The following is a 58,899-nucleotide window of genomic DNA, read 5'->3' on the forward strand; positions in this document are numbered from 1 at the left end:
GAGAAAATCTGGTTCCTTTAGGTCCTATATTTGGAAGTGATCAAAATCCCCACCAAGACTACACACAGTGAGGCATCCCCTTAAATCAGGGGGCTAGCAGAAAAGGGATCCTAACCAGATGGTATAAAAGCAATATAAATTTTCACCACGCGTTGACTTATTTGTTGATTTTAGGTAATTTCATTCTTGGCTTATTTTTGTAAAAGAAAATTTGTTATAACTTACTGGTAGTGCGAAATAGCACAGTATATATATTTATAATATTTTTAAGGCGTTTGGAAATGGAATACTTATAGGACTATGTTTCGGAGTGCTGTAACCACTGGCAGGAAAAAAAACAATTTATTCAAGATGGATCAGACAGGTGAGAGCAAGGAGAAAAGATCTCTTCTGAATGTTGTTCCAGACAGAGTTCCTGCCTCTTCCTCTGGGCAGGCCTGGGCAGTTAGGAGGAAGTCCTTCCAGCAACACAGGCAATCTTCCCGGGGGCAGAGGAAGCACAGAACTTGTTCTGTTCTTGGCCCTAAAACCAGTGAAAGTGAGGTCTCACTCAGAACAATGAGACTCCTTGACGCTTCCCTTTCCTCATCCCTCCCATCTGAGCAGTCACCGAGTCAGTCCTGCAGCGTTTGCCCCCTAAACATCTCTCAAGCCTATTTTCCAGCTATTCATTGCTCTTCTGTCTCTGCGGCTCACCAACTGCTGCCTGGGAACAGTGACATCCTTCCCACTGGTCTTTCGCCTCCTGTCATGTACTTCTATCCCTCTCTCCATCCCCCGGGAGATACCTACCTACAGCACTATCTGCTGGCCAGTATTCCCTGGTGTACAGCTCATCCGTGGCTCCCACTCCTTCAGATAGAGCCAAAGCTTTCTGCTGACGTACACGGAGCCCTCTGTGATGCCGCCTTTGCCCACCTCCCCATGGCCAGCTGTCCTCACACTCTGCCTCTCATTCTATCCTTCACCACACCCCTTGCTGCTGCTCTCCTCTCTGCCTTTGTCCCTGCTGTCTCCTCCACCCGGAAGGCCCACCTACATCCACCCTTACCTGCATTTGCTTGATCAGTTCCTACCCAGCCTTTGAGACCTAGCTTACAACCAACTCCATGGAGCCTCTTCTGACTATTCCAGACTGGTGAGGTGCTTTATCCTCACGGGTGTCCTAATAATACCCTGTACTTCTCTCTCTCACTGCACATGTCACATGGTTTTTATATGTCTCTCTCTCCTGATGGCCTACAAACTCGCTGAGAGTAAGTATTCATCTCTGTGTTCCCAAAGCTGCCTTAGAAGAGCACCAGGAACATAACAAAGGCATGATGTGTCCCTGTTGAGACAATGAATGGGTGATGCTCTACAATAAATGTTACCACCTGTAAAGTGCCCAGAAACAGAACTTAAAGATAAGTACTCCTTTTGCTTAGTTGACAAAGGAGGGAAAATTTCTAAGATATGCACCATCTCTTCAATAAATACACAGCTTAAAGACATTTAGCAAAGGTTTTATGGCATGCCATTTTTAGCAAAGCAGATGTTTAAAAGACTAAATTATTTCTTAAATTATTATCAACAGTAAGCCCTGGTTGAAAATATTACGTCCCTTAGGGGACTGAATATCTTGGGCTGTAGTTGGAATGAAAGAGAAGATGAACATTCTGTACTGATTTTTAAATGACTTTCTTCCTCCTGAAATGAATGTACTGTTTAAAAGAAATCATGGGTTTGTTTTATTTTTATTTTTATTGAATCATCTGAGAGAAGCAGTAAAATGGTTTGCTGTAGCCACAATTGTTAGCAGCAAAATGGTTTGCAGTTCATGTAGCCACAATTGTTAGGCTACAGCTTAGAAATTCAATGCCACATATGCTGAGGTCTCATGTGTGCCAGGCATCAAGTATACAGCAGGGAAGAGAGTACACCTACAGACTTTTGCTTCCTGTGGAAAAATGTTACAGGTAAGACAGGGAGAAATAGACAAACCACCCAAGACAGAGGACACGAAAGAATTGTGTTTTCCTCTTTCCCAGTGGAAAATTGCAATGGTTGTTAACAATCATCCTCCAATCAATGATGTCAAAGAATCACACAACCGTCTCTATAACACGTGTGTATGTAAACGTGAAAACAGAATGCCAAACAGCTTAAATGATCTCTCCAGGATTCAACAAATCAGGAGGTGACTCATACAAGGAAACAGACTTAGCATGACTCACTAAACACTTCTCCAATCACTAGAGTCGACCAGTTAAAACATGCAATGATGACAAAAATTTGTCAAAAAATAATAAGCAGCAGGTCTGCATGTAATCTAATGGAAAGGTAAGGACTTACAGGGTACCTGATGTTTCAAATCTGTTGTTTCTCAGGATCCTGTTCGAATTTGAAGAATAACCTTTTTAGGGGCTCAAGTACCTGTTATTATTTTTCTTGTATTCTTTGGACCAAACTCGTTTGATGAGAAGTCCTGATAAATTTCAGTCACTGAAATGTGTAAATCAGAAGATTTGAATTTTACTTCAAAATCTACATTACTCAGCCTGGTGCAGGGACTCACACCTGTAATCCTAGCACTCTGGGAGGCCGAAGCAGGAGCACTCTGGGAGGCTGAAGCAGGAGGATCACTTGAGGTCAGTAGTTTGAGACTAGCTTGAGCAAGAGCGAGACCCCATCTCTACTAAAAATAGAAAAAATTTACCAAGCAACTAAAAATAGGGAAAAAAAAAATGAGTTGGGCGTGGTGGCACTCACCTATAGTCCCAGCTACTTGGGAGGCTGAGGCAGGAGGATCACTTGAGCCCAGGAGTTTGAGGTTGCTGTGAGCTAGGCTGATGCCACGGTACTCTAGCCTGGGTAACACAGTGAGACTCTGTTTGAGACTCTGGCTCGAAAATAAAATAAAATAAAACAAAATTTACATTTCTGAGGAACATTGGTTGGTACAATAAGAGTAATGGAATATTCTAACCCTGTTGGTTTGGTCTTATGGTGCCCAATTTCCAGGACTGCTACTAACTAGCTCTGTGTTCCTCAGTGTCTCTCTTCTTTGGCCCTTTTCATGGGTAAAGGAGGGATTAGACTAGATCACCTCTAAGGTCTATTCTGATTTTTAAGCAGTGTTTTGAGTAAGTTATTAACATATCTGAGCCTCAGTCTCCTCATCCATACACTGGGTATAAAAATACCTCTTGTGCAAAGTTACGTGAACATTAATGACAATAAGTAAACCACTAGACACAATATCTAGATGAATTTCTGTCCAAGCTATTTTTGCATATGAGAAATCTCAGAACTAAAATTTGCTACTCAGCCGTTCAAGATACCATTGCAAGGATTCTCGATAAGCTGGTTTTAACCAATTTTAGGCACTAATATTGTACTGAGAGCTTTGCATCCATAACAAATTTAACATACAAATTAACTATAATAAATTTAACATCCTTACTTTAAAATCATTTTTTTTAAAGAGACACTAGAAGTTTGGCCTGTTGGTGTGAATGTTGTGGTTTCATTCATTTCCTTAAATTATACAAAAGTTAGCAGCCTTGTCTTCAAATCCTTTTAGCTACTTATTAAAAGAAAAAAAAAGAATTTTCATTAAAACTGAGCAATTGGACTATGAAAGGAGGAGGATTATAGCAAAATGTCTTTGACCCTCTCTCAAAAACAGAACCAGGCCCACATTTGAGGAATGCCAAATGATTCTCATTAAAGTAATGAGCATATTTTCAGTGACATGTGTCTGACCAACTTTAATTTAGTTGGCAGGACTTGCAGCAGCCAGAGACCCAAAAATAACACACAGCTGGCACTTCCTGCTCACACACCTAACAGACGTAGTTCACGCTGTTTCAGGGATGCCGCACCCTAGACAGACACAGGGTGGAAGGTCATATGCAAATTGTTGTGACATTAAACATACATTCCTTATGACAACACTAACAGGATGAATTTTATACACTGAGTTCCTCTAGCTCCTCCTTTATAAAATTCACTCTAACTTGAACAAATCTGGTTGATTCCCGCCTCTGCCTCAACCGACAAGCTAAAGTTATTTTTAACTTACAACTACTGCTGATAAGTATTTTTCACCAAAAACAGAATAATAATAATACTCTTTCAGAAAGAGAAACTATGAAAAAACAAAATACCATCGCATTTCAGTGAGACGTCGTCAGACCCTCAGCCAAAGCTATAAACAAATGTCATTTTGGTTTAGAAGCAACAATGTGCTTCCTATTTACCAAGATTTTCACAGTCCTTTCTGCAAACAGTTTCTCTGAAAAGTCTCAAGGAAGGGGTCAGCCTAAATCTGTGCTGTGTGTACCTCTGTAGTCGTCTACATTTTTTGAGAATAAGGTCCATTTCCATAGTTAAAGTGCAATAAGTATTAATAGTAACTAATAAAATGCAAGTTATCATTTCATTATACTGTTACTCCAATGGACACGTTTTCCCACATCTGGAAATTAGCTGAATGAGCTATGTTCCATGCCCTCAAAACATACAGTTCAATGAGGAAGATGGACATGGACTTAACCAAGTAAAAGATGGAGGTGCAAACATTACATAAAGATAACAATAAAATTACCATTGACATTGGCACTGTTATAAGCACTTCATACATGTTATCTCAAGAAATCCTCAAAATACCCCTTAAGGTAAGTGCTATCATTATTACCATTTTACAAATGAAGAAAGTGTGGCACAGAGAGGTTAAGAGACTTGCCCAAGATCACACAGCTTTTTAAGTAGGGAACCATGATTTGAACCCAGTCAATTTGGTTCCAGTCAGAGTTATAGATAGACCTGGGTACCAGTTTGAGTTTCACCACATACTTGCTGAGTGATCTTAGGCAGACTAACTTTTCTGAGCCTGAGTTTCCTCATCTATAAAATAGGAATAACAATTTATAGCTCACAGATTTGTGAGGAGTATTAAACAAGATTGTTTGCAAAGTGTCTGGTACCATGTCTTCAGCACAGAACTATCAGTAGAATAGTACATTAAAACTTTTTTTTTCTAAGATGCCACCTTTTGATCACCATCTCTATTTGCCTCACCCGCTGGTAAGGCACCACTATCAGAGAATGCAACAGAGGCTGCCAGCCCTCCCTCCTCCACACCTGCTATGTCAATGAAGTAGTAAGATGTCAGTAGGTGAAGATGTGGGAATAACAGCCTTCTAGCTCAGTTCAACATCTGTTGATTTATTGATTGCCTGCCATGTACCAAGCGCTGTACTAGACACTGTGGTACTAAACCACTAAGACACAGCCCTACCATCCAGGCCCACAGCCCCACAGAGAAGAAGCACACAAGAAAAATCAAATACCCAGCATGCAATCTGGGCAATCTGTTGTACAAAGCTGTACAGGAGGGACAGCAGCTAAGTGCCCATGCAATGGAACACACAAGCCACGGTACTCACATTGTATGCACTGCCGAAACCATTGGGCCATACCGGGTCCTAGCCAGTCTGTGCCTTGTGAGGTGCCCTTGAGTATCCACTTGCCTCTATATCTTCAGCCTGAAGCTGTAACACTGATACATTGCCTTTGGTTATTCTCAAATGCTCTGCTTTGAAAAGGGTCCAAATCACAGAGTCTTTGCAAAGTGAAGCCAGCATCTGAAGTAAAGGTAACTGTTCTGGACACACCCTAGCGCATTCTTTATCTTGAGGGGCCCAGCATTACAAGGCCTCCTAGTAGAAACTATGCACTTAAAGAAATGTCAAGTTAGATCTTTTTTTTTATGGTGGGGGAAATCTAAAGTAGTCAATCATACTTCAGAAGAAGACTGAGTTAAGATATGACAGCCATAATTTTTTTTTGAGGAAGAGAGAGCTGAAGGACTAGAAACAAATACTGAGACTTCCTGAAATTACTTCTTAGCCAAAAGTACAAGGACCAAAAAAAAAATGTGATTTCCTACTTGAGCTTGAATTTTAGAAGTTAAAAACTTTTACCAACTTTCAGCCACTCAACCCTTTGTAGTGGTCAACCATCAACACAATAATGCTGTGTAACAAAAAGACCACAAAAATCTCAGTGGCATTCAGCAAGAAACATTTATTACTTGCTGATACATCTATGGAGCAACTGGGCAATCTGCTCCATGTGTCACATCCTGGGACATATAATGTCACTCAAGCCACTCTAAGAGTAGTGGCTACACAAGGTTTGCTCTTTTCATGGAACTGGTAGACACACCAGAGGTCAAGCCCAACCAAGCAAGTACATACATCATATACTCTGCTCACATCACATCACATCCACCAGCAGCCCATTGGCCAAAGCAAACCACATAGCCAAGCCCAATGTCAAAAATCAGAAAAGTACACATCACCCACCTAGAGACCATGGCAAAGACATGGGTGCATAACACTACTAAAGAGGAAGGAAGAATTCTTACTAATACTACAAAGCTATCACAGTTTCTAAATAATCCTAAAAGGTAGGCAATAATAGCCCCATTTTTTCTTGACAGTTGAGTAAATGAAGCTCCAGGAGTTTAAGTCATTCATCCAAAGTAGGGCAGGCAGCATACTGCTCTAGCAGAATTAGAATTCAAATCTTCTACCTTCTAGCCCTCTGTGGTTTCTACAGGGATGTAGCTTACTGATACATACATAACTAGTCTGCATCTTTAGTAATCACTTCCCTTATTTATGTTTCCTTGCAGATATCATTTCTCTCCAACAAAGACCAGACTCAACATTTTCTGATTCGTTAGCATGATCACAGGCTTTAACATTTGTTTGGGACCTTTTGCAGTGTTTTTACAAGCTATTTTTTACTACTACTACACTAATAAATTATTTATGGTGGGAAACCTAAATCCAAAAACCCTGGCTACTTGAAAACAAGCTTTATTTAAAAACATCCCTTCCTTGTCCCGCATGTGGCCTCAGAGGGCACACACAATTTCTTTGCCTACTCTGAGGGTTAGAGATGACAGAATCAGTGACAGAGAAGCGATTGATGGCTGCAGAGAAAGCGATATGGAAGAATCAAGTTTGAAGCTAATTCTTGAGCTCGGCAATTTTACTCTGCTGCTGCCGCTGCCCTGTGCAAACTAATTGCCAACGGATCAGGCCGTAAAGCATCATAACTAGAGGTGCTGAAGGGCAAGAAGTCACCCGGATGCCAGCAGCCTCCCATATCCATTCACACAACAAATAGCTGTGGAAGGACTCTGGGCCTGGCAGCGGACTAGGGCCGAAAAGCCGCTGGAACCAGACGGACCAGCCCTCCTGGAGTTTACGTGCTGCAGAAAGGGGTGGATTGTTATCAACAACAACAAAGTGAAAGCAAATAGGGTATTTTCAGATCGTACTAGCGTTGTACTAAGAAACTAGCCTTGTGACCCCGGGTACGTCACTGGCTTAAGCCCTCTCCGGGGCCCTCGCCCCCTCCTCTGGAAATGGGGTGACTCCCACACTGGCTTAGGGAAGTGAGGGCACCGCCTGCGCACCGTATGCATTCAGCGGTCCTTTAGTCCCCATCCATCGGCAGCTACCAGGCCTCTCTCTCTTCACTCTCAGCAAAATGAAAACAAAACTCCGGGCTAGATATTCCCGGAGAGGACTCAGTAGACGAGAGAATGCCTAACTGAGGGAAGGCGAGGAGGGTACAGTGGTGTCTCAAAACAAGAGCCCAGCCCCGACAAAGTCCTAGAGCGAGGTTTGGACACGAGCGGGCCTGGGAGCCCCCTACCCTGCTAGCTGGTGGCGCTGTGCGGGGCCAGGTGACGCGGACGCTGGCGCTGCCCACCCTGCGGGGACCAGATGCCACCCCTGAGGCAGGCTAACTGCAGATGCTTACTGACAGCTCCAGGGCGGGGTGGGGTGGGAGGCTGTCCCTTCTCCCCGCCCCCCTCCCACCCCCGCACCCTAGAACCAGGTTTGGGCAGAGACGGAGGCCAGGAGGCTGCGCCCCCTACCATGCCCCTGGCCGCGCGGAGCACGGCGCCCTCGGAGGCTGATCTGGCTGCGGAGGTGGATCCCGACAGCTCCGGGGCAGGAGGCGGCCTGGCCCTCCCCCGCACGCCCGCCCCGCAGTGACCCCGACGCCGCTCGGGCCTCCTCCCTGCCCCTCGCCAGCCCGGGAGCCGCAGGCGAAGCCCGGGGCCTTGCTCTCGGGCCGCGGCAGCTGCGCCCTGGGGTCGGGGAGGGCGCGCGGAGGTGCCAGGGGCGGACGGGCGAGGGGAGACCCGGCCTGGCAGCGCCGCTTCAAGTTTCCACCCGCGCAGGGTTGTGCAACCAGGACAGGAGCGGGAGCCGCGGGCGCCTCGGAAAACAAGCCGAGCCCATAAACAAAGCCACGTGGCCTGAGGGCCGGGTGGGGGGGCCGGGCTAAGAGCAGGCGGCTCTTCCGGCAACAAAGAGCCGCGGCCAGCGGCGGGGGATAAATACTGCAGCTGGGACAGCCAGCAGCGCAGCACTCCAGGGAGCCAGGCGCGCCTGCGACCCTCCCCAGCGCCAGCGACCCTGCGAGCGCAGGGTGCCCCGCTCTGTTCCCCCAGACCCGCAACCCTCCGCGCCAGTCCCTGCATCCGTCCGCGTCGCGGGCCCCAGCTCCCCGATCGTCCCCCCCGGGCGGCGCGTCCCCGAGGCCGCCGGGCCGGTCGGGTCCTTCAGTCCGTCCTGACCGTCGGTCGCGTCCGCTCGCGGCGCCATGCCATTCCTCGGGCAGGACTGGCGGTCCCCCGGGCAGAGCTGGGTGAAGACGGCCGACGGCTGGAAGCGCTTCCTGGATGAGAAGAGCGGCAGCTTTGTGAGCGACCTCAGCAGGTGAGGGGCCCGCCACCAACTTCCAGCCCCGCAAAACCGACCCGGGCTGGTCTGGGGGGCGCGGGGCAGGTGAATGAAGGGCAGGCAAGGCCCGGACAGGGTAAAGAAGGGCCAGACCAGGGGGATGGGAGTGATTGCTTGTATTTCTGCAGAGGTCGCTAGAGCACGGAGACAGGGAATTTGGTTTCTCTTATCGGTCAAGGTCAGCGTCTCCAAGTGGACACGACTCCTTACAGAACACCTGGTCCTTCTGAGAATCTCATGACAATTGCAGATCTTGTCCCCAAATGCTCACATTTAAGCACAGAACTTTAGGGGTCCCCACCTTAAAGACTCCGGAGTGGCGCAGTTTGCGCGGGTGGCGGAGTGAGCCGAGCGCCCTTGGCCGCCGCGGTGACGAGGCTCAGAGCGCTCAAGCGCGGGGGGCGCCAGGCGGTGGCGGAGCTGGACGCGAGTCCTGCCCGTGGAGCCCCCAGGCCCTTCCCACGCGCCGGCGACCACCGAGTGGCCAGGGCCGGTGAGTCACCGGGAAGGGGCCGCAGCGCTCGCGGGGCTGACCCGCCGAGCCGAGGAGAGTGGGGGCGGCAGAGATGCCGGGCATGGAAGGGAGGCGGGGGATGAAACCAGTCCCTCTGCTTCTGGGAGGACCAAGCACTTGCACCTGTCTCCCCGGGGCCCGTGCCGTCGGTCTTTGCGCAGTGAGCGCGTGCCCGTTTCCAGCGGCGCCTGTCGGCTGTGGGAAGCCCCCCTGGCTCAGGTGAACCTGTGGGTTTGAGGTTTCACCCGAGCGCTGTCAGCCTGGTGGAAAGTCTGAGGTCGCCTGAGCTCTCTGCTCGACTTGACTAACGACACAAGCGCCAGCTAATGGTTAGGTGGTCTGGAATCTGTCAGTCCCTGCCCTGACAGTTGACTGCCGGAGACTCAGTGAGGAGGGCGATGAAAGTGGGTCCAGAGGGGACTAGTGCAGCCGGGGTCACCCCGGGGTGCCTTTTCCTGCCGCCTTTGGTTAAAACCACTGGCCCCTGCACCCTTAAATTGACTTCAGTGGAGAGTTTCTGTAACTGGGCCAGGTTCCCACTTACTGAGATTTACCAGTGGTTGTTTGGATGAAGCCTTGGCAATAAATTTTAAGAAAACTATCAAGAAAATATGGTTATTTTGGCAGCTTGACCTCCAGAACCTCCATTTGTTTCTAGTTTGTAATGCAGCAAGTTCCCTTTGTCCCCGATGAAAAGAAAGAAATTATTTAATCCTGGGGTCTGTCAGAAGGAACACGAGCATAATTAACCTTTATGTTAGACATACTTGGAGGCAGTCCCCGGGGAGTTTTGGGAGCACTATAAAGAATTCTTATTTGCAGAAAATCAAATAATTTATTTACAGAAAGATAAAAAGACCAACTGCTCTTGACAGACTATATCTCTTAGTGACTCTAGTTACCAATTATGCCTAAATTATTCTCCCTCAACAAAACGAGAAGCTTCCTTCCTTCCTCCTTGTTCCTAAGGAATGATGATCTAATATTTTGGTACTTTGTTTCTGTATAAAAGTCCAGATTCTTTCTAGGTAGGTACAGCAATGGTCTGAAGAGTGGTGTCACAGTGGCTCGCCCAAATATAATCGTAGGGTGCTCCTCAGTGGGGAGCAGAGGACTGGGTTCAACAGGAGAGAATTTGAAATGAAGAGTAGTGTTAATACTCACTCTACAGCAGCTCCAGGAGATAAACTGGTGTAACTCTCCTTTAGAAATTAATAGTGGTATCTCTCTCACCACAGTATGGAAGGCCTGCAAATGGTTTTAACTTACCACAGAGGTTTAGACTAGGCTGGGATCAGGTAGCTTCCTCCCTCCTTGTGCCCCTCATAAGCCTCTTTTCTTTCCTTCCATTTCACACCTGAGCTGGAGTTGTCACACTCATCATCACTACCACAAATGGTGATCAGCAAGCACCTGTGGTCCTTTGAGTCAGAGTTTAGGAATCCTTTGGTAGCCACCTAACAAAGCAGCTGGCTGCTTGTTTGCAGGGTATTTTTTTTCCAGTAATTGTAAACAGTCTCTTCCCTACTTAGCATAAGAAGTCTGCCAACTTCTTAAAAGTAGTTGGCCTTCTGAGGTCTAGGTTTGTAACCTCAAATATCCTCACTGTTTTTGGTCCTGGTGACATTTCTCTGTGATGTCAGGTTTGGGCTGAGTGCCTGCCCACACAGGTAAAGTTAAATGCCTCTCCTGTTACAAGAAAACAAAAGGCAGGCCCTTAAAGAAGGGGGGCAGCAGCGGGGGTTGGAAAGTTAAACAGAGGGCTACAGAAGCATGGTAGACTTAACTTTCTCATTCCCCGGTACCATTCTGTGAGCTGCTCAAACAAAAGAGAAGGATGGAGGGTGCATTTGGTGGCTTTCAGCCTGGAGTTATTGTTTGGTATTGACCAAGCCTTGTCTGCACACACACCTACTCTGGACTCTGCTGGCTATTCCGTCTGTGGTCCAAGACCCTGTCCTCTTCCAAAAGCAGAATCTTACAAATCCCATCGCAGCCAAGTGCCCAGGACTGAGATTGTAGGAGGATTTAAGATAAGCTTAAAGCAGGACCCCCTCTCAAAACGTTGTCATTATATAAAATAGAAGGGGAATGGCAAGTGTTAAATATGGTGGGACAGATCAAGAATTCAAGGAAAGAGTTCAGCTTGATCTGGGATGATACAAGAATACTTCAAGGAAGTGGTAGTTGAGGCACTGGGCATAACAACCCCCTCCCGGCCCCACCTCCTGGATGAGTAACCTAAACTACCTGAAACTTGGCCAGTCTTCTCTAAGCCTACACTTCTGTAGTCAAAAACTCCCTTGAATGTTGCTTTACTGTATGGACCAGGAAGCAGGAAGTTTACCTTGGTGCCCTAGATAAAAATAATAGTTAAGATTTTATGAGTGCTTACTGTGTGCAAGATACTATTCTATGAGTTTTATACACTAGGTTGTTTGTTTCACCAGAGCATTCTGGGTACTGGCCTTGTGAGTTTGGTGATCTGGATCGGTATTAGAGGAAATTAGCATAGAAATCTCATTGGCTTTAATCGAGTCTATATAACTACAACTAAGCCTTTTGGCAGGTCACTGCTTTCTTAAATGGTTTTTATCGCAAATGAAATGAGAAATAGGGCTTTTTTTTTTTCATTCCCTCCTTTATCTGCTGCCAAAATAGTCTCATTTATGGCCTTATTTTGAAATCTTTCCACCTTTTCTAAAGTTATCTTAAACTATCTTGGTATGTGGTAGTGTGAGGCTTGGGGGAGAGGGGAAGGGATCTTTTCTTAGTCTAGGCCTGTACTTATAAAAATCAAGATTAGTAAGAAGTGACTATAAAATAGCAACTTGCTGGCTATTATTCAATTTAGCGAAGAATGCAGCCTTGATGAGATGGTTTTGCTTATTTAAAAAAAAAATGCTGCAATTCCTAAATGGTGGTGGTTTTTCTTATTTAAAGTTTCAGTTGTAATTTTCCATTGGCTTTGCATTTCCTTGAAATGGACGCAATTGAACTCTCAAAATAGCCTCTAACTGAATATATTATTGCTCAAAAGAACACATATAAGTAGGCAACACAAATAAACCCCATAGACCTTTCCAGGCCCTACCTCCAGAATCCAAAACCTGATGCCAAACGAAAAGTATAGAGTTTCTCTTTGGTTAAAACTTTTCTAATTCTACAGTGAGAGAGCATCATCAATTATGTAAAATGTTTCTTAAACTAGCTTTTGAAATGAGTCACTTGGGCTTAAAGCAGGTTATTGTAGCTTCTGTGAGGAAAGCGAGTGCTCAGATTCCTTTGAAGAATGTTTTCAGTTAGAAAAGGATAAGATGAAATACAAATATTTAAAATTTCTAAGTTATGGCCACTATCTATGGCCCAGGCTCTGAAATTTTTCTGCTGAATTTTAAATGTGTAATTGAGAATAAGACAGCTTCATTTTATGGTTCTCTATATGTAGAATTTGTACTGTAGGTTTTTATCATTTTAGTGGTGTGTGTTTAAAAATAAGCCTTCATATGTTTTTTGCACACAAAATGTTCTAGCTTTGCTTTCTAAAGCAGTTCTCAGATTTGTTACATCATGGACCACGCAAGTGACCTTCCATCTTTTTTTCTTTTTCTCAACTTTGATTGAAATTTCTTAAGTTAGCCTCAGGGACTCGGAGTTCTGTTCTTTGTTCCACCCGTCTCTTTGTGCTGACCTTGGAGCAGATCGCCTGATCGGTGATTTTGTACGTCTATAGTCATGCAAGGAGACAAATATACACTCATGTGTTCCACAAGGCCGGGCCCAGAACATTCACCATTGGCTTACTTAAGAAAGTGCCTCTGAGAGAGGATATTTCTGTAGTATTCTCTCTGAAACCTGAAAATATCCTGTTTCCCAGAATGGAAAGGAGAAGCCTAAGTTTATAAAACTTAATAAATGGTATTAAGCATAGCCTTATAAAAGAAGGTTAACAAATGATTGATTATTCATCAAGTTTATCCCAATGGGTCATGAAAAGCAACACTGAGTATATTGTTGGTGATGTCATGTGTAAGCATTTTAGCAAGATACTTATTATACTGTTAAAGTACCACTTAAGAGACTATTGTAACAAAAAGATACTGGAAATCAGTTCAAACCCTCTTTTCTATCATTCACACAATGCCAGGGGAATATAGAAGTGCAGGTGTATATCATTTTACTCAACAGATGTATGTCAAAAAAAGATATCAATTAAATCACATCTTAAATTCAGCAGAGGAACTCAGAAAGTTAAAGGAGCATAATATATTGGTGATATAGCAAAAACCCTGTAATTTATGTTTTACCGGTTGGCATTATAAATCCTGCCTTACGTACCTCATGGGGATTGAGGGAGTTGGGGAACCTATCTTCTCATTATACTTCCATATTCCTCCTGCATTCCTTCTGCAGAAACTATTCAGATTTACTCTGAAGTTGTTACACAGTATAGTAGAATATCTCATCAGCCCCTCAAATAGCTTAGCCTTGGGAAATATACACCCAAGTTAAACCTGCCCATCCTTCAAAGACCTGTGAATTAAATAGGTACATTCTATGTCTGTTCAGCCCTTATATAATAAATTTATGAATTAAGAATTCAACTTGTTTCAGTTAGGCCCCAAGGTCACAACATAATGCCTAGTGTTAGGAACTACATGAAATCTAAGCAGCTAGCACTATATACTAAACATCTCCTAGAAATGGAGTTTCTAAGCCAGATTTTTGTAAATGTAATCATGTTTTAAAGACATGATAGTAGCATGCGAGTTAAAAGCAGCTTGAGTATACTTTAAGTGGGTGAATTGTATGGTATGTGAAGTATATCTCAATAAAACTGGGTTAAAAAAAAAAGCTGCAGCAGCAGCTTGGGGTAGATGCTATTGCAAAATGAAGACATTGTGTTACAGTGATACAAGTAACCACCCCTCCCCCCATTCATCATTTTTGCTTAAAGTAATATTGTAGTACCCTGCATGGCTCTTAGTTAAAGAAGACAGTGCTGTGTGTCAAATTACAATGGCAGGCACTGTTAGGGGATTCAAAAGAAGTAGAAGCCCCCATCCCTGCCTTCCACACAGATGTGACAATATTTCATCCTCAAAGAAAGAAGTCTGTGCCTGTATAGACTTTTTTTTTTGAGTGATTATTTTATTGTTTTATTTTGTCTGAGAAGCATGGATGTTTGTTTGTTTTATGACCCAATAAGTTATTTATAGAAACAGCTCACATTAAAGTATAGCTGTTACATCTCATCCTCTCTTCTGTTATTCATAGTTACTGCAACAAGGAAGTGTACAATAAGGAGAATCTTTTCAACAGCCTGAACTATGATGTTGCAGCCAAGAAGAGAAAGAAGGACATACTGAATAGCAAAACCAAAACTCAGTGTAAGCTGTTTGTTTTGAACCTAATAAAAAAGCTATTCGAAGATGGTTATGATTGGTTCTTGGCAGGGGGAGCTGGGAGGGGAGGGATCACACCTCCCATGTTAGACATCTGCCTTAATATTTCACTGGGTCACTGACAGAGGTCACTGGGATCTTTGTACTCAGAAACCTGGCTGTGCATTTTACAAGTGAGATTAGTGTGTTCTTTATAGTCTTGTTTATAAATTATTTGCTAGTTGAGGTCTTTATTTCCTGCTTGTCACTTGTATTTGACGTAGGTAATATAGTTATTATACAGTGATGTGTTCAGCTGAATCAATTCCAGGGTATGCTTATATTTTGTACTGTGTTTGAGGCTTTAGAAATAGATTTTTCCCCTCCCTCTTTCCTTGTATAAATACTATTAACATTTATAGATACTATATGTAAGTATTAGCAGAGAGTATAAAGTTCTATTAATAAACATCAATCATAGATTATTTTAATGTAATCTGTACTCTATGGTTTCCTCATGTTATCTGTTCTACTTTTTATGGCCTTGTATAAGTTTTAGGTTTGGCATTTGAAACAAACTTATACTTGGGTATTAGATTTTTTTAATTTTTGAGCTTTAATATATGAAATCTTACTATTGAAGATTTGGAGTGCTTGAGACAAAGCAAATTATAGCTCCAGTATTCATACACCACAAAAAGAAAGCATTTGTTTCCTCTTAAATTGTCAGTAGAGTCTTTGTATTTTTTGTCAAAAGTTTTTCAACTTTGGGATAAATGAAGTGAAATGTTTAAAATCTTAGACATTTCATAAACCTTAAAATGGTGTATTTTTTGGTCTCTGTAGATTTCCACCAAGAAAAATGGATCTATGTTCACAAAGGAAGCACTAAAGAGGTGAGCACTCATCCATTTATTAAACAGTTGCTTTGCCATATGCATCCCTGGTGGGGTAGGGGGCAATTGGGCAACAGCATCACTTCAATATGAAGGAAATTGAGGAGGGGAAAAAAAAAGGTATCACTTCAAATCATGATTGTTTTGTTGGGTGTGGGTGGTGGTGGTGGCTGGTGACCTACTACCTAGCCACCATCGGAGTTTGGGGCTACAAAGAGAGACAGAGGCAAGTTACTAGGTGGACTCCCAGTCGTTCAGTGAGCTTATGTATATAAAAGTGCTTTCTGAAGATTAACATGCCCATCTCAACCGTATTATTACAAAGTCCTGGATTTTGCCTCAGGACAGTTACCTCCCTTTTGTTCTAAGATCTCTTCAGACTTCAACTTATTTAAGTTTTAGCCCTGGGTGGGCTAATCACTAACCCTAGCAGAAGTTTTCAGTGCCTGCTCAACATGACGAAGGAAGAGACAGGACATTATGATGACCACATTTGTACGGTCCTTCTACGTACATTTCTCCCTGCATAAGCATTTGCTCAGATAACCAGGATACAGGCAGTACGATAGAGTGATAGGATTTCTGTCACTGTCAGGGACCTCAGAGAACATCTAGTTCCCTCTGTGATGCGAGACCCGGTAATATACCCAAGACTCCCCATATACTCACTGCAGAGCAGGAACTAGGAGCCAGGAGCTCTTCACTCCCAACTCCAAGTACAGTCAGAGATAAAAGATAAAAGCTTCTGTCGCTTCCTTAGGAAGCCTTAAAAACACTTTTAATCATCACAATGAGAAAAGCATGATTGGTGCAAGGCCAGCTGGTGACACTGTTGATGCAGGTGGGTCTAATTCTCCTCTCAGGTGTATGTTACAGTCACCAACCATCATGACCATTGACATCATAAACCCAACTAGCTCCCCATCTTTCCTTGATAAGGAACTAATGATTTTCCCAGAGCCGTGTGTGCAGAGAGCAAGGATCCAAATGGTACAAGTCACAAAAAAAGGGTATTTAACATGTGAGTCACTGACTCGGGCAGCTCCTGGCTGCTCTACCCATCTTGGTGGCTCACAGGGATTCATGAGTACAGGAAAGAAGCCAGTGGCCCCAGGTTACCTGAGATGGACATCAAGCTTGTTCAGCAGAGTCTGGTTGGATTGGTCCAGCTGGATTCCTCTAACTGGATTCTAACTTGGATGACCTCTGCGTGGCAGGAGTAACTTCTCTGCCTCTGTTTTCACATTCAGCGCCATGGATATTGCACTTTGGGGGAAGCTTTCAACAGACTGGACTTTTCAACTGCCATTCTGGATTCCAGAAGATTTAACTACGTAGTGCGGGTAAGTCTCAAGTGCTCAAAGGCTGGCCCAGACTCTCTCAAGTCGAATCATCTCTTTGGGTTGTCTTGAAGTAGTTTCCCGAAATACTAACTCTTTAGGAACCTGAGAATTTGGAATCAAGCAAAAAACAGACTCCTCAACCTCTCTCTTCCCTGACGTACTTCAAGTTCTTAGGTGGGTCCTGTTAGGATGTGCCTGAGGTTGGCGGGGACAGACAAAGGCTGCCGTGACACCTCAGGGAGTTAGTGAGTCAGTCCCCTCCAGTGAAATTCACTCCAAGCCCCTTCAGAGCCCACCCCGCGGGTAGATTGGAACAGGTTACAGGCAGCACAGGCCTGGGCAGCAACACCGGCAAGACAGAATTCAGCAGGAAGCCAGCCCAAAAGCACTTTGGCTTGTTTTAAAAACCTTCTGCACCTCTGATCATTCTCACTGTCCTCCCTCCTGTCCTGCTTCAGCTGACTCTGGGTGACTCCAGGGCATTCTTGGTTTAGGCCACAAAACTGGAGGAGTTCAAAGCACCTCTGTTTCTTTCCTGGGATTCCCTGCCACCCCCACGTGATGGTGAAATTCAGTCTCACATCTACCTAAAGTTAAAAACTGCCGATTTGGGTCTGCTGCTTTCTTTTTAAACCTTATTTGGAAAAAAAAAATTTAATGAGCTCTAGCAAAATATTAATGATGAACGTAGTAAAACAAATAAGTTTAACAATAACTTTCAAGTTAACGATTCTTTTTAATTGGGTTATTGTTCCTCCCCATCCACCGAACTCCCATGAGCATTTTTGTCAGTAGTTCAGCCTGGGAGGTAGCAGCTGTTTGGGTTTTAGGCTCTGAACTGGGAGGGAATTTTCCCGCTGTGGGTGTTGGTTGGTTGGGTTTTTATTTTCTTTTTCCTGGGTGGTTGTGTTTCTCAGTGCCGTGTCACTGAGTCAGATGATTGCAAAAGCTCAGCCAGAGTGATGACATTTAAGCCCCCTTGAGGCTTGGATCATTCACCTGTCATCTGGGCAGATGCAGGCTTGGCCGTCCAGACTGATCTGATGAAAACCTAGGCCTCCAAGAGACAGGTTAGAAGTTATGAGCTGAGCCTGTGAGGATGTGAGCAGTTCTGGGCAGCCTTCGGCTAAGCCCTTATTCCAGTCCAAAAGGGTTGAAAATAAGAGATCTTCTTAGGTGAAATGTCATGTCATTCAGGGTGACTCTGCCTGTTCGGGGAGGCCACCTGGTCCTGCCAGTGCCTGCAAACTAGCCCGGCCCAGCTGGAAATGGGCCCGGGAAGCTCTGGAAACTTCTGTTGCTAAGAATATAAATAGTTTCCATCCTCTAGGTGTTAGAGGAAGACACCTAGATCTGATATCTTGTTCAAACTGATCATCAAAATGGTCAGTTTTTAGGTGGTTTTCCTTCCTACCTACTTTTCCTTTCACAAGAAATAAAGCAAAGGAACGAGGATCACAAATGAAAATCTATTTCATGCAATTATGTACATTTTCACCTTTTATCCTTTTAATAATCATATGAAGTGTGGATACTTTTATCTCTAAACAGATGGCAAGGTAAAATGACTTGTACAAGGTCACAAAGTAACAGAATGAGGATTGGAAACCTGGGCAATCTTAGAGTCTACACTTTTAACTGCTGCAATAAGTTCTGTGTGAAGGGAGGATTTGATGTAAAATGGCCTGAGGACAGGTCCCAGATCCGATTTCAAGGTGTTTCAGCCTTTCAAAGACTTGGTTTCCCCCTCTGTAAAGGGACTTACCTCAACTTTGCAGAGTAGCTATGGAAACTCAGTGGTATATTATAAGTGGAAGTGCTCTGCAGACTAGAATCCACTATGCAAAGTCAGACACTGGTATTTACTATTACTCCCTCACCAAAACTATTGTTGATTCCCCCTAAAATGCTTTTTCAATTTAGTTGATAAAAATGTTTTTCTAATTAAACACAGTAATTAACTGGTGAATCTGGCACTTGATTAAGACTCACCACAGAGAACTTGTGTCTAATGGTATCTAATTGTGAAATATGTCATGAGCACTTTCCCTTCAATAATCTTAAAATGAGAGAAAGTGCTGAATCCTTCCAAAGTCATTCAGTTCAGAAATAGTGGAAAAATCTATTTTGGAAAGGACAATCTTTTTTTCCCTCTTCACTGTTAGAGTCCTCTGTAATTTGAGAAATAATATGTTATTTTTATAAAGAACTTAAAACATTTTAATGATAGACAGTGTGTTTTGAGGTTTTCCTTCTTAGGAATTCAATATACTTATATATTCTTCTTATCCTTAAACTAACTCTGCAAAGTAGCTTGCCAGGATATTATCTGCATCTTATTACTCTGACCTAATGGTGTTTTAATACTGCAATGATTGCTGGTTTCACTAAGGAGCTAAACTAATTTTAAGGGTCATTTGGGGGGAAAAAAAGTTTAAAGCCTTTAGACCCAAAGTACGTTTTCAGAAAATTTGTTCTGTTCATGATGGCTGTCATCTTCCAAAAAAGAGACATGCAGAGGTAGTAAAAGACATGGCCAACACCATCTCAGCATTATCATGTTTATCACTTAGCATGAAAATGTCGTGGAATTTTTGGAATCTGAAAATTTTTGACTATAAATTGGATAGGTTTTTATATAATAACATTCATACGTCATTTAAACTGGCTTCAAGCTACACACATTGTTCCTGCTCCCTCCCCTGCACACCCCCGAGGATTTAACTACCATCCTAGCTGTGGGTTTTAAAGATGATTTAAACTCTTTAGGAGCAGTAACTTACCTATTTGTGGGAGGCGATTTTAAAAATAGTTTACCCTACACCTCAAGACCAACACAGTTTTGAAATTCCCTTGGGGAGCTGGAGAAGATTCCTGGGGCTGGGCCAGTCATGGGGTAGGAAGTTGGTAACCATGAGGAGGCGCGTGCTGACTAACCAGGGCACAGAGAGGCCAGAGGATAAAGTCGGTCTCTAGCATCAGGTCAACCAGGAGAAAGTTTCAGAGACCACCACCCACTCACTGCTCTAAAGGGAGCCTGTGAACCTACTACAGCCCAGTGGTTCTCAGCCTTAGCTGCCCATTACAATCACCTGGGAAGTTTGTTAAGCTACAGAAGCCCACCTCTAGAGTTTCTGATTTAATTAGTTGAAGATGGTGCCCAGGCATTGCTACTTTTTAAATATCTGCCTGGTGATCCTAATGAGTTTTCAAGTTTGCAAACCAGAAACTACTTTGGAGCCCAAATAGTATATTTAGCATAATGAACTTTTAAACAAGGCATAGGAATTAAATCATAGATATGACTTCTGAGACATGTACTGTGGTCCATCAGGAATTTAGTGATGGAAAGAAGATAGCCCTCTCACATGCCAGCTCAGAGTTCAAAGCTTATTTCATGTCATACCGTCTGCAAATCAATCACTTTACCTCTCTAAACTATAAGACAAGGACAATCATACCTGTACTGAAGAATTTTTATGAGAATAAATAAATGTAATAGGAAAATAAAGGCAATGAGTATGAAAATATATAAATTTCAAAATGCAGTGTAACTTATTTTGGGGGAAGGAAGTAGGATTCAAGCATGTGCAACCATCTTTCCTGGGTGATTAAGACCTGAAGTCTCAATTTGTAGGTCACATACAGTTGGGGCAAAGACTTACCTATTTGCAGTGGGACTTCTAAATCCTATATTCTCCCCAGTGAGGCTCAATGGTAGAAAACACCAATATTTACCCAAACAACTACCCCTGTTCCCTAGTGAGTCACTTGAGAAAACTGAATTATTGAGATAAGATGGAATTAAGATAAAAACTAAGGGGTGCCAATAAAAAATATGGCTTAAAAGGGGCATGGAACCAATGGTTATTACATATCTGTTATTGCTGAGTACAGTGTAATACAGAGCTGGAACTTGAGTTCAGACTTGTGCTACTCCAAAACCTGTATTATTTTCATTGGCCCCACTACTAGCCAGTGAGGGCAATGAATGAAATAGATACGACCAATCTATAGCAGGGGTCAGCAAACCACTAGCCCTCAGGTCAGTACAGCCTACTGCCTATTTGTGTATGGCCCATGAGCTAAAATGATTGGTACATATTTCCAATGTTTTAAAAAATTGAGAGAACTATATTTCCTGACCATGAATATTATGTGCAACTCAAATTTCAGTGTCCATAAATAAAGTTTTATTGGAACATATCTTCGCTCATTTATTGGATATTGTCTATGGCTATTTTCGTGCTAAATGGCAGAATTCGGTTCAGAGTTGAACAACAGAGACGTTATGGCCTGCAAGCCTAAAATATTTACTATCTGGCTCTGTACAGAAAAATATTGTTGACTCCTGCCATACAGTCCAATTGGTGATTTGAGAAATACACATTAAAATAAGTTACCTGCCCTGACACTATGAGGCAGAATTTGAAAAGTACCAAGACGTTGTAGAGCCTGGTGGGCTATGAAGTTTCAGAAGGTGGGATCACTGTGCGCAGAATATTCGAGGAAGACTTCAGGGAGAAGGTGGGGTTTGACCTGGCCTTGAGTAAGGGTAGAACTCAGGAGGACTGGATGGAGGCAGGCAGCTGTAAGTCTGTTCAGAGATCAGTGAGCAGAACACTCAGTCCGGACGAAAATAACATAGTGTGCTTTAGAATATAGGATCAGCTAAGGGTGTTGCCGCGAGCTAGTTATTATGATCTTGGACAAGTCTCACTTGCCCATTTATAAAGAGGAAATGATTATAGCACTGCACTCAGGGCTATGACGAGCACTGAGATAAGCAGTTTACAGTACATTAATCATGTGTGGTCAGAAGTCCATAAACATTGGTGATTGTTCACTTAAATATGGCTAGAAAAGGAGATTGGACAGACTTGAGAAGAGGCTTTGAGCATGAAGCTACTTAATGCGACATTATCTAGCAAGCAGGAGGGAGCCACTGGGAAAAACCAAGGAACAAATCACCTTGGCAAAGCAGTATTTTAGAAAGTTGTGATTTCTAACAGCTTTTGGCACTCCCAAATGCCATCAACTATCAAATTATAATCTATCCCTTTGCAGTTGACTGATACCATCCCTGTGCCTCTATGTCTTTGAGCACAGTCAGGCTGTAGAGTAGGCAGATGTTGTTAACCCATTCTAGAGATGAGGAAGCAGAGGCCAGGGAACTGAATGATTTGCACAAGGTCACCTAGCCAGGCGGGGACGTGGAGAAAGGGTAGGACCTCAGCCTGGTTCTCCGACTCCTGGTCTGGTGCTCTCTCCCCTCCACTGCATTGTTTGGAGGGCAAAATGCAGAATGGGCCCACCCTCTTTCATTATCACTGAAATGTCTGCACGCATACACGTGCACACTCTCTCACAAGAGAGGGCCTTAATGCCAGGATGACCTTTGGCCCCTCCCAGCTCTCTCTGTGGGATAAGAATGAGACCAACTCTATGGTAACTCTAGCTGCCATTATCAGCCCAGGAAGGTCATGGAGAACTTGAGCACCAGTTTCCTGACTGGAATAAACTGATCCGTACGTGCTGCTGGATCAGAAAGGACAAATAAAAGCTTGCAACCCCCGTCTCTTTGTCCCTCTGCAGCAAAGAGGAACGCCACAATCTAAACCAATGCACATTCTTATTTTTTTCTCCATTACCACTCTAAGTCCATTTGAATATTTCCAGCAAGTCCCTGCGTTCCTACCTTCCCCGAAAGCGTTTTCCAAAAGCATGTTTCAGTTTAAGTTGACTGGCAGTTTGGCAAATGAAAGGCTGAAAAATGGCACAATGACTCAAGTTCAAACCCAATGCCTTCAATTAAGGGCATGCTGTTGCCAACCCCCTGGTGGGTGGTGACGTGCGTGAGCAGCCTGGTCGCTTCACACAGGCTCCTCTGCCACAGTGACCTTGGATTAATTTGGGACCATACACTCGGTGGCCTTCCGCTGACGGAGGGTGGCCCTGGCCACCTGGGTCTTAAAACTGGTGGTATCTGGGATGCTGGGAGGAGGCCAGCCACCGCAACAGCACCAGAGTCAGCAGAACAGCCAGGAGCCCACTTAAAAATGTCCCACAGAAATGATTGAGCTGTCAGAGTAGAGTGGGGGCGTTGACCTTGAGTGCACAGCATGAGTCCTTCAGTGCGTGCTGATTAGGCTGCTAGTGATTTACGGGGGACAGTCTGCGTCTCAGAATTCCTGGCCTTGTCAGCCACGGTAAGCATTCAGGCAGGCAGATCCTGCTGTGTCCGGGTGCCCACAGAAGTGAGAGACACAGACAGGGGGACAGGGCCACAGAGATGGGGGTAGGGCATATGCAAAATGGGGCTACCTGAAGAAGTGGGAGGTGCCCACACAACCACAGAAGTAATGAAGCGATTGCAGGAGTGAGGTGAGGGTACCCATAGACATGGGGGAAGGCTAAGAGACTATGGCATGGACTCCTGACAGTAAAAAATAATTTAAGTGTGCACTCTTGAGTTATGTACATTCATAATTTATTTATAAATCATATACCTATAAGAAGTACTAATGATGGTATCTACCCCAGAGTGTTGCTGTGAGAATTACACTGAATTTAAACATGTAAAATGCTGTATAACAGTGCCTGGTACATAGTGAGCACTCAGTGAGTGTAGTAGTTGTTGCTGTTACTATATTAGTATCATCTTTAGGGACCTCATTATGGGCATTAGAAAACATACAAAAATAGGCCAGGCATGGTGGCTCATGCCTATATTCCCAGCACTTTGGGAGGCCAAGGCACAAGCATCACTTGAGGCCAGGAGTTCAAAACCAGCCAGGGCAACATAGTGAGACCCCATCTCTACAAAAAATTTAAAATTAGCTAGGAGTGGTGGTGCATGCCTGTAGTCCCAGCTACTCAGGAGGCTGAGGCAGGAGGATCACTTGAGCCCAGGAGTTGGAGGTTGCAGTGAGTTGTGGTCATGCCACTGCACTGCAGCCTGGGTGACAGAGCAAGACCCCATCTCTAAAAAAATTTTTAAAATAGAAATTAAAGATGTAATAAATTATCAAGATTGATGTCTTATTATTTTCCACCTGATTTTCTTCCTCATCCCACTTTGGAGAACACCAGATCAAAAGCATCCTCATTTTGTATAATTTTTTTCTTGATGATGCAGAATCTAAACATATACCACCACAGGCCCAGAAATATACTTTCTATTAAAATTCTACCTAGGCTTCTGGCTACGTCAGGTATTTATCCTATAGGGGATGTGCTAAATTGAACCAGTGACCTGAGTTTTAAGTGCCAGTCCAGCAGCTTTTTCCCATCCAAGGAGGGATGCTCCTGAGAGTATTTGACACTATGCGTATCTGTGACCTAGAATCCCAAGGCCTCTCCATTCCACTAATTCCTCTAATGACAAGGAGCAGAGGGTGGACAGCATTTTCCTGCTGGGTCCCCGTATGCAGCAAATTGATTCAAATGGATGCTTTTGAATCCCTGAACAGGTATTTGTGTATTCGGCCGGTATACCCAGTGTTGCCACAGCCACTTGGGAGTCATGTAAGACCTGGCCCTGGCCCCTGCCTGTCAGGTGCTTTGGGTTTCTCTGGGGAACAAGGCACAACTAGTTAAGCAGCAAGTTGAATTTGGCACTGTCTAGGAGCATTGCAGATGGCTTGTTGAAAGAGGTAGGACCTGAAATTCTCCTTCCTTGAAGGATGGCTAGATTTGACCAGATGAAGAGGCAAGTGGGAAGGCTTTGCAGGGACAAATGGCATAAGCAGAACCTGGAGATGGGAAGGAACTGAAGTGGAAGGGAGTGATGGTAGGCCGGGGGCCAGGGCAACAAGACGTTCAGCCTCATGGGACTGTGGGCAGAGGTGGAGTGTGCTGGGGTAGGTGGGAGCTCAGGTTAAGCAGGACCCCTGAGCCAAACCTCACTGTTAAGATCGATGCAACAGGGGCTGGGGTGCCACTGTAAATTCAAAAGTAACTGGGACAGATGGAAGAGGGAAATGCAAGCTTCTCTCAACTGTGAATACGGTTAATTCCTGTAAACTTGGCCCTCCTTGTTATTTTGCCTGCCTCAGTTAGAGAGAGGTTTTACTTGCAAATAATATTTACCCCTTCTTGACAAGCCTTAAGATTATTAATGCTACTGAAATTTTTCCTCTTTCAACCTGTCTGTGTTCAAGCTCAAAGTCAAGACAAATCTTTGCAGGTTTTTAATCTGTGTTATCCATTGAGTAAATAAGGGCCTTGGAAGTACGCAGCTCTCAGTACAGGGAGAGGCACTGCCTAGTGTAACCAAGGGTTTATTGCAAAAGGCACAACCTTCCTATTCCTATGGGCACCCAATGTGGTATCGCACATTTGGTGTATTTTTAAAAATATGAATGCTATGCTGGGGCAAACCCAAGGAAAGAGAAGATAAGAAGCCTGCTCTTTATTCGAGTACAGTGAGCTAGGAGTAAAATCTCTCTTCTGCCTATTCCTCTTCCAAACACCACTTCAAACTGTGGTTGATGTCTGCTCTGAGATTTGCTATAGGGTACTGCTTGCAACTAGATTTTCTCTTACTCATCGCCTCCCAAACTAGAGTGAGCCAAAGCTGAAGGGCAGGATGTGGTTGTGGCCTGCGGTGACCACCATCCCTTCCTCCAGTAGCTCAGAACCATTTCTGTTCCTGCACGAGTCACTGCAGATCATGCCGGATACCCTGAGTGCCCACACGGTAATGACAGCGTGAAATTCCAGAAGAGCCGAGAAGCCGCCTCCTCCTTCCCCCTCACCCTCCTGCCTCTCCACACACACAGCCACAAACTGCTGGCACCTGGGCTAAAATTTGCCCAGCAGAAAACAGCCACTTCCAAACAAGACATTTTCCTCTGCTTTCTTTTTCTCTTGTGGCTAGAGGCAAAGAATCCCATTGGCTAAGTCATCTTGGTAAACAGATTGCTAGATACAAACCATCTTCCTTAGGCACACAGCTCTCTTAACATAGAAATAAAATTAATAAGTTCTGCCCTCTTCACTGCTAGTCCACTTCACTACCTACCTCTTTCTGGGCCTGTAGAGTAATGCTGATGTGCGAGGTAGACTGAATGGTTTATCCAAAGCAATTGCCGCCTCCTACATGGGCTATCAACACTTTCTAGGTATTATTTGTCCCATAATGTTAAAAGCTGATCACCAGTGCAAACATAATATTGAATAAAATTTATAGGCTATGTTTCCCCAGAACAAAACAATACATGGTATCGTTACTATTTTTAGAGTAAAATTTGGCCCTAGATGCAAAATTGATTGGCCTTGACGAACTAAAGACCTTAAGGTAACAAAATACATGTTCTCTGTTAGACATATTAGGGCTCAAGTCCTAGTCCACCGTTTGCTACTGCTGGTCTGTCTTTAGGCAAGTTACTTAACTTCCCTGAGCCTCAATAGCAGCATTTGTCAAATGGGGAACCCGCCTCATTGGTTTGTCACTGAAGACTAAACAAGATCATGCATGAAAGTGCTTAGCACAGTCATTCCCACATAGTAAACCCCCATTATTGTTAGCAAAATAAGACTTCATGGTATATAAAACTATGCAAGTCATAAAATGTGTCAGCATTAACTTTTATCAACAGATAAAGAGCTATTACATGTATCACATAATAATAATGACAGGAATATTAAAATTTGAACACATATAAGTAGACGACACATACTGTTGAAATAAAGTGATTCTGAAGGCCTTTAAACTAGCTGTACTTACCCTACTGACTCACCGTTTCCTGCCTGCCAATAATTTTACCTAATAATGTTCTCTGTATTATGATAAAAGCTACTGATAATTTGTTGAGTATATTCTTTGTACCAGGCACTGTTATAAATGCTGTACGAACACATTTACTCTTCACAACTCTGAAGTAGGTACTATCACTGTGCATGTTTTACAGATGGGAAATCTGAGGCAGGCAGTTTGACTCTGAAGCCCTCACTCTTCAACTCTATGATATATACCAGAGGATGGCAAGCTATGGCCAAATCTGGCCCTCCACCTGCTTTTGTAAATAAAGTTTTATTGGAACACTCCCATGCCCATTCATGTACATAGTGTTTCTGACTGCCTTTGCCCTACAATTGCAGAGTTGAGTAGTTGCTACAGAGACCATATGGACCACAAACCTTAAAACATTTACTATCTGGCCCTTTACAGAAAAAAGTTTGCCAACCCCTGATACCAACTTTAAACTTCACTAAAAGACTTAGGTTTGGAAGGAAAGAAATAATACCTTATAATAATAATAATGCCTTATATTTGGTATTGACAGTAGACTTTTACAGATTTATCTCACATAACTCTAATAACAATCCTATGGAGTAAATAGTCTTTTTATTTCCATTTTAGAAATGAAGAAACTGGGGCTCAGAGAAATTAAATGACTACAGCATAGACTAGACATGAACTACTTAAGTCTAGGGATCATGTGTTTCTATCATCATATCCCGGTCACCTACCACAACTCTAGGACAGCGTGGACACTCAGAAAACACTTGCCAAATGAAGAACAGTTGTAAAAGTCACCTAACTAGATAATCCAGGCCTTCTCCTATTCCGGGGTTCTTTCTCCTGAATCCACACCTGCCCAGAAGTGAAAAAAGCAACTTTCCCTTGACATAGAAGGAAACACACAATAGTTGCCATGTCATTATGCTGTCAGTTGGCAAATTTTCGCTCCTCTATTCCTCCTCCTAAAGAGGACCAAAAGGCTTTTGTTTCCTCTCAAATGCACAGTCATAGCCTTGAGAGTTTTCTTGTCCTTGTGATTGGTGCCTTTTTAGACAAGATTGAAACTGACACCCTCATGAGATGGTAGTCACATGGAACATGGTTTTGGACGGAGTTCAGGCAGCGCTCTGCCCGCCCTCCTCCCTCCCGCTCCCCACCTCCCAGCCAGTGATGAGTCACAGTGCACAGTCCACTGCCCTTCAAGAGCCAACGCAAGGCTTTTGTTTTCTTTCATCTCGCTTCGTGCTGGTCATGTGAGGCTCAGGGTATTAATGGCCTTCGACTACGCCTTCTGAGTCTTGCTGTTGGTCACGGTGATAAATGAAAGGTTTGGCCAGTCCCTTTGTACCATTTTCGTTCCTCTTGACTGTCACGTGCTGGTTGGTGGCAGAGCTAAACTAGACAGACAGACAGCATCCGGTGTGGTTGCTGCCCACAGACGGGGCCTCCACTGGTGTTTTGGTTTCTTGCCTGTTGTTGTGGATACTCAGTGAGCACCTGACTCCCAACCTTAGATCACCCATGCTAATCATCCTAATCGGAACAAACCACCTCCCCCTCCCAGTCAAGTGGCTGTATCTCTCCCTGCATGTGTAAAAGATATGTGAGCCAGGCAGGAAAAGAGTTTTTGGTTTGGGGTTTTGTTTTGTTGTTGTTGTTGTTGTTTTCAATTTAAAGCAAAATTATATTCAGGAAATTAAAAGTCTGTGTGTGGTTTGACAGGCTCCTAAAAAACTCCATGGGGACAAAAATTTTAAACAAATGCCTTGGAAGCAGAGGTGCTCTGAATTGCCGGAGGCGTTGACCCAAAAGTTTCCGTTCTCCTCTGCAACCCAATTTTTAAAATTTTGCTTTGCTTCTTCCCTCAGCCTTGATTCCACAGCCCAACATGGTATCATGCTCAGTGTTTATCGACCTGATGTAAAGCTGGGCTGAAACCTGGGCAGGAGATGAAACTCTCTTAGAAAGTTTCCTGGGAGCAGAGATTCCAGCCTCAGCATAAAGGGGTCTTGGTTCTCTCTGTCTAGTTAGTTTTCCTTGGGGGCCTGCTGGGTTCTGATGAAATTAATTATTTTTACTTTATATCAACTTCTTTTGTTTTGTAACTTTTTGAAAGCATGAAGTATGTCCTTTTATTTTCCCGTGTTGAGAAGGACTCTCCCGAGTCCTCTCACTGGTTGTGGAGTGGTTTGTAAGCTTAGTCTTTAGAACCTTTGCTCATCAGTTAAGTGGATTGAACAGATGATCTCTAAGACCTCTTCCAGTCTAAAGTTTCATTTTTTCAACAATAGAATCTTTCACTTTAAAAAAAAAATCTTGCCTCATATGTAAATAATCTTGCTATAGAAAGAAAGAAAGATTGGAATAAGGGTGCACTGACTTCAGTTATTATCTTTATTGTTTTTTGTCTGGCAACAATGGGCGTGGTAGGAATGGGACATACTCTTTCAACAAACTCACCAACCTTTATTTAGCACCTACTTTGTGCCAGGCACTGTGCTAAGGGCTTTGTGTGCATTCTCTCATTTAAAGCTCACAGCAACCCTGGGGCCTCTAAATGTTACTAGTACAGATGAACAAACAGGGACACCAAGAAATATAGTGACTTGCCCTTAATCACAGAGCAATTAAGTGGTCAAATCAAGACTTGAATTTGAGGCTTAGAGCTACAAGAGTCTTAGTTGTTAGCCACAGTGACATCACTGCCTCTAAGTGGAAATAGGTATATATACTGTACATCCCTGAATTTCTCTCTCTTCCTGCGATTGGCCTCTTTCTCCACAAAGCTAAGTGCAGTGAGAGATTTTCCTTAACAGACATGTTTATTGAACGCTGCAGAAGCAGGAGATATCTGGATAAGAATCTCCACTGCCTTGGAACATGCACAAGGTTGCTAAACATGAGCTTTTAGGTGCCTTGAGAGCAGCCAGTGCCGGTGGGGGGGAAGAAGTTCAAGTGGGGGCAGAAGAATTCCCGCTAGGGGGTGATTTTGCAGAACTCAAAACTTTCACAGGTCACGGGAGGTTTTGTTCCCTTCATAGTATGTCAGTTTCACTTGCCGAAGTAGGACAAATAGGATGGATTAGCCCTGGCTGAAGCCAAAACTCTTTATATTTAAAAGAAAAAAGCAATTATTCAGCCTGATTCCTGGGTTTTGAATTACCCCATTTATCTTTCACTCTGAGCATCTGCTTTTTATTGCATTGTGGCCCTGCCTGCCATTTATCTCTCCCCGTCAGTCTCTGGCCACGTGTCATGGGACTCAAAAGTGAAGATTAGAAGAGAAAAATATCTCTGTATTCTAAGCCTGGCGACTTCTATTTTTATCCACAGCTGTTGGAACTGATAGCAAAGTCACAGCTCACATCCCTGAGTGGCATCGCCCAAAAGAACTTCATGAACATTTTGGAAAAAGTGGTATTGAAAGGTGAGCTCTCTCTCACTCTCTCACCCCTTTTTATAGACATGGGGATGGGCAGATGGAATTTCCAATAGAGTGGACATGTCATTAGATTTAAAGGAAGGTGTGTATAGAAATTAATAACTTCAGCTACATTTCAGGGGTGCCAGATTCCAATTCAGAAAGGAGTGCAACTCATCCTCATGGCAAAGGGTGAGACCGTCACCCTCCTGTCCTTTCTTTAGTGTCATCCAGATGTCCTGCTATAAGCCTTCTCAGGCTTCTTAGTGTAGGCACATGTCCCAACCTTGGCTACGGAGTCTCCAAATTCCAAATTCCTAGAATATTGAGCTATGTATAAAGGCAGAATAGATTCATACACTGTTTGAGCTAGAAGGAATCTTAGGTCTCTGGTTCAGCAGACTCATTGTATACATGGGGAAGCTGAGGCCCTGAGAAGAAGTGATTTATCTGTAATCACACAGAGAGTCAGCCAGACAGGATTCTTACCCAAGCTCTAAACTCTGGAACCATGTTCCTTGCACTGACCATTTAAAAGGGACATCACTCCTGGGCAAAAAGGATGGCTTTCTGATCAGGTGAGCCATGGGTGCTGGTGGAACAATGAAAGGAGAAAGGGGCTTTACAGAAAGCCAGGGAGAAGAGAACAAAGAGCGACCTAGATAAAGGAAACTCTACCCCTTAACCTCCAGTGCAGAAGCTTGGCCAAGTGTAGAATAAACACCAGTGAAAAAGAAAACCATATCCCCAGAGGCAATGCCTGGGTAACATGAGCAGAATGGAAAAGATGAAAAGCCCACTTATAAAATACAGGATGTTGCAGTATCATAACTGCAATTATTTTTTTTTTCTTCCCCTCTCAAGTCCTTGAAGACCAGCAAAACATTAGACTAATAAGAGAACTACTGCAGACCCTCTACACGTCCTTATGTACACTGGTGCAAAGAGTCGGCAAGTCTGTGCTGGTTGGGAACATTAACATGTGGGTGTATCGGATGGAGACGATTCTGCACTGGCAGCAGCAGCTGAACAACATCCAGATCACCAGGGTAAGCGGGTGCACCCCAGCCTCACCCTCGCAGTCGGTCCCTGCACTGAGATGCTGGACAGCCTCGCCAGGACTTTAAATCCACTCTGGTGATGGAAGAATCTGGTCTATTCTGATCTGATGCTTGGTCCTGGTGCTGAAGGTGGGCTGGGGGAACCTCCTGATACAGGGAGGGTGGGAAGAAGAACTTGGCAGAACAGGACCAAAGTGCATGAAAGATGACAGATGGCAGTTGAACCATCGTGGGAAAACTGGAAACTTGGCTTTTGGGGAGATGCTGGCTGTCGTGCTGAAATCTTTAGTGGGGTTCAGAGATCTCTCTTTGCCCATTTCCTTATAAAGAATGAGTTGTGTGCAGCTTTGGGCTGCTGCCTTGGATACAATAGAGCTGTGAAGGCCGTGGCTTGCAGCACTGGTACCAGCCTTCTAAAATTCTAGTTTCAACTATTGGTAGTTATGACAAAGGAAGCCTTTGATTAAAGACTGTAAACGTACATGTGGGAAAAGATGAGCAATTCTCACTGAAAGCAAAAAGAAAAAGCCCTATGTTACCAGCGAAGCATGGCTGTCTGTATCAGTAGTTTCTTTTGGCTTTCAAAACACGACTTGGCCCTCAGCTCTTGTCCTCTTACTAGTGAGCAGGAGGACTAAGGCACACAAAAAATGTGAGAAAGATGCTGGTGTAATCTCTTAGGGCTCACTAATGGACAGACGCACTTAGGCAGCTCACGTAGCACTTTGCTTGTTTATCTAATCGCCAGCAGTGGCTGTGTTAAGTGGTTTCCGGGACCCACAGTGATAATTTTGGGGCTGCCCCATGTTGGGAGAAGGTAGCATGAAGAAATCTCTTTGACCTCTTTTAAATAACCATTTTACTGTATGAAGTTTTCAAAATACATATCCTTGACTTTACTGTTAATGACCTCTCTGTGCCTTAGATTTTTAAGCTCTGAAACACAGGGAATAATTAGAAGCCTCAGAGTTCTGTGACTTCCTTAGAGTCACTTAGGCTACGACACCCACACTCACACACACCCACATGCACACACACACACACACACACACACACACAGGCATGCACGCACAGAGAGGAGCACAAATGCAAGTCATCATTCAGAAACAATCTCAAATTCTTTGATTATTTAAAGAGAATGTGTTTATTATGAACATTTACCTGATTTGATTTATTCAATAATGTCCTCATTCCCATCCCTCAAGTGTAGGCGTAGTTTGACCATGTGAATTGAGACCCAAGTTCCCAGCTTACCTGTCACAGAAAACCCACTTACACCTTCTACCTGATTGCTGGCATTCTCTGTGGCCTGGACTTAATACTTACTGTTTTTTCTAAGCCCAGGAGAGAAATTTCCCAGCCAGTGATATAAATGAGCAAGTTCCATTTGTCCTAAGGGCATCTTCCCTCCAGCAATTTTGGAATGGTCACACTTGCCCAGAGTTGCCTCTATTCCTTCTGCCCACCTTCTAGGAGACCCCTTGGCCACCTCTGTCCCCATACCTTGCACTGCCATGGGCTTACTTCCTCAGAGCCCTTCATAGCTGATGCACAGACACCCTGGGAAGTAGCCATTGTGATTGCTATTACTCTTCTCAGGGAAGGGGAGGAGTGGGGACCAGAGAAGTTCAGTGACTTTTCCAGAGTCACGCAGCAATTAGGGCCAGAGCTGAGGCCCGAACCCTGATCTCCTTATTCCTAAAATGGCGAAGCTTGCTTAACATCGGTGGTTTCCAAACTTTTTTCAATTTAGCTTTCTTCCAACTATTTATCCAATGATCCGGCTTTATTTAAATCTCTTTAATCCAATGAAATCCCATGCAGAAGAGATCAAACACTGAAGCTCACTCCCTCTTTTGCACGAGGAGCTCCAGCCAAGCCGTGCTGTTCTCTGCACACTCTGAGCTTGGTCCTGCCTCCAGGCTTTTAAGCTTGATGCCTTCTGTGACCTTCCAATCCATCAACACCACGAGCACATCACCTTCCTCAGTGCAGTTGTTACAATCTGAAATTGCCTCACGTGGATGCACTTTTCTGTCTCCGTCCACCGACTTATGAACTCCATAAAAAAAGGGCGTTACCCACCTTACTCCCTGTACCTGGCACAGAGCAGGAGATAGTCGATAACTTTTAGTTGAATAAATGAATGGTTGAAGAGGAGTCTCCAACCACGGCTCGCCTGAAGTGCTTGTTCAATGTTCAAAGGAACACAGTTGGAAAGTACTGCCCCGTGTTAGGGATGACGATGACAATTTGCCAAGTTCAGGATTTAGGGCAAGTTACTCAATCTCTCCATGCCTCGCTTTCCTCAATTGGAAAATAGAGAAAATAATGCCTCCCTCATAGCCCTGGTGTGAGATTTCTTATGTTAATATATAAAAAGCAGTTGGCATAGTGCCTGATGCAGAGTAAGTATTGTAAATGTGGTAGCTGTTATTATTACTAAGGGTTTGCTCTGTGTAGACACTCTTCTGAGTCCTTTATGTGTATTAACTCCTTTAGAGAATAATTGTAAGTAGGAGTCATCATAGTGGCTAATGTTTACTGGGCACTGTGCTAAGTACTTCTACGCGTTGTCTCATCTGCTCTGCCTAGCAACCCTATGAGATATATTTATCCACATTTTGTAAAAGAGAAAAATGTACTGAGTAGTTAAGAATAATGTGGCCGGGGCAGTGGCATGAGAACTAAAGCCAGGCCTCTCTGCAGAGGCTGTGCCTTGTCCCTTCCTCTCTCCTGTCCTCTGCCCCTACTCTCCTTGGCTCTGAGCCACATCGTTTTGAGAGCTGGGCTGGAACCCACGGAGCCCTGAAGGGCTTTGCACACAGATGCCCGCCTCTCCAGAGGAAAGTAGGATTGAGAGAGAAAACGAGAGGAAAAAAGAGAAAGGACTTAATTACTTCAGTCTGGACTGTATTTTAAAACTCACTTTTTTTTTTTTTTATCAGTTTGGCCCAAAGAGAAGTATATTGTTACATGAAAATATTAAGGTGACTTTCATAGTAAATGCTTTTATTTGCCAAAGTTCTATCAGTATTTGCCCAGCACATAATCTTGTTTTCCTTTGAAATTTTCACATCTAATTCAATGGAGCCAGCTTTTACTAGAAAAAATAATTAATATAATAAAAGATGAAGGAAGAAAATTAAGAGAAGTGGTTTGTAGGGGGAAAAATCAAAATAATGACAGTATGCTGTGGGCAAAGCAGGGTCTAGAAGCGTGTGAGGGGCAAGGGGAGACAGGTACAAGTGGATCTTAGCCAAATGCTGGATTAGAGGAGCAAGAGTGACTTATTTTTCTTTTATATGTTTATATTCAAAAAGAAGAAGGCTCACAAGTAGTTAACCATTTCTCAGGAGTAAGGACTCAGCATGGGGTCTGGGCAAGGATTTTTGGAAAAGTGCAGGTTTGAAAATTTGACAGAGTGAACTCTGCCAAGTGGACTTGCCTTTAATGGGAGTTAATGTAATAATTGGCCTGGGAGTTTTAACCAAAAAAGTAGAGGCTTTGAAGTGCTGGAAACAAAAAGAAAATCTCATGGCAGTTTTATTAGCTCATATGATCAGCAGCAGATGATAAACGACAAATAGGTCTAGGGCCTTCTGCCGTTGGCAAAGACCTGAATTTTGCAAACAATTGAAAGTTCTGCGGAGCAGCCTGAGGTAGAACCCAGCGATACAAATTGTCAAGTCATAGATAATTCTGATGAATGGGAGGCCGAAGCCCTTCCAAGTCTGAGATTGTTAGAACTGAGGGATCTTCAGTCTTCTAAACCATTCATTTTGAACGTGGGGAAACTGAGACCCAGACTTCCCCAGGGAGCCTGGGATCCAGATCCACTGTTTGTGCATCCAGTTTTCATCCCATGCCACCCCCCCTTCTCAGGGGTTCAGCCCTCCCAGGGCCCCTCACCTCGGCCCCCTCCCGTGTCATGACTTTCCTGCCTTGCAGGGGATGCAGGAGGGAATTGCTGAGACTGAGTGTCCCCTGGAATCCTCTGTGTGTTTGGGCATCGATGTGCTTCATACAGTTTGAGGAGGGAAATTGATACCCATTCTCAAGGTATCGATTCTCAGGGTATTAACCCTTTCTGAGCTAAGAAAGGGTTTCTTCATCCTGTATTTTTTTTTCCTGTGACCTCTCAGAGGTAACAGAATACTGACCTAAAAATGTCAGTAGTCCAAAATTGAGAGTTCACCCAGAACTGGTGTGGAAAGACAAGGAACACAGTCCCACATGATCTGCTGACTTCTGCAACATGCTGTTGATGCTCAAGACATATCAGCAAATATATTTGAGGACCTCCTGGGTACAGATTGTTCCCATGGCACTTTGTGCTACCCTCTGTGATGGCATATTATTCTGTCACTATTTGCTTGTGTTCCTGGGTCTCTCGCCAGCCTAAAGAGCTCGTTGCAGCAACCTCAGCACCAAACCACAGTAGGCACTCAAGAGAGCTTGTCTGTGCTGGGCTAGTCTGCAAGGGATACAGAATTAGACCTTGCCCTCAGGGATGTAGGTCTGGATGGGGTATCATGAGCTCATCAAAATTTTAAACAATAAAGGCTTAAATATAAATTCAAGGGTATAGAAGAAGCACCTAGAAAAGCTCATAATTAATTGCCTATGTATTATCCAGAAACCAAGAGTTTGTGAAATATCCCATGGAGCCCTAGGTTTCAATAGAAATGCAGCGATGGATGATGGAGCTTAGGCCAAAGGGTTCTGGACCAGCCATTCCCCATGTGCCCAGACACACACACACACACACACACACACACACACACACACACACCAGTGCAGGATTTTGTATTATTGTTGCTTTCTACCTATTTAATTATTTGGATTTCATTTATTCCACCGATATTTATTGAGTGTCTTCTATGTGCTGGGCACTGTTCTAGACACCAGGAACACAGTGGTGGTAAAAGATAAAAATTCCTGCCTTCATGGAGCTTAAGTTCTCACAGGAATGTTTTCTTCAAGGTTCCTTTTATAAAAGGATTACATTATATGACAAAAAGGAGGATATTGCAAAAAGTGTCTGAAAAAGATCAGGAATTCTAGGAAGGTGCAACGAGTAAGGCCTAAGGAAGTCACAAAAGCAAAAAAGGGCTTTCAGAGGAAGCGGGTTTGAATGGAATGTAGCGGGGTGAGATTTGTCCAGGCAGAGGACTGGGCAGGCAAAGGCATCGAGGACGTGTGAGCAAGGTGTGTTTGGGTGCCCATGAGTAACCTGCTTGGAGGGACCAGAGATCACAAGGGGGCCGTGAGATCGAAGCCCAGGTTGGCAGCCTGGGTTGCTCCATCCAGGGCAATGAGGCCTTCCAGAAGGTATGAATCTTGTCATCCAGTGAACTGAGTGAAGCAGGAGAATATAACATGTGCTATCTGGAGAATCTGTTGTTGTTGTTGTTGTTGTTGTTGTTGTTGTTTTTGAGAATCTTTGAGAATAAAAGTACAAACCTTTGTGAAACTGAGGAAAATCCCTCTGGCACATTCAGCTCAAGCCACTCCAGGCCATTCTTGTGGGTCTTGGCTGTGGGTCCCGGTTCTGCATTTAGGATGGGGAGAATTACTGCCTTTGACCTCTGATCCTTAAACCGACTTAAGGGTAGAGGGCGAGGGGACAGCTGCCTCCTTGGAGGGTGTCAGCGGGTGAATTTGCTGCTCTCTGACCCCCAGCTTGTCATCCTTCTCTCTGCAGCCTGCCTTCAAAGGCCTCACCTTCACTGACCTGCCCCTGTGCTTGCAACTGAACATCATGCAGCGGCTGAGCGACGGGCGGGACCTGGTCAGCCTGGGCCAGGCAGCCCCTGACCTGCACGTGCTCAGCGAGGACCGGCTGCTGTGGAAGAAGCTCTGCCAGTACCACTTCTCCGAGCGCCAGGTCGGTGGGGCCCGGCTGGCCGCCCCCCCGGCCCTCCCTTCTCTGCCCTGCCCTGCCCTGAGCCCCCCTGGCGTCCTTCTCAAGCATGAGGTGTGGGTGACTCCTACCCCAGGGCCTTCTGGTGTGACTAGAAAATGACAGTCTAAGGAGTTTGTAAATAATGAGTGTGTGAGGGATTGTTTGTTTGTTTGTTTGTTTTCAGGTAGTTTTAATGGGGGAAAAAACTTACATTCTTACCCTATTTGCATTTTACAACTTGCTCAAAAAAAATTCATAAATTGGCACCCATCTTTTCTTTCTATAACCAGATAACTTACCTTTTTTTGGTGCTTTGCAGTGAAAGTGCTTTTACAGACATTATTTCATTTTATTTGAATGACTCACGAAAGGATAATTATTATTCTGCCCACTTTAAACAGATGAAGAGACAACAGCCACAAATGGCTAAGTGACATATCCAAATTAGTGAAGCGGCTCTCTGGGTGAGGAAACTGGCCTTGAACTTGAATTTAGGCCTCCAGATACCAACTCCAAGCCTGTTTCCCCTCGTCATGCTGCCTCTAGTTTGTCGGTCTTTTTCCAGTTTCTTTATATAGATGTGTGAGTTTAACAAGTCCTGTTCGTGAAACCACTAATATTTAGATATAAAATAGAGCCACAGTGCCAAGCAGTTATTGCATCTCCCTGGAAATAATCACTCAAGTCTATACAGCAAAGAAAAAATTGAAGTTGTTTACTAAGATCACCTAAACTTTAAAGGACCATCCAAATGTGATTTAGTAAAGGTCACTAAGAACAAATCAGCAGTCACCTGTTTTCTTTTAAAGACTGGTTAAAAGCTACTGTTTCACTGGAGAGAGCTAAGAAAGTACTTCTTTATATCTTGATAGTTTTTTCCTCTGGCTATTGTAGGGTAGAGATTTTAAAAAAGAGGAAAAGAGGGTGGGAGAATTTTTCTAAACAAGAAAAGCACAAACCGTCTTCCTGACAAACCATCTTCTTGACAAACTCTCCTGAAACTTCCTTCATTCATTTGATTTTTTAGATCCGCAAGCGATTAATTTTGTCAGACAAAGGGCAGCTGGATTGGAAGAAGATGTATTTTAAACTTATTCGATGTTACCCAAGGAAAGAGCAATATGGAGACACCCTTCAGCTTTGCAAACACTGTCACATTCTTTCCTGGAAGGTATGTGTCTCAGAGGTGGCCCCCACAGACCCCTAGCCCAGCTCCTAAAAGCCAATAGTGCCAGCCACCCTTGCGAGGCCAAATCCTTTCCTATTCTTTCCCTGTATCAGCCCCCAGCTTAAAGTTAGGGTGAAACTGCTTCAGTGCCTGGGAGGAGTAGAAAGGGCAGAGGACTTTCAAAGACCTTCATTTTCTTCACCCCCTTATGTTTTTCTTTTTTTGTAAACCACCCACCCCTAAGTCCTCCTATCTCTGTGTGCACGGGTGCACATGCATGTGGATGCAAACACACAGCTCTTTAGTTTTTCCAAACCTGTAGCATTCTCAACAGAGAATCGTTGTTTTGAATTTGAGCAATGCCTTATGGTGCCAAAAGCCGATGAGATGCCTCTGAGAACTCAAACCTAACCACGATGTTCCCTTCCAGGGCACTGACCATCCGTGCACCGCCAATAACCCAGAGAGCTGCTCCGTTTCACTTTCACCCCAGGACTTTATCAACTTGTTCAAGTTCTGAATCTCAGCACGTGACAACACTGCAGAAGGGTCCCCCTGCTGATTGGATCGCTGGGAATATGGTGTTTGGACGCTTCATTTGTAAATAGTGTACATTTTAAACATTGGCTCAAAACTTCTGAGATAAGTCATTGAGAAGACATTGGAGGGGAAGGATGCAGTTGCTGACTGGGAATTTAAGAATGTGAACTTCTCATTAGAATTGGTATGGAAAACAGAAATACTGTAAATAAACTTTTTTTTTTTCCTAACAATTTGCCAGCAAGACTATAAGGGGCAAGAATTCTATTTCAGCAGTGAAAATGGAATTCTCTTGATGTTTGTGGAAACTCCTTTATAGTTCCCTAGGAAGAAAAAGGCAAAACTCAGATACAAAATAGAACACTCTTTGTTTACAATGTGAAAATTTGTTTAGGAAGAAAAAAGAGAGGGAGAAAGAAGAAAAACTACATATAAGAAATCCTTGGGTTTTGGGTTTTGATTTGGAGTTTGTTTTGAAAAGCAAGGAAAGCACAGCACCACCCATCCTAACCCGCGCAGGCGTAGGGCCTTATCCCGCAGAGACACCACACAAGGGTCTACCTCTAACGTAGAGTGCTCTGACAACGCGCATGATACAATAGGCAGTGTCTGTTCTTCTCGTAAATGTTTTCATCACTATAAAAAGTGATTTTAAATAGAAAGGGATGTTGGGAGCAACCCTCACCTTGTTTCACACTCCCTTTTCAGGCAAACAGGGCCCTCTTTGGAGGTGCCTCTTTCCTAGAACCACCCCAGAGTACTTTTTTTCCTTTCATGTTGTGACTCCTCTGGGGAAACAGAAGGCCAATTTAAAACAGTTCCAGAGGAAGTCCTGCCGCAGAAGAGATAGAATTAGTCTCGCGATAGGTGTGAAGGTTTCCTGATTCCCCTTGAACTTCCTGGCTCTTCCAGGCCTCCTTGGGTATCCTCCTGGATGAGGATACGTCTGTGGACTGATTGGAGCCCAAGTGCTGAGGCTTGAAAGACTGGTTTTCCCTATCAGCCCATTCGATGTTTTACCCGTTGCTGTTCCCCTTGCCAGGGTGATGAGCTGGGGAGCTTTTCTTTAGGTCCGACATCAAAGTTTAATCAACCTGAGCCAGGGCTTTTGGCAAGGTTGATTAAAAGTAAAGGCTGGCGTTCCACCCAAATAGGAAGCAGAGGTACCATAAGTTCATCTTAAACTTGCTTGGGAGCTGGACAGTCAAAAACATGAAGACCCCAGGGGGTCCTACCAGGCAAATATTAGCAGTCACTGTGGAAGAAAGGAAATCTCAGGACTTTATGAGTTAATTGTAAAATATTCCTGGGAAGGGCTGGGGGATGTTTTTGTTTTTTACTTTTTATAGAGTGTTGCTTTTCTACAACAATGTACATATATTTGCAGTTGTATTTGCTTTTGTTTTTTTTTTTTTTTTCCAAATAAAATTGTCACCCTGCATGCCGTTGGCAAAAAAGTGAAGCAGAAATAGGAACTTGGTTCACATTCATGTTGAGGAACAGTGTATCCTTAAAGGTTGATCTTTGGGGTGATCCAGAAAAGGGGAAAGATGGCTAAGCATGTATAGAAACAAGGCAAGGGACAAGCTAGTGACGAAACACCTTGTCATAACCTTCCCTCAATAACACAATCTGCATGTCAGCATTCTGAAGAGAAGCAAACTACTATTCAGTGCTCCTCACTTTGCAATGTTTGTGCCTACAGCAGGACTTCTCAGTATTTTTTTCATTATCATCCCAAGACGAAAAAACCTAAAATGAATTTAAATTTTCCCTAATAAGAAAAAGTAAATATGAAAGAATAAGATTTCTGTTGCGTAAGGTTGAGCCTTGGAGGGCCAGAAACCATTGTAATAACTAAGGTTTATTTTTTGCAATCTTCTTCTCCCCCTGAATCAATTTCACATTGGGAATGCAGGGCCTAGCATGTTGAATAAAAAGCTACTTCTTCCATAATTGTCAGGTTCTCTCAAATTTCTCAGCTTCCTTAAAGATGTAGGGTGGAGCTGGGTCTGCCATTACTGGGAGAGCTCTGGAAACTTTGACTACAAATGACAGTTTTAGATTGAGGGTTTCATGGCCTTCTGCATCTTCCTGTCCACTTGTGACCTCTGCTCTTTCCTGCTGATCAAGAAGGTAGAAACTCCCCAGCCCCTTCAGGTTTGCAGTCCTAGAAACGTGGCCAGCTTTGTACTGCTAGCACAAAACTGGGGAACCAGGCAACAGCATGCATCTGCGCAAGATGACCCTGCCCCAAGTGACAGGGTTACCGTCTTCTGAAATGTTTGCCAAGATGGTGCCTGTGGGCTCTCCCCGTGTCCTTTGATGGTATTGGAGGTGGTGTATGACAGAGTCAAGGAAATTTAAGGGAAAAAGAGGAAATCAACATTTATGGTTCGCCTTCATTGGAAGACGAGAATGGGAAGGAAATGGCAGGTGGAGAGGGAGAGGGAAAGGCATAGAAATGGCATGTCTCTGATGCTGTGGCTTGTGTATGTGATGGGAAGTGCACAGCATGCACGGACAGTCTGTGCTGGACACCTGTGGTACCTGTTCAGCATGACCGGAGCCTCAGATATAAGTAAAGTGAGTTAAAAACTAAACTTTTGCTCCCTGGGCACTAATAGTCTATAGAATTCCTATGGGCAAATCCTCTCAGGACAACCTGACCTAGAAAATATAAACAAAGAATCCCTGTCTCAGAACTGCTGGTCTAAAAGCCAGAAGGGCATGACGATGGCAATTGCTGGAAGAGATAGAATGCTCTACTCCCTTTGCTGTGCCTACCTACCCCCACCCTAAACCCTGTAAAGCAGAATTCAAAATTGATGTCAACTATGAAGTAAGTAATTCAGACTTCCAAAGAAGGCAAGTGTTCTGTCCAGGGCAGTGGGAGCAAATCCACAGGGATGTTAAGATTTGGTCCAGCTCAAGGTTTGTGGGCAGCCAGCCTAGGAGTCTCTTGAGAGTAAGGCCCAGCATTTGGGGAAAGGAGAATATGTGAAGTTTAGGAGTGTTCACTTTAGAACAAGATCCAGAAAAAGAAAATCCAATGACATTTTAAACTAGATTGCGTTATTACTCAACGCTGTTACTTTGGGCAGACAAATCAGTTGAATGGAAGGGCAGGTGGCAGAAACGAACAAGTTACAGGGTAAAAACATCCCCATATGTCATTTGTAAGATGATATGTGTTTGATGATGATGAATTTCATACTGAAGTGGCCTGGAGGACGTTTTTCGGAGGCACTGGCTTTACACTGCAAAACTCTCCACACAAGAGCAGGTTCCACTTGCACCTGTGAAGTACGGTAGTGGGTGTGTATTGTTATTGCCACAGCTCTCACCTTTGTGGATTCACAAACCCTTTCCCATAACGAGCTTGCTATTAACAAAGGCTCCTTGTTTCTGTTGTTTTTATATGGGAGAAGAGAAAGAGCTTGGAATTTCATTTGTCTAAGCAAGTGGTATGATTTACAAGGAGGTAAATCATTCAAGAGAGGTTCAACAGTGTATCATTCTTAGCATTCAATACAATGTTTATCATAAAATATGCACCTGAGTTTATGTTTTTCTGCCAGGCTGTAGGGCAATAATGTCTTGCTAGGCAAACACTCTATTTTATGTGTGATTTTTTTTAACTATCATTTTATGTGTGAATTTTTTTAACTAAACTCTATCATCATTTTCTATGTTGACATCTGGTTTTTTTTTAATCTGTTTCCAAGTATCTTAGTCTGTGAACCATCTCATCTGACTGGATACTAGCCTAAAATCCTATTAGGGCTTAAACAGACCTCAGAAGCACCCCAAATCTCTAGGCAAATGCAGAGATGTTGCTCTTTAATATATCTTGGGCCCTTGATGGCTTCAACAAACAAGATAATTCCTTTAAACTCAACATTTTCCATAGATGCTTTCTTCTCTGTTCATAGAGGAGAATAAACCCTCTGTAGTTTTCCAAGGAAGGAAACTCCTACCCCAGACTTTAGACCTGGAAGGGACGTTACAGATGGTGGAGTCTGACACTCCTTCTGCCTTTCAAGATGGGAAGTGGGTCCAGAATGTTTAGGAACATGCCTCAGCCCACCTGGTACTCAGTGGCAGGGCTGAGTGTCAGCCTGGGGCCTCCTGAGGCCTGACCTCGTGTGCTCCTGCCCCCCACGCCAAGCACTTTTTGGTATGGCTGGAGACACATGACCCCAACGTCATTCTTCTCAAGACCTTCTCTGTGGAAGGCATGGGAGACTGGCCAGTGTTGGTCATCTGGCCTTTAACTTTTCCAAACATTTTAAGTCCCTGATTCTTATTGGAGAGGTTAAGGAGCAACTGGATGTTTTTAGGCCTCTGACTCTGTTGTGTGTATGGCATTCTAGTGAGTACAGCCTGCTTGCTATAAAGGAAGCAGCATGTTTTGGCAAATTCATTTTTTTCCTTGGGCACTTACATTTTAATTACAAAAAGAGGGCCTTTATAGAAATAGATAAGGGCTGAGCAGTGGCTTTCTAAAAACCGAGGTTCTGATGGTAACCAACCAGGAATTTCCTCTGCCTTAGACTCAGAGGTACATTTAATCCATCTGCTCCATCTCCTCCTCTTCTAGTACCAGCTGTTGAGATCCAATGAGTTTCTGTCCCAGGGGAAGTTCACTCTCTGCTAAACCTCATCTTTACTAAGCAAAGGGGGATTATTCCATGAGGCAGCAAGGAGCAAGGGCCTACAATATCCATTACTTTGCTGGTCATTTTTTCAAAGTGTCCTTGAACATACTCAGCAAACAAAGCTTCCTGAAAAATCTCTCAAAACTTAGCCACTTGGCCAAAAATGGATGACTGCTCCAAAACTCTGAACTTCTTGAAACTCCATCTGCTATGAAATTACTTCTGGAGTTTGAACATGACTTCTTCTGTCTTTCAGTATAGATGTGTGTGTTTAATTAACAATGCACAAGTCTGTTAAACAGAAGGCTCCAAGCTGTGCTCTCCACTTGGGAAGCCCTAGCGCCATCTTTATTCTACCAAGTGCCAAGCACCCTGGCTAAAGGGGGTGTATATTACAGCCCAAGTCCTAAGCTTAGAAGCTTTAATGTACTTTTTTTTAATGAAAAATATTAGAGGGGGTTGAACATTGTAACTAAAAGCATAAGGTTAGACCAATTATATGCAAAGATGTTTATTTAATATTGTGTGAGCTGAGTCCTTCTGTATAAATTATTTGCACACTTTTCTTGCATGATGAACTGATTTTTTTATAGTTGTTTGTACCAGACGGTGGCATATTTTTGTAAAAAACTTTTGACACTGAATTGCAATAAATGTTTTTCCAACAACACACATTGGTGCATTTTTGGTGTATGTCAATTCAAGTTGTTTTTCTTATCATATCAAATATGTTTATCTTTTGCCTATTGAAACTTATATTCCTTTCCCAGAAACTTGTTACTATTATTATAAGATTTCTAGGAATACATAGAAAAATAAGCCTATTGGTGAATGGCAACCTGCATCCATAATATACCATTATGCTTAATTGGGATATTTCCATATGCTGTTTGTATAGTAGAATGATTAGGGAATAATTAATTTTGCAGTCCATATCAATGTATTCATCAACAGACATTCATGGAACAGCTACTATATGCTAGACCTATGCAAGGCACTGGGAATCAGGTAGAAAACGAGACAGAAATGGTCCCTGCCTTAATGAAATTTAGATTCTAATAAGAAAGAAATTTTTAAAAAAGCAAGTACTGGCCGGGCGCGGTGGCTCACGCATGTAATCCTAGCACTCAAGGAGGCCGAGGCAGGAGGATCGCTGAAGGTCAGGAGTTCGAGACCAGCTTGAGCAAGAGTGAGACCCTGTCTCTACTAACAATAGAAAGAAATTATCTGGACAACTAAAATATATATATAGAAAATATTAGCCGGGCATGGTGGCACATGCCTGTAGTCCCAGCTACTCGGGAGGCTGAGGCAGGAGGATCACTTGAGCCGAGGAGTTTGAGGTTGCTGTGAGCTAGGCTGATGCCACAGCACTCTAGCCCGGGCAACAGAGTGAGACACTGTCTCAAAAAAAAAAAAAAAAAAAAAAAAAAGCAAGTATTAGAAAATGTAATTTGTAATAAGCATTACAAAGGGAATAAAAAAGGGGCTGAGATATAGGACAAGGGGGACCTGCTTTTAAACAGGGGGCCTCTCTGACAAAGCGGTGTTGAAGTTGAAACCTAAAAGATACGAAGGAGCCAGCCTCAGTGGAATGAGGGCAAGACCATTCCAGAAAGAGAAAACAGCTTGTACAAGGTTCAAATCATGGTCTTGCAACTTACCTGCAGTGTGACTTTTGTCACCTTACTTAACCCCTGTCTCAATTTGCTTAATTCTAAGAATATCCATCTGTTATGGTTGTGAGAGTTAAGGCAATCCATGTAGAGTGCTTGCAGCCAGACACATAATATAAGTTTAATAAATGTTAACAACTATTATTCCCTGAGGAACAAGAGTCTAAGGGTTGGGTTAGGAATAGCACTCACTGCATTTCCAGGTGGGTAGGATTTACTCAAGTGACTTACTTGTGAGTGACTGACTTGGTACTTTCACTCTAGAACACATACTGACCCAGCCACTAACTGTCCATCAGAAAATGACATATATGGTACATGAGAATAATTACAGATTTTTTTAAAACCTCCACCAGATCACAAAATCTCAGCACTTCCTAGATATTCCACACATTTTTTGCTCAAATAGTCTGTCTATCTAGAATGTTCTTCCCCCAACCCTCTGTCTCATGAGCACCTGTTGTGTCTTAGGGCCACTTCCTCACTAAAGCCTCCCCCAACAGAGTAAATATCATCTCCCACAACAATTCTTTGCTTGTGCAGTTTGTTACATTGTAGTCTTATCTGTGGCAATTGCATAGTACCTAGCACGGTGCCAAGGCTGAATAAATTAATAAAACCATACATACAGGCTGGGCGAGGTAGAGCATGGCTGTAATTACAGCACTCTGGGAGACCAAGGTGGGAGGATCACTTGAGGCCAGGAGGTCGAGACCAGCCTGGGCAGCACAGCAAGACCTCATCTCTAAAAGAACTTTTTTTTTAATTAGCTGGGTAGTTGGTGGCATGCACCTGTGGTCCCAGCTACTCAGGAGGCTGAGGGAAAAGGATCACTCAAGCCCAGGAATTTGAGGCTACAGACCTATGATCCCTCCACTGCACTCCAGTCTGGGTGACAGACCAAGGCACTGTCTCTAAAAAAGATTTTTTAAAAATCCATACATATGTTCATAAAATACTTTTGAAAGTCTCACCTAGGACCACATACTTATCCTTAACTAGAATAAAAATCAATGGGAGTTTATGTGCATAGATACAATTATATACAGCTTCTTGGTTTAAAATCAATGTTAGTTGAAAAGTAACAATTGTAGAGACCTAGTTTTTATTAATGTTTCCTTTAAATTCAACTAATGAACCTTGATATTCAATTTATAAGTCTAGTAAATTTTAATGCAAAATAAGAGGACCTTTTATTACCATTAATAAATTCAAATTTAACAGACCAAAGTCCCTCTAAAAAGTAAATTTCTTTTACAAACATAATAAAAATTCCTTTAAACATTTTAAAGCTGCAATTGTAAATCTGATACATTTGACTTTTTAGGTATTTCAATTATAAATCTAACCCATTTGCTTTTTTTTAAAGCACTTCAAATACCTGCTCAGATAAGCTTACAACCTTAATAAGCAAAACATTCCCAAGTAAATTAATAACTTACAAATGTAATAAATTAAACATAAATACATTTTATTTCAAACTCTCAACAAAATTAACATTGTTAAAGCTAGTGAAATTATTATGCTTTTCAATTTAAAGTCATATCTTACACTAATTACTTATTTTTTAACTTGATTGACATTACACAGAATAATTACTTATTTTTGATGGAAATATAAAGCTGCCACAGTAGGCAGAATAATGGCTTCTAAGGATGTCCACGTCCTAATACCAGAAACCTATGAATATGTTATGTTACATGGCAAAGGGGAAACTGCAGATGTGATTAAGTTAAGCACCCTGAGATGAAGAGATTATCTTGGACTATCTGGGTGGGTGCAATGTAATCGTAAGGGTCCTTAAAAGTGGAAGAATGCAAAAGAGGTCAGCGATGTAACATGAGAAGGACTCAACCTGCCATTGCTGGCTTTGAAGATGGAGGAAGAAGCCACCAGCCAAGGAATGAGAGCAGCGTCTATAACCTGGAAGAAGCAAAAAGAGATTCTCCCCTAGAGCCTCCAGAAAGGAACACAGTCCTGCCAACATCTTGATTAGCCCACTGAAACCTGTGTCAGCTGACCTTCTAAACTCAAAAATAATGAATTTGTATTGTTTTAAGCCACTAAATGTGTGGTGACTTGTTACAGCAGTAAAAGGAAACTAACACAGCTAATCTGGCCGATTCTGTAGTATGTCCAGCAGCCCAGCCCTACAAAGCTTTTCCCTATCAATTCTGCCCCCTCAGACAAACTCTCACTGTCCCTTCTGCTGCCTGGCCGCCTACTCCATGCTGGGAAAGGGTCTGTCTGTAAATAAAAGGCACAACCATCTTCACAGCCTAATTCAGCAGCAAGACTTATTTTGACCCCCAGATATGTGGAACTGCAAAAGCTAGACAATTTTAATGCAGCCTCTGTCCATGGTAGGTGTAAAGTTTTCTCCTTCCTGTTTTACATAGGCTTAAATTGAGGCTGACATCAATCACATTTCTGCTCAAGAAACATTGCACAGAATTGGTGTTTTGAAATCTCTCCAATGAGCAATGCTTATGACGCAGCAGTGCCCTGGGCATTGGAGCAGCCATTCAGAAGTGTGAGTTCAGTCCTCACCCTCAACACCCACCTGCTGGAGGAGTGGGAGAGGTTAGAAACTGTACATCAACTGCAACACAAGATCCAAAGTTTTAAGTGCCCAGAGTCAGGTACAAAGTACTAGAGGAGTTCAGATAGGCTCTTGTTTCTGTGAGGGAGAGCCATGTGGGATAAGACCTAAGCCCATGACACGCTCTTCCTGATCAGTATAAGCAAAGCTCCTTCCTTGGGGGCCAGAAGGCAGGGACTGGGGCTGGGAGCCAGAGACCAAGACTCACCACCCAAGCCCATTCAGGGCATTGATAGATTTCTTGGGAGGGGAGAAAAAGCACTCTGAAGTTTGAACAGATTTCCCTTTCAGAGAGAACCAAAGCCATGTCCCCTGATGTCCCAGTACCAGAGTCTCTCCAGTGTCCTAGAAAACTAACAGAAGCTCAAATGAACCCTAGTTCCCTTCAAGCAGTTCTATGATGGTTCATTTTATGTGTCAACTGACTAGGCCATGGGACCTAGTTGTTTGGTCAAACATCAGTCTAGGTGTTGCTGTGACAGTGCAGATGTGATTAACATTTAAATCAGTAGACCTTGAGAAAAGCAGATTACCTGCCATTGTGTGGGTGGGCCTCATCCAGTCAGTTGAAGGCTGTAAGAGAAAAACACTGATGTCTCTTAAAGAAGAAGGAATTCTGCCTCCAGACTGCCTTTGGACGTAAGTTTGCAACATCGACTCTTCCCTGGGTCTCCAAGCTGCCTGCCTACCCTGCAGATTTTGGACTTGCCGGGCCCCACAAATGCACAATCCAGTTCCTTAAAATAAATCTAGATAGATGATACACAGATAGATAGGTAGATAGATGGATGATAGAGATAGATAAAGATATAGGTATAGTGAGAGAGCAAAATATTTAAGGAATAAAATATTTCACTTTAAGGAATTTTATTTTAGGTAGTAAAATATTTAAAAGACTATAGTAAAATATATGTGTAAATATAGATAGATATAGAGATACCAGATAGATACATAGATACAGGGATAGGGATATAGATATAGATGGAGAGGTAGAAGTAGTTGAAGAGAGATTATATATATGTTATATATATTTACATATATACATACACACATTTACAGGAATAGAAAGAGATGCACATTCTATTAATTCTGTTTCTCTGCAGAAGCCGGACTAATACTAGCTTCTAGAAAAAGAACAAGAGCAAGGAGAGTCTGGAGGAAGGCTTCAGAGGGCAGGGGGAGAGGGAGAAAAGCCAGAGGGAGAACAGAATCTAGTGGCTGCAAGGGACAGTCAGCCAAGCACCACGTCCTGGGAAATCATATTTGGCAGATGCCAAAGAATGCAACCAAATAGTCATTCTTGACCCACATAAAAGTGTTTGTGTGGCTCTCCCTTCTTTGTACTTTTTAAACTCGTGTTTGATTGTTGTAATTATATTTTACTATTTAGTCCTTTCCTCATTGCAAAATTATTTTGAGAAACCCCTACTTCCTCCAGAGAGGCAGCACAGCACAGGGATCGAGAGCACGGAATCCGAAGCCAGCCCTCCACTTCCTAGCTGTATGGGACAGTGTGTTAAACCTTGACGTGCCTCAGTCCCCTCATCTGTAAAATGGGCATAATGACATGTCTGCATCATAGAACTGCTGTGAGGAGTAATTGAGTTGGTGCATTTTGCGTGATTAGATATATTTTATGTGGTTAGAGCAGTGCTTGACACATAATGAGCTTTATATAAACATTTGTTGTTATTATTCATTAAGTCCCTTTTCTACTTTGTTTTTGCCTTATGTGCTCCAGGCAGAAAGACCGTGTAGCCTTCACCATCTATACAGAGAAGCATAATAACTAAATCAATGACCCCTACAATCCTAGCCTTTGCTTATTATTTAAACCAGTGGTCTCCAACCATCATCAGTAAGCATTTTTAAGCATAAACCCAATATATGTATATTTGTTCATTTATTTATCAATGAAGTATGTGCAAGCACTACTATCATTAACTAATATTTCAAAGCATCATAAACACTTAGGAAGAGAGTGTTCATATGGATATAAATGCATATTTCAAATAGTTGTGATTGTTTTGAACTTTTTGGCCAATGTTGAGTCAGGTCTCATTAGCTCCTCATTCCTTTACCTCCTAATGCAGCCAACGAGGAAGCCCTCCCAGGAAGAGCATGTTAGTGCTGCCATTTTCTTCTTCCTTTGTGCCTTCCATAGTACTATCTTCACTCTGCTGTTTCTTTACAAGAACCTTTTTAAAGTTTTTGTCCATTTTGTGAGAATTCATTTAACTAAAACTAGCTAATATAATCCATAAATGAATGTAGCCAGGTCTACAGAAGTTGCTATCTGTCACAATACACTGAAAACAAATGACTAAAGGTGTCACTCTGCACTGGGGCCAAGGTCCCTCAGGTGTCTGATATGACACCTGATGTCTGATGGGTGGGCTAAGAGGGCCATTTCAATCCAGATAGTAAATACTGTAAAGTCTTTGTACTGGTTGTTCTGTCTTTGCTCCCCCAAATCCATTCTCCTCTCCTCTGCCCAGCCCTATGCCCTGGGGACTGCCCATAAAGAACTGCATCTACCAGATCCCTTTGCCAGTTGGCATTTGGTTGGGTTTGCCCAATGGGAGGTGCTGGTAGGAGCAAGAGAGCAGAGGGAGACAGAGTTCTGCTTCTTTCTTCCCTGCTCTCACTGGGCTCTGGCACCTTATGTCTGGCAGAGGCTGTGTCCCCACTCCACACAAGCCCTCCTCGTGGCTCCAGCTGTCACCACGCTCCAAGCCTAGAGAAAGTCATTCTCCTTGTTGCTCATCATCAGGGGACCTCAGCATCCCTCTGTGTGTAGGGTTCTTCTTGGGTAAAAATCCTTTAAAGTGTACAAACTCCTAGGTAATAAGGAATAAGAAAACCCAGATGCAACATCAATAATAAGTTGAATCCTACTCTTTGTCAAGTGTTTTTAAATGCATTATTCTTTTTCATTATCACAGCAACTCTGTAAAGTAGATACTACTATCTACTTTCCAAATGTGGGAACTGAAGAAGATGCAGAGAAATGAAATGATCTGTCCAAGATCACAGTGTGATATGCTAGAGCCGGCTCACGATGGCTGAGCCGGTTGTAACTATCTCTTTCAACTCCACATTCAGCAACATGTTGGTAACTTAAAATCAGCTATAGTAGGAGCATTTACACCACAGAAATAGGCAAGTGCTACCAATCAGAGCTGTTTCATTTTGGTTTTGTTTTAAGAGCTGATTTTTTAAACATTTACCATCATATCCTGGTCACACAGTTACCAAACCGCAGACCTGGGATTTAAGCTCAAATCTGTCTAGCCCTAGACCCAGTGTTCTTTTTATGACACGACAGTTGTCTTTCCCAAGCAGCACCTAGGACAATACCTTGGGAAGAGTCTTTGTAAAATACGTATTTCCTGCACCAAGTACCCAGGGGTCTCTAGGATAAACCTTTGTTAGACTTGCCATCCAAATGGCCTTTGTCTGTTAGATGAAGACTTGCTGACAAATAACTTTGAAAGAATTCTCAACTTGTCCTAATAGCCCTGTCACTAGTAGGTGGAAACAGATTAGACACAGAGCACTGTTTTGTTTCTGTTTCCCTCACATGTATGAACATAATACTCTCTTACCCTCCCCCAGGTAGGATTTGCCCCTGTTCCTAGGTTGGGCATTTCATGACTATGAAGTGGCTTTTGACATGAATGTTAATTTTTGAAGCAAAACAAAGGTGAGGGGAGAGAAACCTTTCTCTAAAACCATGAACTCCATAGACTCAAAGACATTAGACCTGACAGAGATCTGAAGAAGTTATCTGGTCCAGTTTCTACCACCTTCCTACAGGCCTACACCCCACCCCCATCTTACAGATGAGACAACTGAGACCTCAAAATGTTAATGACCTGCCCCAAAAAACTATCATAGAGCATCACGCTCTGTAATTCACTAATTACTGTAACAGGATAATGAGTGGGGTTTACCTTATTGTCTCAGAATTGTGGATAAAACCCAATGCAGAGGACAAACGATTGATTATCCCAACATTCTAAGTTCAATAGTTGGGGCCAGCCACCCCCCTTCAGGGAGGAGTGAGGAGAGAGGAGGTCAGCTGGGAGGGGAGGGTTGAATTCTTGGAAAGAGCCTATGCTGTCCTCTGAGTCACAGCCGGGACTCAGGAGAATCACCCATAAAGCCCAGGAGTACCAGCAATATGCATGACTGGCATTCCCTTCCTCTATGCATGGCAGCCTGGGCAGCAGGCTTATAAATGTTGCCTGGGGCTGGGAACGAAAGACTTGGAGAGCATGGTGGCCTGGGAGCTGGAGGGGTGGTGAAGCCACTTACACTGCCCCCAGCAGCATGCAAGGGTGTGAGAGCTTCCCACGGGTTGAGTGGAGAACAAGAAGATAGCTGGGGCCGGGTGCGGTGGCTCATGCCTGTAATCCTAGCACTCTGGGAGGCCGAGGTGGGGGGATCACTCGAGGTCAGGAGTTCGAGACCAGCCTGAGCAAGAGCGAGATCCCGTCTCTACTAAAAACAGAAAGAAATGATTTGGACAGCTAAAAATATATATAGAAAAAAAAAATCAGCCAGGCATGGTGGCGCATGCCTGTAGTCCCAGCTACTCGGGAGGCTGAGGCAGAAGGATTGCTTGAGCCCAGGAGTTTGAGGTTGCTGTGAGCTAGGCTGATGCCACAGCACTCTAGCCTGGGCAAGAGAGCTAGACTCTATCTCAAAAAAAAGAAGATAGCTGGGCTTGAGCCATCTTTGCTGCATCTCATTAAGGGGGTGTCCCCCCTGGGCAGTGGCCTCACCAGCCAGTAAATGGGATGGGAACTAAAAGGTTGGGGTAGGGTGGGATTACGCTGGAGCCAGCTCTCCAGTCAGAGAAAGGCTCCCAAAGGACCTGCTCACATGCCACACAGGAGAGCCAGCTTAGGACACCTGCCCCAGAGAGGACCAGCAGCAAATCGGTAAGCCAGAAAAGCAGCAACAGCCCACAGGGAGAGGATGGAAACCTCTTCTTGGACAGCTAAGTGAAGAGGCACCTCTGCCTACTCCCTACCCCCTACTCTACTATCCCCCACCTAAGCTCCAGGAAGAGGGACAGCCACGAGGGTCCCAGGGGCCACTGCAGCCACAGCCTCCCCTGCACTGAGATCTACATTATGAAATACACCAGGCTGAGGCTCAGCAACTGGAATGAGACCGGTAATGCCCAACAGGAGCTGAAAAGCTGCAAAATGTGGCCCAAAGGCCATCAGGGGAGCCGTCCCCACAGAGCCTCAGAGCCATTAATATAGTTGAGAACCAAAACTGGAAAAAAAAATCAACTTTTTAAATATTTATACCCCAAACTGAGACTTGTCATTAAGCTAGTTTCAATTTATTCAACATTATTTATCTACTGTGTGCCCGGAGATAGGTCTACCAAGTTGAAAAAGGTCTATCAAGCTGGAGTCATCATATCTGAGGAACATGCATACTCCTGGAGGAGGGCCAGGCATACAAACCGGTAACTGTAATATTCTACAAGCAGGTATACATGAGGCTCAGCAAAGACAGTCATATTTAACTTACATGGAATCAACTTTTCTGTGTTTCAATTTCCTCATCTATAAAATGGGGATCAAAATAGCATTTATTCATTGGATTGTTGGGAAGATTAAATGAGCTATTTTGTGTGGAAAAGCGCCTGGCACAGAGTAAATTGAACACTCAGTGTTCAATACTGCAGTTTTTTTTATATATTGAATCATCCAGCATTGCTGTAAGTATGTTAGCTGCTTGATTTTCTCAACAATGCTACTAAACAGATACTATTTATCATTCCCAATTTACAAAGGAGGGAACTGAGGCACAGGGCGGATAAGCTCGCTCAAGGATACACAATGGAACTGGAATTCAAATTTAGGCTGTCTGAATCCAGGGCCCACACTCACTATGCAGCGTAGGGGTTGAGAGTGGCCAATTTTGCCAGGCACTTCCGGAAATGCAAAGGCAAAAGTACTTTTTCCAAAACTGTAACCAGTAAAATGTGGTCCTAAAATAACTTGCAACACAGAAGTCTGGCTCTGAACTTTTTAAGAAAATTCACACGAATTTTTCAATCCAATTTCAAATTAGAAAAGGCAAAACTTCATCATGGGGTCCTGGGCACGCAGACATGGGCTTGCTGGCTGGTGTGACTGGGTCCTCCCTGGCATGTTGATCCCTCAGCCTGGCATTCAGCCCTCTGCAGAGAGCTAAGTCCTGCCCCTCAGCCAGTACCTGGTTGGATTTGGATGCCACACCCTCCAAAGGGGAATTTCTGGTCCTGAAATTGGGGCCTGAGAAACCTACACTTGCCCACAGTGTTTAAATAACCATCCCAGCCCCAAACAAGGGATGCTAGTACCCTGTAATTACAGGCTTGCAGGCCTGGCACTGGGGAGAAAAAATATGAATAATAGCTCCATCTGCCTGTGGGATCCAGGCTCTCTCTGGAAGCCACTGCCATTCAAAATGTCTATTTTTATTAACAAAACAGAATATGGCTGCCCCCAGCCTGAGCCTGCCCGTGGCCTCATAAATGACACCATCACATCTGGGAGGCACTTTGTTAAACTGAGAGGCTCCTGTGAAGTTCCCAACCATACAAATCCCCCGAAACGTGTTCTTTAATCAAGAACAGCAAGAGTTCATCTTGAGAAGCAAAAAAAGACATATTCATTAATCCATCCTGTGCAGAGGATTCCAGATATCAAAATCTTACTTCTTTTACACACTAGTAATTGTGAGCTCATGTCCTGTGTTCCCATGGAAGATTAGCAGTCCCAGCTTTTAATTCTATGGCATTTCCTCCATGCTAAGACAAACATTTTTTTCATTTTTAATGTCTTTGAATTCAGGCTGCATCTTACGATCCACAGCATCTTAGATTCAATGAAACACAGACTTGTGACTGAGACACACGTATCCCATCAATTCTACTCTCAACCTCTCCCTGATCAGCCCCCTCCTCTCCTTCTCCACTGCCTGCCCGGGATAAGAGCCCTCAGCATCACTTGCCTCGAAGTTTGCAAGAGGTGCTTAACCTGTCTCCCACCTTTAGGCTGAGCCCTTCCAATGCACCCACATCCCTGCCCTACAGGTCCTTCTAGAACACATATGTAATCATACCACTCCCCTGTTGATAATCATTCAATAGATCATTGTTGAATCTGGGTAATGGGTAAATGAAGATTCTTTTTACTATCTTCTCTATATTTGGTAGGCTTGAAAACGTATATCCTACAATTTGTAATATATCAGTGAAGATGCCCCCAGACCACCACCAACACCTACCTTGTTTTCAGGGGGCAGGAGGGGTTTGGAGGAACACAGAGAGGGCAGCGAAAGGGATTCTTTTGATGTAAAATAACTCTGTGTTATTTGAAAGTTTGGTAAGAGTTACTTTTTTATTTTTTATTTTTTTTTGAGACAGAGTCTCACTCTGTTGCCCCGGCTACAGTGCCGTGGCGTCAGCCTAGCTCACAGCAACCTCAAACTCTTGGGCTCAAGCAATCTTTCTGCCTCAGTCTCCTGAGTAGCCAGGACTACAGGTATGCGTCACCATGCCCAGCTAATTTCTTTCTGTTTTTAGTAGAGGCAGGGATCTCACTCCTGCTGAGGCTGGTCTCGAACTCCAGACCTTGAGTGATCCTCCCGCCTTGGCCTCCTAGAGTGCTAGGATTACAGGCGTAAGTCACTACACCTGGCCTGGTAAGAGTTACTTTTGTCTTTTTCTTTTTTTTTGGAGACAGAGTCTTGCTCTGTTGCCCAGGTTAGAGTTCCATGGCATCAGCCTAGCTCACAGCAACCTCAAACTCCTGGGCTCAAGCGATCCTCCTGCCTCAGCCTCTCAAGTAGCTGGGACTATAGGCATGCACCACCATGCCTGGCTAATACTTTTGTCATTTTTATAAGTTTTAAAATCATTTTGAGGCTTCCCATTAACTCTGTCTGGTTTAACACCCAAGCTCACTGCCATGGCAACAGGCTGGTGGTAATCGGGATGCTGCCTCTCCCAAAGCCTCATAAAGAGCCACGTGCATCCTCTGCTTCAGCCGCACCAAACCACGTGCAGCTCCCTGAACTGGTCGCCCGCTTCATGCCTCTGCTGCATGTGCTGTTCTGTCCTGACTCGTCTGCCTGGTAAACTCCCACTCTCCCTACAAGGCCCAGCTCAACGGTCCCATGTCTATAAAGGCTTCTCTGAGCATTGCCCCCCAATCACACCTTCCTCCACTTCTGATCCACCCTCCACCCTTCTCCGTTCTCTCTGTGGCCCGGAAGGCTGTCCCTCTGAACTGCATCTGCGGATCCCCTGCCTGCAGCTTGTGCTTAGGCCTGGCCTGTGGAAGGAAGACAGGAGGATCAGAGGGTGAGGCAGGATGAGTGCAGGTTATTTACTTCAGCTGACACCTCCTTGCCAGGCCACAGGGGAGCTGCCTCTCCCCTTCCCAAGGGCCTCAGCAGGTGTCCCTGGGTTCAGGTGTCACCTACCTCCCCTCACTGCTCTTTTAGGGTTAGGGGCTATAAATCCTCCTGTATCCATTTCCTGTCACTGCTATAGCAAATTATCACAATTTGTTACCTTAAAATAACACAAATTTATTATTTGACAGTCTATAAGTCAGAAGTCTTAAATGGGTTAGCAGGGCTCCATTCCTTCCAGGGGCCGAAGGGAGGCACCCATTTGCCTTTTCCAGTTTCTGGAGGCTACCTGCATTCCTTGGCTTGTGGCCCCACATCACTCTGGCCTCTGCTTCTATTGTCGCATCCCCTTTTCTGCCTCTGACCTTCCAGCCTCCCTCTTATAAGGACTCGAGGTGACACTGAGCCCACCTGGATAATCCAGGATAACCTCCCCATACCAAGATCCTTAACTTAATCACATCTGCAGTCCTTTTTGTCATGAAAATTAACATATTCACAGGAACAGGTGATTAGCACATGGAGATCTTTGGAGGACCATTGCACTGCCCACCACAGCTCCCCATTATACATGGCCTTGGCTACTGCATCATCTTTTGTTGCTTCTCCTAACCCTACCCGCATCCTTGTAACTACTCCATTCATTGAACCATTTTCAAATTATCCCATTGGAGTATAATGTCTGTTTCCTGCCAGGACTCTGATGGAGAGACCATCCAAGACCAGACTTTGTTCTGCATTCCAGCCTCAACTGTCCCTTGGTCCCACAGGAACCTTCTGATCCTGCCAATCTCCTCTGAACAACCACAGGCCTTTCTCAAGGGCTTCACATCCAGATCACTGGGGAGGAGGAAGAGGAGCAGAGATATGAGAAGGGAAGGCCCAGGATCACAGGAACCACAGGGCGGCTCAAGGCTCTCACACAGCTGGGGTTCAGGTAATGAGTAATGAGGTCTCTGTGGGGAGGGGATGCCCCTGGTCATATCTGGGTGGCAAGACTGGCTATGCGGTTATGACGCAGGGTAACTGTGCTAGAGGACAATGTGAGACCAGCTGGACAAAACTTCCATGATATGCACACCTGGGACCTGGCTACGGTGGAAATGCCTCCTTTCCCACTTGGGCAAGTTCTTTGGTCTCCACCATCTCTGATGGTCAGTCATCCAGGCTCTGCTTTGATCCCAGTGACATCAATTTCCAATGACAAGGAGCTCACCACTCACAACGGCTCTGGAAGGAAGCTCTTCCCTGGGCTGAGCACAAACCTCCCTCTCTGTGATACCTGCTCATCGGTCCAGTTCTGACCCCAGGAGCCACATGATGTAAGTCTAACTCATTTCCACACTTCAGCCATCAAACATGGAAGACAGCTGTCATGCCCTCTGCCCTAAGTCTTTTCTTGTCCAGACAAACTACACTCAGATAGGGTGGAACTCCGAGGGTTCCGTGATTATTTCTAAACCCTTGGCCATCCTGTTCCCTGGCCCTGAAAGCATTCCAGAACATCAAAACACAGGACCCAGAAGTGGCCCAAACAGTGCAGATACAGGGCAACTCACCCCTTCCCTCTTCTGGACATTGAAGGTATGTTAATATATAACATTTTCATGTACATATTAAGAGGGAATTAATTGTCGGGAGCAATGATGACCTACTATTGACCCAATCATGTTCTTTGTCAACTAAAAGGCCAGGAACTTCTGGCTCTGCATCATGTTGAACGTTGTTTTATTAACCGAGCTGTAAGACTTCATTTTCATCACTATTACATATTGTCCTAGTTTCTCTCTCTCCTTCAATTCTCTCAAGAATTTTGGAGATCTTGTCTGTTATGTCCCTTTTATCTTTAGATTTGAAAAAGCATACTTTCTGTGTCTTTATTCAAGTTGGCAACAGAACATATGGAAGAGGATGAGACCAAGGGACAAACTCCACCTGCAAGTTTCTCAGCCTGTAAATCGGCACCTTGGGGTGTGGTGGCACCAAAAGCCTTGAAAACACCTGGCTGTGTGTTTAGCTGTCACATTTCTCCATCATGTCCCATCTTATTATGAGGGCCCGTGCCAGCTGCTACACCAAAATCAAGACACACTTCACTCCAGGCATTCTCCTTTCTAAGTAGTCTTATATAGTAACACAATAAAAAAAAAGAAATGAGGTCTCTTTGGTATAAATTTATTCTTGAATTTATAGCGGCCTTTCATGATCATAGCTTCTCTTTCTAAGTTATTTCCATTAATCTGCCCTCTTGGAAACATATGACCGTAGGAACCACCCTTCCTCCTCAAGATGCCTTCTTCCATTGCCTTCTGTGGCCCCTCACGCCTTGTGTTGCACATGGGAGGGTAAATGGTTGATGGGCACAAGCTGTAGGAAGGAGACTTTTCACTGTATACCCATTTTTTTTTTTTTTTTTTTTTGAGACAGAGTCTTGCTCTGTTGCCCGGGCTAGAGTGAGTGCCGTGGCGTCAGCCTAGCTCACAGCAACCTCAAACTCCTGGGCTTAAGCAATCCTACTGCCTCAGCCTCCCGGGTGGCTGGGACTACAGGCATGCGCCACCATGCCTGGGTAATTTTTTCCATATATGTTTTAGTTGGCCAGATAATTTCTTTCTATTTTTAGTAGAGACGGGGTCTCGCTCTTGCTCAGGCTGGTCTCGAACTCCTGACCTTGAGCGATCCACCCGCCTCGGCCTCCCAGAGTGCTAGGATTACAGGCGTGAGC

At 43.8% G+C, this 58,899-nt stretch overlaps 1 protein-coding gene and 1 long non-coding RNA gene across 3 annotated transcripts; one reads left to right on the forward strand and one right to left on the reverse strand.

The window, feature by feature from the left end:
• Nucleotides 1-323: 323 nt before the first annotated feature.
• LOC123644447 lies at nt 324-2,785 on the reverse strand. Of its 2 annotated transcripts, none has more exons than XR_006737136.1 (2): nt 2,752-2,785; nt 324-523 (listed from the first exon to the last, which is right to left on the reverse strand). It is a non-coding gene; the product is annotated as an uncharacterized LOC123644447 (long non-coding RNA). The 2 variants fall into 2 exon arrangements; XR_006737135.1 differs by lacking the exon at nt 2,752-2,785 and adding an exon at nt 793-1,203.
• A 5,604-nt stretch (nt 2,786-8,389) lies between these two features.
• On the forward strand, nt 8,390-44,133 carry FBXO32 (F-box protein 32). Its single transcript, XM_045560527.1, has 9 exons — nt 8,390-8,795; nt 14,611-14,723; nt 15,564-15,613; nt 16,864-16,956; nt 30,038-30,131; nt 30,990-31,174; nt 36,894-37,076; nt 38,122-38,265; nt 38,693-44,133. The coding sequence occupies exons 1-9, from the start codon at nt 8,680-8,682 to the stop codon at nt 38,780-38,782; spliced, it is 1,068 nt and encodes a 355-aa protein (XP_045416483.1). The 5' UTR covers nt 8,390-8,679; the 3' UTR covers nt 38,783-44,133.
• Nucleotides 44,134-58,899: the final 14,766 nt, after the last annotated feature.

The sequence above is a fragment of the Lemur catta genome, chromosome 9, assembly GCF_020740605.2.
Source record: "Lemur catta isolate mLemCat1 chromosome 9, mLemCat1.pri, whole genome shotgun sequence".
NCBI lineage: Eukaryota > Metazoa > Chordata > Mammalia > Primates > Lemuridae > Lemur > Lemur catta.

What these genes read in the sequence shown, in the direction of transcription:
- FBXO32 (XM_045560527.1), top strand. Translation starts at nt 8,680, where the DNA reads ATGCCATTCCTCGGGCAGGACTGGCGGTCCCCCGGGCAGAGCTGGGTG. An exon ending in TTTGTGAGCGACCTCAGCAG is followed by an intron (nt 8,796 to 14,610) that starts GTGAGGGGCCCG and finishes TGTTATTCATAG; the next exon opens with TTACTGCAACAAGGAAGTGT. An exon ending in GTCACATTCTTTCCTGGAAG is followed by an intron (nt 38,266 to 38,692) that starts GTATGTGTCTCA and finishes GTTCCCTTCCAG; the next exon opens with GGCACTGACCATCCGTGCAC.